Consider the following 72,089-nt stretch of genomic DNA (forward strand, 5'->3'; position numbering starts at 1 on the left):
GAGCAGTGTAAGAGTGCTGATAGTGATAGAGAGCAGTGTAAGAGTGCTGATAGTGATAGAGAGAGAGCAGTGTAAGAGTGCTGATAGTGATATATATAGAGAGAGCAGTGTAAGAGTGCTGATAGTGATATATATAGAGAGAGCAGTGTAAGAGTGCTGATAGTGATATATAGAGAGAGCAGTGTAAGAGTGCTGATATTGATATATATATAGAGAGCAGTGTAAGAGTGCTGATAGTGATAGAGAGCAGTGTAAGAGTGCTGATAGTGATAGAGAGAGAGCAGTGTAAGAGTGCTGATAGTGATATATATAGAGAGAGCAGTGTAAGAGTGCTGATAGTGATATATATAGAGAGAGCAGTGTAAGAGTGCTGATAGTGATATATATATATATATATATAGAGAGAGAGAGACAGAGAGACAGAGAGAACAGTGTAAGAGTGCTGATAGTGATAGAGAGCAGTGTAAGAGTGCTGATAGTGATATGGAGAGAGCAGTGTAAGAGTGCTGATAGTGATCGGGAGAGAGCAGTGTAAGAGTGCTGATAGTGATAGAGAGCAGTGTAAGAGTGTTGATAGTGATAGAGAGCAGTGTAAGAGTGCTGATAGTGATAGAGAGCAGTGTAAGAGTGCTAATAGTGATATAGAGAGCAGTGTAAGAGTGCTAATAGTGATCGGGAGAGAGCAGTGTAAGAGTGCTGATAGTGATATATAGAGAGAGCAGTGTAAGAGTGCTGATATTGATATATAGAGAGAGAGCAGTGTAAGAGTGCTGATAGTGATAGAGAGAGAGCAGTGTAAGAGTGCTGATAGTGATATATATAGAGAGAGCAGTGTAAGAGTGCTGATAGTGATATATATATATATAGAGAGAGAGAGAGAGACAGAGAGACAGAGAGAACAGTGTAAGAGTGCTGATAGTGATAGAGAGCAGTGTAAGAGTGCTGATAGTGATATGGAGAGAGCAGTGTAAGAGTGCTGATAGTGATCGGGAGAGAGCAGTGTAAGAGTGCTGATAGTGATAGAGAGCAGTGTAAGAGTGTTGATAGTGATAGAGAGCAGTGTAAGAGTGCTGATAGTGATAGAGAGCAGTGTAAGAGTGCTGATAGTGATATGGAGAGAGCAGTGTAAGAGTGCTAATAGTGATATAGAGAGCAGTGTAAGAGTGCTAATAGTGATCGGGAGAGAGCAGTGTAAGAGTGCTGATAGTGATATATAGAGAGAGCAGTGTAAGAGTGCTGATATTGATATATATAGAGAGAGCAGTGTAAGAGTGCTGATAGTGATAGAGAGCAGTGTAAGAGTGCTGATAGTGATAGAGAGAGAGCAGTGTAAGAGTGCTGATAGTGATATATATAGAGAGAGCAGTGTAAGAGTGCTGATAGTGATATATATAGAGAGAGCAGTGTAAGAGTGCTGATAGTGATATATATATATATAGAGAGAGAGAGAGAGAGACAGAGAGACAGAGAGAACAGTGTAAGAGTGCTGATAGTGATAGAGAGCAGTGTAAGAGTGCTGATAGTGATATGGAGAGAGCAGTGTAAGAGTGCTGATAGTGATCGGGAGAGAGCAGTGTAAGAGTGCTGATAGTGATAGAGAGCAGTGTAAGAGTGTTGATAGTGATAGAGAGCAGTGTAAGAGTGCTGATAGTGATAGAGAGCAGTGTAAAAGTGCTGATAGTGATATGGAGAGAGCAGTGTAAGAGTGCTAATAGTGATATAGAGAGCAGTGTAAGAGTGCTAATAGTGATCGGGAGAGAGCAGTGTAAGAGTGCTGATAGTGATATATAGAGAGAGCAGTGTAAGAGTGCTGATATTGATATATATAGAGAGAGCAGTGTAAGAGTGCTGATAGTGATAGAGAGAGAGCAGTGTAAGAGTGCTGATAGTGATATATATAGAGAGCAGTGTAAGAGTGCTGATAGTGATATACAGAGAGAGCAGTGTAAGAGTGCTAATAGTGATATAGAGAGCAGTGTAAGAGTGCTAATAGTGATCGGGAGAGAGCAGTGTAAGAGTGCTGATAGTGATATATAGAGAGAGCAGTGTAAGAGTGCTGATATTGATATATATAGAGAGAGCAGTGTAAGAGTGCTAATAGTGATATAGAGAGCAGTGTAAGAGTGCTAATAGTGATCGGGAGAGAGCAGTGTAAGAGTGCTGATAGTGATATATAGAGAGAGCAGTGTAAGAGTGCTGATATTGATATATATAGAGAGAGCAGTGTAAGAGTGCTGATAGTGATAGAGAGAGAGCAGTGTAAGAGTGGTGATAGTGATATATATAGAGAGCAGTGTAAGAGTGCTGATAGTGATAGAGAGAGCAGTGTAAGAGTGCTGATAGTGATAGAGAGAGCAGTGTAAGAGTGCTGATAGTGATAGAGAGCAGTGTAAGAGTGCTGATAGTGATAGAGATAGCAGTGTAAGAGTGCTGATAGTGATAGAGAGAGCAGTGTAAGAGTGCTGATAGTGATAGAGAGAGCAGTGTAAGAGTGCTGATAGTGATAGAGAGCAGTGTAAGAGTGCTGATAGTGATAGAGAGAGAGCAGTGTAAGAGTGCTGATAGTTATATGGAGAGAGCAGTGTAAGAGTGCTGATAGTGATCGGGAGACAGCAGTGTAAGAGTGCTGATAGTGATATACAGAGAGAGCAGTGTAGGAGTGCTAATAGTGATATAGAGAGCAGTGTTAGAGTGCTGATAGTGATCGGGAGAGAGCAGTGTAAGAGTGCTGATAGTGATAGAGAGAGAGCAGTGTAAGAGTGCTGATAGTGATATATAGAGAGAGCAGTGTAAGACTGTTGATAGTGATATACAGAGAGAACAGTGTAAGAGTGCTGATAGTGATATACAGAGAGAGCAGTGTAAGAGTGCTGATAGTGATATAGAGAGAGAGCAGTGTAAGAGTGCTGATAGTGATAGATGGAGAGCAGTGTAAGAGTGCTGATAGTGATATATAGAGAGAGCAGTGTAAGAGTGCTGATAGTGATAGAGAGAGAGCAGTGTAAGAGTGCTGATAGTGATATATATAGAGAGAGCAGTGTAAGAGTGTTGATATTAGTAATATATGTAGAGAGAGAGTAGTGTAAGAGTGCTGATAGTGATATAGAGAGAGAGCAGTGTAAGAGTGTTGATATTAGTAATATATGTAGAGAGAGACAGCAGTGTAAGAGTGCTGAGAGAGAAAGAGCAGTGCAGGACTAGAGTGCTTTTAGTGAAATAGAGAGAACAGTGTTGAGTGCTGACAGAGAGTAATGTTAGAGTGCCAAAGAGATAAAGTACCGAGATATGGTAGTGTTAGAGTGCTGACATATAGAGTGCTGAAAGAGAGCGCAGCGTTAGAGTGCTGACATTAAGAAAGTATGATGTGTGAGAGAGCAATGTTAAAGGGCCAATGGTGAGAGTGCTGGCAGAGAGAAATGGGAATAAGAGTGATGATAGAGAGAAAGCAGTGAAACTGATGTTGAGAGTGCTGCGTGAGACTGTTGACAGTGAGAGTACAGAGTGCTGAGAGAGAGAGAGAGTTGTGTAAGAGTGACAGTGAGAGTGCTTATGTCAGCTGGCACGTGGTTACATCTGCTCTGGTCTAGACACCGTCTAAAGAGACTTGCACTGCCCTCACGATCGGCACTCTAGACACTGTCTAAAGAGACTGTTTCCCTGACTGTCTATCTGTGACAGATCATTAACACCGGTCATGGGAGAGAGAGAGAGAGGAAGATAGGATGAGACGGAGGGAGGGGGGTAACAGAGGGTGAGTCTCAGTAACTAATCGACTGTCTGCTCTGTACATAAATATTTAGATACCAAGAGCGATTGGAGAGCGAGTTTCTGGAGCACAGAATGAGGGGGAGAGAGTGCATGAGAATGGAGAGTGCAAGATAGAGTGCAAACTGCGTAAATAGAGTGCAGAGTGGAATAATATAGTGGATGAGAGTGCAGAGAGAGAGAGAGAGTGCTGGGTTGTGGGAGCAGAGAGAGTGCTGGGTTGTGAGAGACGAGGGAATGCTTGGTTGTGGGAGCAGAGAGGAATGTGAGAGACAGACAGAGAGAGTGCTGGGTTGTGAGAAACAGAGAGAGTGCTGGGTTGTGGGACAATGTATTGTGGGGGGGGGGGGGGGGGGAGGGGGTCTCCACAATAGGGGGTATGTGGCTGGGTGACTTCATAGTATAACAGGTGCACACATCACAAAGTAATTATTATTCTCTGATTATTATCTGCATATCTTCTACCATTATTTATAAAACATGTCCTCTATTACTATTACAAGTCCGTAGCTGTCTGTCTACCTACAGGCAGGTTAACTAATGAGAGCACCTAATGTATCCTTTCTGATAAACGCACAGCTACAAAGTATAGATCTCTCACCTGGGGGACAATCCAGTGCAGAGCACTTTGTGTAGGTGCAGAGCGCTGTGTGTAGCAGTCTGAGCGCAGACTGGCAGCTTGCAGAGCACTTGTTGTAGTTTGCAGAGAATTCCCTGGAGGTTGCAGATCAATATCTCCAGTCTGTTCTTCCAAGATCAGTATCAGTAGTGCTGGTGTGAGCAGAGCCTGCGGTTGGAGGAGGGATGGATGGAGGTTTTTTTGGGTGGATTCCCTCCCTGTAAAGTGCTCAGTGTGCAATAAGGAGCCAGTGAATTGACTTGACTTGTGAGAAGGATGGAGATCTGAAAGGGGGACGGTCCATAACGTAACCCTGCCCAGTGCAGAGCCTTGGGCATGGCAGAGCTATGAAGTGTAATGATGGTGTGTAGAGCCAAGAAAGATTTGCATAGCAGAACACAATAAGAAAACACCACTATAAGCATATTCTGGAGCAGGAGTGTCCATTCTTGGCTCGAAGATGGTGCACATAATTTCCTTAATATTGTGCCTCCCAGTGTGGGAACTGGAGTTCAGTTTAGGTTGGAAGTCCAGGGTTGGGACCCCTGGTGTAAATGCCAATTCCAGGAGAACCCTGAGCCAAATAACCCTTTCCCCCCCCTTAGAGTGAATATAAATAGTAAATAGGCATTCAGAGGAGGGGAGAGGGAGACTACCCCACAGGGATTAGGTTTATATCTGTCCTTCCTGGGGGTATCTACTAACTAGTGAAATGTCAGGATTCAATCCGAGCTCAGGTTAATTTATTTCAGGGTTTACACCATGAAGATATCCACTGAAAAGATAGATCATTTGGGAGATTTTTTCCCCCCAATTTTGCCTAAAATTTGAAATTCACTTTGAAGTTCCTGTCAATTCACATCCTAGAGAATAACCACAAAAGAGTTATTTACTAAACTGTGAATTGTCAGGGAAGTTTGGATGTTCATACCAGAAATATCTGTGCTGTGCTAGAAACATAGCTTGTGTTCAGGAAAACTCCAGACCCCTAAAGCATTTAAGCTTGTTAAAAAGCTTTATGTAGGAAAAGTTTGTTCTCTTTCTTTTTTCATTTTCCAAAAAATTACAGATTTCAATAAATTAATATAATATAGCAGGAATGTGGAACTGCACTCCAACCCATTTGAAATGTATCCGGGTGCACCAGATCAGTCCCAGTACCAGGAACCAAGTATTTGATTAGGAAAAATAGAAGAGAAGTCCAGGCACTCTCAGGATACAAAAAGGCAAATTTATTGAACCCACTGCAACGTTTCGACCTACACGGTCTTTGTTCAATAAATTTGCCTTTTTGTATCCTGAGAGTGCCTGGACTTTTGTAAATTAAGCTGGTAACATTTCCTGGGCTTTTAAGCAGACAACAGTTCATTTTACGTCTTGGTTTGCTTAGCGCAATGCAGCTGACCTCAAGAGATAGCAATTGCCTACATCTCCTGCCTTACAGAGACTTCTCATTGAGCTGCATTGGGAAGTCTGTGATTGGACAGCCGCAGAAAGTCTGGGCGGGGTTAGGAGGGGAGGGCAGACAAGATAACTGCAGGTTTTGCAAGCTGTTTTTTTATTATATATATCCCCAATGAAAAAAATGTATAACTAAATGCATGCATGTTTCCATTTGGGGTATATCTGCTAAACAGTGATTTTTATATATTTGGTATTTTGATCGTGGAGTCTACCTTTTCCAAATTTGCAATTCCTGGTGTATTCCTAACAATTCAGTTTAGTCACTAAGATGAGACGTTTCGAGCTCTGACAATTGAAATGCAAAATTTTTTAGCGGATTTGGAAAACTAAGTGACTTGGAGAATTTTATGGAGAATAGATATTCAGCTATTTTGGACAAAAATGTGCAATTTCAACTTCAAATGACCTAGTTTAACCCCTTAAGGACACATGACATGTCATGATTCCCTTTTATTCCAGAAGTTTGGTCCTTAAGGGGTTAAAGAATAACACTCTCTGACAATATTGACCATAATCTGACAGATAACTTGGACCAGAAGGGATAAAAAAATAAAAGGGATAGGAACCTATTCAGCTACCAGTAGCATTCTTCTGTCCGATTTACCCAACAAATGGTACAAAGCAAACAGATGCAGACTCGGATTCTTTAGCTAAACCCATTCGATCACGGTATGGTTTGGAAAGATTGAAGTTATGATTCTACTGTTTATTAGCACTGTGCTCTTAACATACTTTTTAACTGGCCACCAATAGGTCAGGGTATTTTCCTTGTTTTGTACACATATCTTTAATCCTACTGTATAACCTATATTTTCACTCTATTACTTGTAAATCCTGTGCTAAAATCTTTCAATAATAACGAGATTGTAAAAAAAAAAAAAAACTATCAGATCCATTAGTTGCCAATCTTTTAAATTGTAAAAGACTATGTTTTAGCTTAATAAATATAAAAACAAAACCTACAACAGAGTATGAGGATAAACTGCTTAGGATTTTCAATACAAAAAAAAAATAATAGTTGTGAGATGTTCCCAAAGGGAGAACATTTTCCGGGGGCGTAGAGTCGGTTGGGGGGAGCTATAAATATTATGCCATCGCTATATATTGTGGAATGTGCGAGAAAGTGTACGAGCCAACAAGTCGTTGTGAATAAGAGCCGTTTGAAAATGTCGATGTGATTGAGGAGAAAGTTCTAAGTCTCTCACTTAGGACACATAATTCCCTGTGTCGTCTTATGATATCTTTTGATTGCATTCGAATTTCAGTGAGATTCTATCTGTGAAGGTTCTATTGCCTCTTTAAGCTTTCTCTACACTTTACATTAAGGTAATACACTCAGTTACACTTTTATCAATGTACTGATCTGTGGAAAATGGTGTTTTATAAATAACATTAATAATAAATAGAATCCTCATTGTATTATGATATAGACAGACCCGAGCAGTTCGATCACAAAAAATAGGAGAAATCACCCTAGCCAGCAGAGCTTACAGTCTAATAGACTGATGACCTATAGACTGAATTAGGTAGGGTGGATAAAGGTCTTTGTTTGGGACCAGATTGTCTTAAGTCAGGTAACTGTGCATAGTCCATATATTATAATGTAAAGTACTGTCTGTATTCTTATCTGCTACATACAATTCTCTCATTGACTTCTCATCTTCCTGTTTCCACTTTCCACCCTGGGACAGTCTCATCTGGTTCCCACTGACCACCTTATCTCTCTTATCATCCCAGATAGCCAGCCAGGAGATTACAACTCCCAGAACAAGGCAGAGACACAGTTACCAGGAGACAGAGTGAAATCAAACAGAACAGTGTGTCTGAACTGCAGCTATTTACATTGTACCTATCCAGGTCTGTATCTGTTTGTACTATATATGCTGCTTCTAAATTCACAAGTGAGTATTAGTGTATAAATGCTTTCCTGTATTATAATGGATAGATCACATTTTCAACTCCTATATAAACCACGAGAGAGGGGCTGCACTGGTGCGCTGTACGAAAATTATCGAGAAACAATTTCAGGTTTACATTCGCACAAACATTTAACATTTTGGATCAGGAAAAAAAGTTTGCTCAAGAGAAAATGACTGCGCACACCAACTAAGAAAAATTGGGGGGGGACATTGCCTAAACTCCCATTCCCATTTACAGAAGGATTGGTACCCTACTGGAACAGGAACATCATATTCTTCAGTGTCAAGGCAAGCGCCCACAATAAATTGGTTACTGTAGACCCATCTGGCACTGCAAAGAGTGCAATGAAGGTGTTTTGCAGAATTTATTTTTATATACATGATACTATGGTGAAGAACTGGGTCATCAAGCTAATTCCGTGGACCTAATTTAGGTCCCAGTCACGAATGATTAAGAGCCTGTGCCACTGAGGTAGGTGATATATGCTGCCCCCATTGCTGTGACACGTTCCTAACGGTTTATAGCAATGGGGATTTGAGTTACCGATGATTGTGGTGCAAGATGTATTATCCACAAACAAGTACAGGACTAAAACTATTAATTACAAACATATTTATTAGAGCACTGACAAGAATCTAAATATTTCTAGACTACATTTCCCATTACACTAAACCACACTTCATTATCAAAGATACACGACACTGAGGTGTGCCATGTTAGTATTATGGAGACTCGAACGTGGTGTTATATGTGTTTAGTATCTTCAGGGCCCCTCAATGGTTATATCTCCCCATAACACACTGGTCACTGTTATGTATTCTCTGCACGTATACAGAAAAGTAACAGGCACTCAGCCCCCACTCCCCTTATAAATGCTTGTATGCTATTCGGGGAGAGCTGTACCTAAAAATCTAGTTAAAAAATTCAACATTTCATTCCGCAAATAGATTATTTTGACAAAGGTCGATGTTGAAGATACAAACAATTAATTTTTTTGTCCTCCCATCTGATTCTTTTATAAATCACCTGTAGAATGACGTACGAGAAGGCGCATCATATGTGTGCAAGAAGGTTTATTCACTAAACAAAGAATTTTGGAGCATTAACAACAGAATTGTAAGTTTTGGGTGAAACTTGTTGAGTCAGAAAAAAAAGCTTTGGATACGTAAAATGAAATATATTAACACATATTGAAATAATGTAATTCCTCTCAGTGTGATATTTATCCAAAAACCCTGAAGAACTCATCATTAGGAGTGCCGGTAGTAACTCTAGCAGCGGTGTTTATAAACATCACTGTGATGATACTTTGCGCATATATGAATGCAGCTCCATTACAGTATTGCTTAAATCACATTTGACATTGTGATTTTTATCCTATCGTCGCTGTAGAATAGACAGATCCACAACATTTTTAGTTTTGTAGAAGGGTTGAGATGGGACAGACACCTCCATTCATGATGTTCTATGATGCATTGGTATGATACATTATTTGTCTAAATCATGACTTGCAATTGAATTAATGTGTTGAAGGTCAGCCTCAGCAATTTTCTCCAAAAACTGTTGCTTTAGCTATGAATAAAGTAGCCTGAGATTTAGAGGGTTACTCCAAGCACCATAAGCACTGCTGGAGGTGTAACTCCACTTCCGTCTGCGTCATTGGATATCATTATCCAGCACGTTTAGCTTAAGTGAAAATATATGGCCAGACAGCCAATGGTGGCATGCTCCATCCTCCAAACTGTCCCTTTACTCTTTTTAATTGTATTATTTATAAAGCGCCAACAAATTCCATAGCGCTGTACAATGGGTGGACTAACAGACACGTATCTGTAACCAGACAAATGGATGCACAGGAACAGAGGGATTGAAGGCCCTTCTCAATGAGCTTACATGCTAGAGGGAGTGGGGTATAGTGACAGTAACAGGGATTGGGGGCCTGATCAATGAGTTTACATGTTAGAGGGAGAGGGTATAGTGACATAATAACAGAGGGGGTGAGGGCCTTCTCAGTGAGCTTACATGCTAGAGGGAGTGGGGTATAGTGACACAGTAACAGAGGGATTGGGGGCCTGATCAATGAGTTTACATGTTAGAGGGAGGGGGTATAGTGACATAATAACAGAGGGGGTGAGGGCCTTCTCAATGAGCTTACATGCTAGAGGGAGTGGGTTATAGTGACAGTAACAGGGATTGGGGGCCTGATCAATGAGTTTACATGTTAGAGGGAGGGGGTATAGTGACATAATAACAGAGGGGGTGAGGGCCTTCTCAGTGAGCTTACATGCTAGAGGGAGTCAGGTATAGTGACACAGTAACAGAGGGATTGGGGGCCTGATCAATGAGTTTACATGTTAGAGGGAGGGAGTATAGTGACATAGTAACAGAGGGGGCGAGGGCCTTCTCAGTGAGCTTACATGCTAGAGGGAGTCAGGTATAGTGACACAGTAACAGAGGGATTGGGGGCCTGATCAATGAGTTTACATGTTAGAGGGAGGGAGTATAGTGACATAGTAACAGAGGGGGCGAGGGCCTTCTCAGTGAGCTTACATGCTAGAGGGATTGGGGTATAGTGACTCGAAAGGTAAGGGCAGGATAAAAAAATTGGGTAGCTAGAATAGGTTTTGCTGAGGGCTTAGTGTTATATTTTATTACAGTTGCAGGAGAGGAAGCAAAATGCTAAGAGGGAAAGCTATTAACAGTTTAATTGATACACTTTCCTGAAAAAGTGAGTTTTTAATGATTTTGAATAACTGGAGACTGGGTGAGAGTCTAATGGAGCAGGGTCGGGAATTCCATAGAGGCAGAGCCACCTTAGAGAAGTCTTGAAGGTCAGAGGTTTGAGTACGAAGAAAGGGTCTTCGGCAGAGCATAGAGGCCTAGACAGAATATGCTTGTTTATTAGGGAGGATAGGTATTTCAGCTTGTCCTCCCAGACATCCCTCCATGAGTGATGTCAAGCAAGGAGAATTTAGCCTCAGCCCAGGATTAGAGTAAGTTCTGCTATTTTTTCTATAACTTTGGGGGGAGAAGGACAGTAGGGGTTACTGACCAAAAACAGTGTTTTATTATAACACTAATTTACGATTAAAGTAACCCATTAAATTTAAAACAGAAGCTTACTAATACAGAAAAATGCAAAAATAAAGGAATTTTTTTTTTATTTAAAATGAAAGATTACATGTAATACAGCCTCTGAGTGATACCCGTTTACAGAGCGTCTTCTCATAAACCCTACGGTACGGGGGCAGCCATCTTTAAGAATGGTGTTGTCTGAAGTACTGCTTACCTGACCAAATACCGCACAGGTCATAAAGAGCTGTTTTGTGTTTACTAATCCTGACATCGTGTGCAGACACAGGGCATGGCTTGCTTTAGCAATTGTTGTATCTGACTGAAGAAAGCTAAAGATAGCTGCCCCCCCCCCCCCCCCCCCCCCCCTGTAGAATGGCTAGGTCAGGAAATGTGCGGAAAAATTATTACTAGATATTGCGCACAAAGTCTAGTAATAATTCATGTTTGACAAACTATTTTTTCAGGACACCTGGATTTTGGACAAATGTTAGTTTTGGCTCATCAGAATTTCAGAATCAAGAATCCAATTTGGGAACCGAATCAGAACAAAAAAATGTATAAACATTGTGCTGCAAGAATATATATGACATTATGTAAATATTTCAAGTATGAAATTCAGATAGGTATATGTCTTCAAAGAAATGGATAAATGGAATTTGTGCTTTATCTACTTCAATGTGGATGTGGTGCCCAATATGTGGGTCGCACCACCAGAAAACTCCACATAAGACTTTTAGAACATCTTAACAACATCAAAAGGGGTAAACTTGATCACAGTGTTCCAAAACATTGTAATGCATGTCCCCTTTTTTGCTGGGAAAATGTTCAAGCTTTTGGCATAGAACATATTATATTAGGCTGTAAAGGAGGAGATAAGCTCCAAGAATTAATCCGCCAAGAATCATTCTGGATCTACACTGTAAAAACATTACACCACGGCCTGAATGCTGAAATAGACCTCCAAGGTCTTATTTAACAATATTTTGAACACTGGATATGTTGTAAAAATTCTGTATGCATTGTTCTCTCATTCCTTATTATTCTTATTTTGAATGCATTGCTGTTTTATATATCCATAATAGGATGGCTTCATTATGGATGGTTGTCTTAGGTGACAATTGGATTTATGTATATGTCTGTTATTTATTGATTTATTTTTATTCATATATACATTCGGTATGTATTTATTTTCAGTATATCCATATATACATTTCAATGTGTTTATTATTCATCATTTTACTCATTTATTTTATGCTCCATTGGTATTCATTTACAGGTTATTGTATTATATATGTTTTTCATATTAGTTATCTTTTTTATATTTTATTTATGTGTTTATCTCTGCCATCTATTCTAATTTTTGCTCTTTTTTTACATCTATGGCAACATATTGCTATGTATGTATAACATCTTTAGTATTTAGACCTCTACACTTTGTGTCTACACACGCTCGAGTTTCGAGCGTTTGGAACTTGGATCTTCAGCGCGCATGCGCTCCAGGTTGAAACGCACGCCGCCGGTGATCGGCATTATGAAGAATTACGACGGGTATAAGAAGATTATCCTTCACAAGACCTCCTACATATGCCTGAAGAAGTCCCTTATACATTATTCCAGACGAAACGTGTTGGATATATGGACTCTGATTGTTCTTAATGTTTATTTTATTTTCCTTGTATTTTATTATCCTATTTGTTCTGCTACTTCAAATTTGGAATCGTGCTGCTCTTTCCACGCTACTTTGGAGTTCCACTGAGAGTGGAGACATGCTCAGAACATCTTTATGTTTGTAAGTGCAACCAATAAATCTCTTTTGTATTTTTTCTACATACTTCACCATGTATGGTTTTCTTTATCCATTTCTTTGAAGACATATACCTATCTGAATTTCATACTTGGAGCTACTATCAAGTTTCATACTCCACATACCCCAAGGGGGTGAGAGGCCTGATTTTCACCTTTGTTTGTGAGTTTAATACCAAAACCACCTATTCACTTATATCATATCACAGTGTTATGCTATGATCTGTATATTTTTATTTTTTAGATTCTACCATATTCTTATCTAGAATATTTCTACTCTGGTTATATTCCAAGGTTGTATACATATGTTGTATGCTTATTGAATGTGGTCTCCACTTTGTTGTTTCTTGTTTCACTATTTTGGGTGATTAGTGAGGTTTACCTGGGACCCTTTCAATCCAGCAGATTTATTATCTGTGATTAGTTTGTATACTACTCTGTTTTCATTATGTAAATATTTCCCCACTATTTGGATTACACAGATAAACTAAGAAAAAGTAACCAATAGCGTGAGAAATAGGAGCAGTAAAAATTAAAAATAATTTTTTTTTAAAAAAGCGTCCCTTAGCTGTGCCAGGACTGAAGTGGATTGTGGTATAATTTGCTAAATATTTAAAATATATGTAAAAGAAAATTTACAACACAAAGCAAAAAAAAACAAAACTTTTTATAGGTGATTTTTAACGTTTGATTAAACTGTGTAAATTTTGTATATTCCATAACTTGCATATTAGATTCATAAAAGTTAAACTGCGTAAGGTTGCATTGGGCTTTTTCCAAGATGGTCGCTGCAGTCATAGTGTTTGGCGAGATATCCCACGACTTTCAGTAAATGGCGATACCTGTGTGTGATTTACCAGCAAACTACATACTGATGCTCTGCACGTTGATGAGGCAGTAGAAATAAAGAGCACTCGTTTGGTAAAATTTCAGATCACACGTTACCTTACAAGGCATGAGGTAACGGGGAAACTATTAAACTCCGTGACCCCTTATCAATGCCAGATTCAGAGCAAAGTCCCAGCATAGATTATCCTGTGAGAGTAAAGGGAGACCATGGGATTTCTAAAACTGGCCCATAGACTTAACAGCTGGGCCCCAGATGCCCCAAGATGCCTAGCAAATGATTCCGTACAAGTCCCTACAACACGGAGAAGCTTGAGTAAAGTATTCAAGTGTTTAACCCCTTAAGGACCAAACTTCTGGAATAAAAGGGAATCATGACATGTCACACATGTCATGTGTCCTTAAGGGGTTAAACTTAATAATAAAAAAAAAAAAAAAGTAACAATTTTGTATAAACATTTAAAACAAACAATAAAAAATGTGAACTATGCCCTTATTCAATTATGGTCCAGGAAATGGGCCTCAAAATGAAGTTCATTCCTCGTAGAACTAAAAATAAATGAAACCTAACAAAACAAACACAAATATGATACCAGAGCAATAAACCCCAACAGTTTCATACAGAGCAATGACTTTGTCCCCCACACTGTTTAAAAAAAAAAAAAAAAAGTTATATTTGTTCTGTGTGGCTTTATATCAAAATTGGCGATGTGACCAGATGGATTTTCAAACTGGTCAATCAGTGTTGAAAAGATAGTGAAAAGGGCGCTAGTATTTTGAGATTGTCAAATTTTGTAGTTTAAAAAACTTTTTTTTTTTTAATTGTTGTGACATAGTTAAAGCAATGACAAGTGAGGTAAGTACAGACACATTAGTGAAAGGGAGATGTTCCAACTGGCATCAAAGTAGAGTTCAGTGTACACAACTATTTTCATAAGAAAGAAACAAAAATAAACCAAATTAAAAGAAAACCCCAAAATAACATGCTATGTATTGCAACATTAAAAGATATTTGAAAGTGGGGGGCGGGGCCTAACCGCCGAGCAGACTGGTCGCACCTAACCAGAGCTCCATGCAAGCACCGGTAAATAAGCGACTCACCCTTAACATATCACGCCTAAATTGCTGAACTAACGTGGCACAATAGCAGTGTGACCCCGGGGCTCTTTTAGCCGGTACAACGGACCCCGAGAAGCAATCTGAAGCGGAGATAGGGTTGCGGCCTACCAGCGAGTACAGGTGCGGGAGAGGCGGCCGACCTCCACGCCAGCGGCTCTGCAGGAAAACACTGCCACACCCAAGACCCCGTTTACCCCCCCTAGCCGGTGAAGGATATCCTGGCACAACCAAGCGACTAATACCAGCGAAACACACCTGATTCAAGCACAATACACCGCAACACAGTCATGGTCAAAATGGCGACCGCCACGCAGACAATGCAAGGCCTACTGGACAATTATGAACAGCGGCTGGACGCACTATTTGAAGAGCTCTGGCAGAAACTGTGGAGCAGAAGGCCACACGCTGAGGGGGTGACCGACAAGAAGCAGCACTCACCTCCCGACGGCGCGAAACGCAGAACGGGTAAACTACAGAAAACCCGACAAGCCCCTGCACCTCGGAAGCAGGAGAAGCAGAGAGACAGCCAGAAGGCTACAATCCACTCAGTGCCGTCCGCTGCTCACCTCGGCCCTCCAAGAACGAGACAACGTCCCACGGGAGGTTTGCGCTCCAAGAAACCGGCCAAAGCCGCCGAGCGACTACTGCCCCAAGGTCTCCTCGATACTCTCAACGGAGCCGAGGAGACCTTGGGGCACCTTACAGCTCGGAGAACCCAGCCAAGTCACCTTGAGGGCCTAAACGGATTGTTCAAGGGCCCCAGCCGTTTACAGACTGACCGACTCTCACCCCGGCAGGAAAATCGTGGACATTGCACACAAGGAAGGTGGAAGCCCAGCCGGGGAATCGGATGACTGCTTAAGCTGCGGGAGCTGGATGTCAGCCGTAATGTGTCTTTGGACAGGGACTCTAACAGAGGCTACAAACAACCCAGCGCACAAAAGCAAAAATGATAGCAAGTTAAAAAAGTTAAAACTGTTGTGTTATTAATCCCACTTAAGATTAGCTGAGTCTTCTCCACTCCACACGTAATGCATAATAGTTTAGTCTCAATTAATACTATGTCGGAGACATCCCAGTTGCATGCATGTTTTATGCTTACCCAACGTGGACTAAATATTGTAACTTAAATTACCATAAGCGATGACTTTGCTTCTTAGTTTAACAAGTTATATCTTGCTCCCTGGATTCTGTTGTTGCATAATACTTGACAGGCCCCATAGGAAGTCTAGCATATTACAACCTTCACTAATTGCTATACCAGATCCTGTGTGATTTTTCTATACGTAATTTAACCAGAGATCGCTTAAGTCACGCTAAATTACGCTTGCTTCATGCTAACATATGCCTGTTTTGACACGTGTTTTATCTGACCAACTCCTGATCTTATCATAGGGGAGACGGCAACTTAACGGCTTTGTCGGCGAAGCTTACGCCCTAAGTGCCCAACAGCAAACAAACCACAAATGCCGATGTACTCAGTGTTAAGCATCGATTATCTTGTTTTGTATTATCTTCTTTTAATAAATCATATTTTGACAACTTAACCATTTGGGCAAGCAAGAGATACGAAGTGAAAGCTGTCTTCCCTACTTACCATATTTCTTTTTTTTTTCCAATGTATTTTATTTTTGTTCACACAAAATGTGTCTAAAGGAATGGGATACAGAAAAGAAAAGGGGAACAGGGAATGGGGGATAATAGTACATAATACACCATGCATCACATATCACATAGGTCCCAACATCCGGTTGTACAATAATCAATCCATGGTACATTAATCAATCAGTAACATGTGCTTGTTGTCATCTGTCTGTCCGGGCACGAAACGTGAGACCCTCTGAGTTATGTACCTTATTACTAATTGTTTGCGGCATCTCTGTGACAGTGAGGCGTAGTTAAGTGTTGGGTAAATGGGGAGTATGGGGAAGGGGGGCAACAATTGGTATATCGTGGGCCAATAAGTGGAGGGCTTCTATAGTAACTTGGAAGAGTTAAGTTGAGGTCCCTTTTATATGATTTACATTTATAATTATTCTTTTCCCTCTCTTTTTTTTATTTTTGTCCTAGTCATTGTGGTATTAATCCTCCTTTTTATGTTTCACCCATCTGTGCCATCTTGTTTTGTGTTTATGTTGGTTGCCGTTTAGTCGGCCTGCCATAGTTTCGTAAGCGTGCGCCGAGTCTATTCTGTCTAGAATTTCAATCATTGTAGGCGCTAGCTTACTTACCATATTTCTAAGCCTAACCTCGTTTTATACAAGTTTGACCAAGCTTACTTAAAATGTATACACTAATGTTTATATTAGTCGGTAATCATATAGGCTTTTCGTGCAAAGCTGTTTTTTTTTCTTTTCTCTAGTAACGTAACCTGTGCACTGACTCTCATGTCACGCTCTTGTTACACAATTAGCATGTACTTAATTGAACAGCCTTGTTTATATTATGATTGTATAGCACAGGTTTTTCCTTCTTTGTCACTCCTCTGAAATCTCTTCCCTGACATGTGCATCTTACTAACTCACTAAACTAAACGAGAACATAAACTGTTAAAATATAGATCTCATTAACCTAAAAATTTGTGCTGTTTTACATATGCCATGATGATGTCTTTCTCTAATGTCATTATTGAACTTGCCCATGCTGTCGTGGCTGTGCAAGCTCTTCTGTTATAACATGCACAACAAAAATAAAGAATAAAAAATAAATAAATAAATAAATATTTGAACGTGTAGGTGGGTAAGTTGCTACATCAAGTGGCCAGAGGAATGCAAGGGTCAATAGAAGAAGTAGCTTAATTCAAGGGAGGTCTTCTCATTAGGGAATTGGAGGTTGGCCTCCAATTACTTTCGTGAGATACCAATTAGTAAATTTGAAAGCGAACTTGATTGGATGTATCTGTCGATAGAGTTTACAAAGTTACCAACTTACCAATAATTTTTGAGTTAGGTGTTTTTGTGCAAGGAGGTTCTAGTTCAGGGATAAGCAACCTTCGGCACTCCAGATGTGGACTACATCCCCCATAAAGCTCTTACACCTATAATGCTGGCAAAGCATCATGGGAGGTGTAGTCCAAAACATCTGGAGTGCTGAAGGTTGCCTATGCCTGATCTAGTTAATATTTATTATAATGCCCAATAATGGAGAGATAAAAACAATATTTTATTTCTATTGTCTTGTCCTAAATGCTGATGGCCTGAAGTGCAGGGATGACTCACATTATCGCAGCGCAGTCAGGGATATTCAGTGAACAGTCAGGAATTCAGATGAATTCAAATTGAGTTTCGCAACAGCCAAAAAAGCTAAATTTGAATAATTCTCCAAGTCAGCTGTGTTTTGCACCCTCATTCAGGTTTGATTGAACAATTCCATGCCGTTTTACATTTCTGTGAGTTCTCTGTTGCAAGCCAATGCATCAGTCAGGTTTGCAATAGGTATTTACACAAATTATCCGAGCTATTTCACACTCAATAACCGAGAGGCATCCACCCGTTTCTCGAGGAGTTTGCTATCCTTCTGGAATAATTGGGTGTCATGCTTCTCAAAAAACAGCACAAAGTATTTTCAGAGAAAGTCACACTTTAGACAAGTACAACTACACCTAAATTTCAAAGTTCACATACTCCAACAAAACATTTTACAGGGGGAAACAAAAAAAAAAAAAATCAAGTTTGGGATTATATCTAAAGGAGTGTGTCAGTTTGGACATTTTATCGAAATCTTTTGAATTTTAATTCCCTTTGAATTACGGACAATTCCCCCCTTTGTTGAATAACCCTGTAAACGGGTGTCGTATTTGTACATGAAAGTCCGAGGCAAACCACGTAGTGTTACACTAATTAATAGCTTTGTGTTTCTACATCCATGCGCTGCACGTCTGTCAATGGTTTCAGGATAAGTGTACAAAGCCTCTCTGTGTGTGTTTGTAATGAGAATCTCCAGACAAAATGATAAAATGGGACTGAGGCCAGACCATCAATAATGTATAATCTGAAACTTATTAAAAGTATGTACAGAGGGAGACAAAAGAAAAGATGTCAGTGGTATGTGAAGGGATATCGAAACCAATATCTGATTCATTTACATTAAAAAAAAAAAAAGAGGCAGTCAGGAGGGTAGACAGAGGGTCATAAAGGAACATGCAGTCATTATAACCAGGCTGGTTATCAATATACCCTATGGGGAAATAGATCCACATACTGGTCCTTTTTGCAATTTATGGTGAGGAGATATACAAACCGGTCCACAATATACTGTATAGTCAAAAGGGTAGACCGAGTGATCTGCAATACACTGTACAGTTAAAAGTGTAGACATATTATTCTGCATTATACTGTATGGGGAGAATGATGCAAAATAAAAAACATTCAATGGTGCAATCTTAATATATTTGATAACGTAGAGTATGATTCTATTTAGTTCCAAGTGGCAAAAAACATACCAAAAGTGAAAAAGACAAAAATATTTTTACCGGTATCTCAGAAAGTTTTGATTAAGCAGACAAAAATACTCAAAAAGAATAAATAATATATTGTAGTATGTTTATGCCACCACAGATCACCTAGGATCCTGTCCTCACATCCAGTTTCCATAGAGGTTGTGGTTGTAAGGGTAAGCTGTCCAGGAACGACTGGGTTCCAGCTTCTGATTGTCCAATAACAACATAGTAAACTCAACAAGTTATACCTGTGTGGCGCATACGATTATCTCACTGAATATATGATGGGGTGACCTGTGAAATGCTCCATCTTTTAGTACAGTGGAATGGAGGGGTGATATAGAATTGGGCACCTTTGGCTACGCATGACCTGTGACCCATATATTAACCAAACAACAGGTCTTTCCCCTCCCAAACAGCAAATATGAATAATCAAATAGAAAAATAGGTTAACACAGTAAAGGAGTTTAAGCATGCGTGGGATAGGCATAAGGCTATCCAAACTATAAGATAAGGCCAGGGACTAATGAAAGTATTTAGGAAATTGGGCAGACTAGATGGGCCGAATGGTTCTTATCTGCCGTCACATTCTATGTAAAATAAATTTGTCCAAAATCGAAGTGGTAACCGGATCTAACTTCCCCTTTGCCCTGGAAATTTAAATATTTATCAGTATAAATAATGTATATTTACAACACTTTTTTACCCACGCATTAATAGCAGCAAAGATTCCCATTGCTAGAAAGTGGAGAATTAAAAAATCTACCAAATTGGGACATAGTAAAAAAAAAAACCTACTAATTTCGCAATTTAGGATGGAGGGAGGTTTGAATAGAAACCTGAAGAAAAAAAAATGCATTTGATATAAATAAGTGGTTAAAAAAAAATTGTCGGCAGTAGATAAAAATGCATAGAAGCGGAAAGGAAGAGAAAAGGAAGAGGGAGAAAGGGAGGGAAAAAGGAAAGAGAAAGAAAAAAAAAATAAAAAAAGGGGAGTAAGGTGAGGAGAAAAGAAGGGGAAGGAGAAAAAAGAAAAAAGGAAAAAAAGAAAGAAAGAAAGTTATATCTCAGATCAATATTATGAATAGCAATGCAGAGAGACTGGCGAAGAGGGTTTCATCATTGTGTGTGAATGTTGTGTTTGTCTGCTTTATGTTATAGTAATTTGTTTTTCTTTTTTTTTCTTAAGGAGTAATATTTATGTTTTATATAAATTAAAGTCATATAAATAGGAAAAAGAGGGGAGAGAAAACATTGATGATGACTAATATACCAATGCCTGAGATGCAGAAAGCTTGAAAGAATATAAAAGGCTGGTAACGTCTGAAATAGAAGGAAAAAAAAATAATTCAAAAATAAAGAGGAAGATAATGAAAAGAAACATTTTTAAATACTTCTCTGGAACAAAGAGGAATCTGGGTGTCGCCTGTGAAGAAATGGTAATGCACCAGCAATCAAACTTCAATATGAATTATGTTTATATGTAAACACAGGGAAACTCAAAAAGAAAAGCTTTATTGAATGAGACACTCACTCGGTTAGACGTTTATTTTTATTTTTTTTATTGCTGTGATTTATCAATAGCAGCACCTTAAAAACATCCATGGAAAAACTAAACCGGCTGCAGGAATTACAGGGGTTGTTGAGGGTCTGGTCTACAGGTAGTAAGGTTTAGATGCAATTCAGAGTGAAACAGTTTACAGGCCTATGGGTCCCTGTACGAGACCACTTGCTGCAAATTGCTACAGCTGTACTGTCCGGCATTTCAACGAAAAGAGCTGTAGCAGAGACAAACCAAACTAAAACCATATCTAAGTAACAGAATAATGCCTACTGAGGTTTCAAGCAGACAAACTCATGAGAAGCCTCTGAGGGCCACATCCAGCCTTTAAAGCTTTAGCTAAAGAGCTCTGTTCAGCAGCAAAGAGTGAGAGAATCTGCAAGAGAATGAGATAGCGAGGTGTTGAAAAGACAAGGAGCCAGTTTACAGCGCTCTGTGGAAAGGTGGGAGACGGCATTCTGTGGACCCAGATAAGGCGCTGAGCAGGCTGAGGGGTGGGTGGGGGTGCAGGACAATGCTAAAGGGGTGCAATATTCTCTGCAGGCTGGGGTGAAACACACGAGAGGAAAACGAAACAAGTTTTTAGATGCTCTGCGTGACATTGTGTAAGACAGTCTGCGGGACATGGTCGAGGTTCTCTACCGTTGTGCAGGTCACAGAACTGTCCACTGAAGTATTGTACTGTCTTTCCCACCAGTGGAAAGCAAAGCACTGTCATCGTGCAGGAAGGAGACACGGGTCACGTGACTGCTGTGCCCATCGTATTTATAGCTGGGAGCCTGAAATAAGAGAGAAGGCAAGTCATGTTTCCAAAACCTGTGCAAAATCATTAGAAGCTGCGTGGGTGTATCCGAGATTTAAAACACGTGTTTCTGCTTTACACTAATTAATTTTGGGGGTATAAAAAGGTAACAAACCCTTACTACTTTAAATGCAGATTTTTTTTTAAAATCAAAGCATGGGCTGCAATTCATAAGAAGCCTTGACCAGAAACCAAGCATGGACTGGATGGTTTCTGGTCAAGGAGCCTTGATCAGAAACCAAGCATGGACTGGATAGTTTCATCCTTTTAGGTCTCGTCACAGCACTGGTTCTAGTCTACAAATTAAAGCCTTTCTTTCAGAATATAACTTAGGAGACATCTACCTTGTACCCAAGGTGAATGTTTACCAAGGTCCTGCTTGAGATATGTAAATTAAGGTTAAGAGTAAATTTACATTAGCCAGTGGAATTTTATCGCATTTTGTTCTCACTCCTGCTTATTTAACAGTGTTAGCTAGGTCTCAAAATGCATTCCAATGATCAACAAAAGAAAGTCATATTTTGTGAAGTATGGTGTCCAGAATAGGCTATGGCATAGGACATAGATTAAATAATCATGACATAGACTGAATCTTTAATATAGAGTACATCCAAGATTAGACGTGCTCAGAGGCTCCTGGACTGGGGGCAATATAAGTCAGAAAGTTAAATTTGAAGTTTTATAGTTCACAATCCAATGGTCGAACTAACCTAAAGTTATTTATGAAATATATTCTACGTTCTTTTCTACATGAAACGTATTTTGGCACAAGGCTCTCCGTGTCTTACCCGTGGCACCACGCAAGGGTAATTGAACAGACGGACTTTCCCAAAATCATCACCAGTGGCCAAAAGTTTCTTGTCATGCGAACGCGTCACAGAATTAAGGTCTGTGCCATCAGCTCCGTCAGGCCATATTCCTAGAAAGAACAGACCTTAGAGTTAAGGTAGAAAAATGGATGGAGTGTGCTAGGTGTAGATACCACAGACTGGATCCTTGAGGACACAAATCAGATTTGTAACCGTTTTCTAATATAGATATTAACATTGAAACAAATATTGGTATGAGGCTCTATTGCAGGGGTTCTCAACCCAGTCCTCAAGGAACCCCTACCAGCCCTGGATTTAGGGATTACCTCGGTGTCTCTCTAAGATGTTTTTTTCTTTTTCTAAACACCTTAGACACACCCGGGTAATCCCTAAATCCTGGACTGGTAGGGGGTCCTTGAGGACTGGGTTGAGAAACCCTGCTCTATGGTACTAAAAGGAGGCCAGTATGGACGTATTGTAAAGTATATCAAATATTAAAACCGTCTCACCGCATTAACGACTGTGTAATATCCAAGGAGGTTGTCTGTTTTACTAGGAAATCAGAATAAACTAAGTAATGTTACGCTGCTCTGTTTGTTTTCATACACAAAATCGTCACACCTATAGAATCTTACTTCCAATGATCCCAGCATGCCCGCTTTCACACTTGGAGAGAAATGTCTAGGTCCTAAAGGCAGGAAAGGTAACATTTGTAGATGTACTTTTACACCATCCCTCCTCTAGAAGTAAGAGACTCTGTAATCATCAGATAAGAGAACATAATAATGTGCCTTTGTGTCAAATGTTCATAACAAATGTACTCCAAGAGGTAGTGTCTGGTCACGTCACCAGTGATAATTTGTGCAATGAGTTTTGTGTTTAAAATTCCAGTTCAGTGCCTGTCCCTTTAAGTACTCACTGTGCCAGTCAGCTATTTTCCTTTATCCCCGGAGTACGGTGCTATTTTGTGTGAGTACAGTATTAATTATTTAGAATTCTGGAACTTTGCATTCCAAGGTTTTTTTGATCCATTTTTAATTTGTGTACTTATCAGTGTATTATTCTGTGTGATTTCCACTGAAAACTAGCCCTGCTCTTTTCATTCATGTTATATACAGTTAGATCAGTTACTGTGCTACAGTGTTATGTCTCTCGTGTAGAACTGACCCATAATTAAAGGCTTTAGAGGACGATAAGGACAGACCGATTCAGACTGTCTACCTGCCCGACCTTCAGATCTCCTTGAAATGTGCTTCAGCTTTATCAAATAAAGTAATTTTTCTTAAGTACTCTGTAGTTCAGGTTGTTATAACTATTAAGGAGAAAGAATCCGCTTTAATTTTTATTAATTTTCCTGCGTAGAAAGAGATCAGATTTTCCCCATAAAGTAAAGGGGCAGGTCTTACAAACCATAGCTTACAATAAGGTTAGACGATAACTCTCCTCCCACAGCGACTCTCGTTCTTGTGCTAATTTTTCTTTCCTTCTTTGTTAATCTTTACTCTCCTTATATTTTTAAATAAAGAAAAACAGACAGTGGGGAGGCATAAATTGTTTGATTTAGATGATAAACTACTGTATACTGTATTATGTCTTTTCTACAGACGGATCCTAAATAAAGAATAAAAAAAAATATATACAACTCTCCTGCTTTCGTGTAGCTAAATTAACAGCGATGCACTGACAGGTTAGCATACCATCACATGACGTTTAGTTCTGCAACAGATATTGCCTAGTCCTGCAGAACAGCACAGATATTAAACCCTCAAACACTTTCACAGAGATGCTCGATAAACAAATATACTACTGGATAGAATTTAGCCATGTCCAGACATACTGAGATTGGTTCCGGCGTACTGAACACATAAGTATTTGTCCATTATTTAATCTTTCCAAAGCTGAGATTCTCATCTCTCATATTCCACCTCCACGCATCTCCTGCACGTCAGTAAAAGACCCATTAGCCAGATCCCTCAAGCTTGCTGGATTAGTGCTGCTTTCAATCCCGGTCTCACATCAAGTCTGTCTCCCAATCATGTAATTATCACCTTAAAAACATTACACGTATTCTTCCTCCCCACTCCTTGCTATAGTTCTAGCAATCAACACACGTATGACAAACATATTGAGGAGGAAGTTGGGGAGTTGCAATTTCGTGGCATTTAAAAAAAAAAAAAAAAAAGTTTTTTTGCATAGTGGGGCATACGCAAGATAAACTACAACACCTTATAATTATAGGCTGCAGGGCACGCGGTGTGTAATACATTACTTATCCAGATCCAGAGTCTGTGAAAATCTATGCCCTCTATGTAGAGACCCAGTATTTATGCTATGTTATAAGTTACTGTGCAGTCAGTAAAGAGTTTCATGCTGTAGTGAGCCTGGGATGGTATAGTGGTGGGTGTGCACGGGGAACCCAGCAAAGACATACTGGTAGGTATACTGGGGGGCAGGGGAAATCCAAAGGTGGAACACTGATGGTACTCTAGTGGGAACGGGCAATGCCATGGCAGAATGCGCATCAGCATTGCCTGGACTACTGTACAGGATCCGTAATTAGAAACACTTATGCAAGATGCATTTTAAACTGATCCTGAAGTGGAAAGAGTTTAATCGGTCTCAGTTTACCTTCAGGATTCATTTCAACATCTTTAGAGGTAATTTAGAGCTCACGGTGGTGACAGAAAGTCTGTTACCTGGTTGTTGTGTTCTGCAATTTCATTCTACACTGGCAGCCCAAGAAAGATCGGAGGCCGTACAGTCTCCAGGAAGCCACTCGTGGTACTTACACACAGAATGACTAAATATACATTTATTATCCAACACTCAAGGATTTCCCTACGCTACAAATTTCCTTTAAACACTGGCTTATCCATCTTCTGCCTAGGTGTACACATGTGTCTTTGACTCACTGCCTCACCATGAAGGTATCGGATGTCATACTGTGCTTTACCAAAAGAAGAAAAGAAAAAAAAAAAAAGAAAAATACATAGTTGTGGCTGCATGTACGTACATTAATACAAAGGATGTGTAGAAAGGCAGCAGATCATTCCTATCAACAAATCAGGGTTATTAACCCTTTTATTTGTTTTTGTTTTATTTTTAATTAAGACCAGGGGTTAAGGAAATCTTTTTATATATTAACATTGCTAGCAAGCTATCAGTAGTGAATGGGTTTAAAACAGCATATTGCTTCGGCAAAAAATCCCCCCCCCCTCCAAAAAAACAAACAAACAAAAAAAAAAACGTCTCTTTTTAAATATCCCTTTTCAGCCAAAAGGCAACCCATTAATTTAATGTAATAAAGCTAATTTGAGTGTTTTAATTATTATTTACTAGCAAGTGAATGAACATATCAAATGATTTTTTTTTTTTGTGCAACACAACATTAGGAGATAGGAGCTCTTTAAATAGAGATCGCCTACTATAGGGATGTAGTTGTTTGATGGTTTGTTATTTTAGCATTGATAGTTTGTTTTCTAAACTCCGCCGCTCACAGTCTGACAAAACCACATGACATTTAGGAGTCAACTGGGATAAATATTCTATAAACGTTTAAACCATTAAAAATAGAAATGTGAACATGCCCTCGAACACCTCATTCTGAATACACACCCCTGACGAGGCGCTGTGTGATACGAAGATAGGGGCACTGACTGGACTTACCCAAAACATGGAAGTTCAGCGTACAGGAAGAATGCTCCCAGTCGGCATTGCGTACAATGTCGGCACTAACAATCTGCTTACAGGAATCAGGGTCCCCTGTGATTGAAAGACAGGGTGAACATTTATTTAGCATTTTTTCAATTCACGGATAGGACATATTAAAGAACAGGAAAGCCCCAATTTCTGTATTTAGTAATTAGTGCAAATAAAGTGGATATTTCATGTTATCTTACTGTCAAGACAATGTTATGAAAAACCATTTAAAATTCCATTTAAGATAAAAAAAAATTAGACTATATTTATACAACAACATAAACAATGAAATAGTGGAAAGAAAAAAAGGAAAACAAAGACAAACATTGGATGTTACTTTGCAAGCAACAAGCATTGCATGTCCACTTACCGTAAATATTCTGATAATAATTTGATAAACCAATATATTGAATAGGGATTGTTACTTCTGGAATATGCATTAATGTACCCGGCTGCACCTGATATATTAATTTGAACTCGCATACATAGACACACAACCACCCAGAGTCACATAAATCACACACACACACACACAGTCACAGTGACATACATACATAGATTAGTCACATACACACAATGAAGAAATTTCTTCCTGTTTACCTGTGCCGGCTGACTCAGAACGGGGGGTGAGGAGAGGAGGCTATAGTAACCCCGCAGTCCCTAGTCTCTTGCGGTGGGGAAATAGGGCATCTGTGAATCAGCTATCACGGTCTATCTTTATCCTGTCCCGCCTCCCCTCCCAATCACTCCCATCACTTGGCTGTACTGTAACACTCAGCAGGTGTCGCTACAGCACTCCATATACCATCACCCACTGTACCATCACTTAAATCCTGACACCTCTCCATCCTCTTAAGCCTAGTCAGATGTTACAGAATATGTCCCTGGCAATACGTATACGAATCATTTTATTTAGAACATATTTCACCAGGAAGGATGCAATGAGATTTCTCTTGTGTTCGTGTATGTCCTGCTGAGTACACAGCAATACAATGTTACACACCGGCTACACATTTACAGAACAATCTAGATTTACAAATGGAAATCTAGAGAAGGATGGATGTTCATTTTTTTTTTTACGGCCTCCTTTGTAAGATGTGACACCACATGCAGGTTACCCAGTACAATGGATTATAATTAATATGTATACAGAGAGCACGATGCATTTCCACATCATTTTTGTTCCTCAATCATTACATTTTCTTAAATTACTATGAAATAGGGGTGACAAGAATCCCGACTGCAGGTTGGATATGGCCCACCAGGCCCGCATGTCTGGTCCGTGGAGCGATAGTACAATGGGAATGTGTTTGGAATTAGCTGCACACTTCCAACTTCAGGGTCTGACTAGCGCGTTCACATTTGTAGCATGTGCTAGCAGCTGGCCAGTACTAACATCCCAGAGCTACAGAGGAGAATAAGAGAACTACGACTATAATGGGACTACAAGCTCAGAGCATTTCCCAACTCACTTTATCTCTATTTGCTTCCTTGTGTTCTGTGTGCTGGGATATAAGAGATATCAAAACCCAGCATCTCTTAAAGGCCTTGCACAATTCAACAGAAGTAGACAAACATTAAGGGGGAACAGAGAGATGGGGAGACAGACTTTCCTGAACATTTTTATTTGCAGGGTGCATTATCCTGCTGAAAGAGGCCCCTGCCATGAGGGAACACCATCAAGATGTATACGTGGTCTGCAACAATCTCCAGGTAGGTGGTACATTTCAAAGTAACATCCATATTAATGCCAGGGCTCAGGGTTTTACAGCATAACATTGCCCAGAGGATAACACTGCCTCTGCCAGCCTGCCTTCTTCCCTTAGTGTGTCCAGCTGCCATCTCTTAGACGGCAAGACGTTATTCATCAGACCAGGCTACCTTGTTCCATTGCTCCATGGTCTAGTACTGATGCTCACCATCCCCATTAAAGGTGTTTTCGGCGGTGGAAGGGGTCATCGTGTGCACTTTGACTAATCTGCGGTTCAGCACACATGCATCAATGAGCCCTGGGCGCCCATGACCCTGACACGTGTTCACCAGTTGTCCTTCCTTGCACCACTTGTGGTAGGTATAAACCACAACATACCGGGAACACCAAACAAGACCTGCTGTTTTGGAGATGCTCTGACCCAGTCGTTTAGCCATCACTATTTGGCCCTGGCCAAAGTAACGCAGGTCTTTTCGCGCTCCCATATTTCCTGCTTCCAACACATGAAATTGAAGAACTGACGGTTTACTTGCTGCCCAATATACCCCACCCCTTGACAGGTGCCATTGTAATGATGTAATCAATATTATTCACGTCACCGGCCAGTGGTTTTAATGAAGTGTCTGATCAGTGTAGGTGAAGAGATACACAGAAAAGGTGGGCTTTGAGACAGACAAAGTGGAAATGAAACAGAGGAGTATCATGGTGAGGCAGAGAGAGTAACATGAAACAGGGTGGTTAAAAAGGAGGTAAATGATATGAAAATGGCAGTGACTGAGAGACAGTCACCAAGATAATGGAGGAGTATTTTTCTAAACTGCTATATACTTATTAACTCTTAATACAGAACACATGGGGTGGGCGGTAGCATTGTAACATAGCTGTGTGATACAAATGTGAATACAAATATACAAAAAAAAGTCCTGCGCTCAAACTCCCACTACTCCTAGGCGGCAGCAACAACTGTAGTACACATCAGCCCCAATACATACAGTAAAAAAAACTAAGAAAAAAAAGTTACCTGCGCTCTTCCCAAATCCCAAAAAGAGCACAGGACTTGTTTTTGTAGATTTGTAATACTTAAAATGTTTTGAGTGCAATCCAGGCCCTTGAAACTGCCTCTAAACACTGTGCCTTTAAAAAAAAAAAAAGGTGAAGTTGCCATATTTGGAGTTATTTAGTAAGTGAGTGACTTCATTTTCACACTGTCTGGAAATTACAGATGCGGTGACTGCGGACATGCCTGAGTTAACCAAATTATCTCTTAATCTTTGGCACAAGTTATTTTTTTCTTTATTATTATGAAGGGGAAAGCTCGTCACGTGTTTGAGCAAGTTCTCCCAGCCTCAGACAATGACAGTGTGCACTGTGCTGCGGAGAGGTGGTGTATTTGTGAGGAGAGAGAGAGAGAGAGAGACAGAAGGTCAAGAACTGTTCTGTGCAGGAGCTAAATTATCTAATTTGTCACAGAGCCAGAGTACACACCTGTCTGCATCCCTGGAGGCGGGAATCAGTGTCAGGAATCTGCTCGATTTGGACATTGACCAGCAAGGTTGGTTGCAGTTTGGGGCCTGGTTCTTGACAATACACTGTAGCTGTGTACTGGTAATATTTACCTGCCTTATCACCTGCAGTGTTGCAACCTGGGAATTATTAGAACCAAGACATCTGTGCCATATCTGCAGTGCCACCTACACCAGCAGAGATCATTTACTAAAATGATTTCAAAGTGAATTTCACATTTAAGGCAAAAGTAGCTGAACTGGAATGTTAGCTGGCTTTGAAAGTTTCTCAAATTAGGCTATTGTGGCCTTAAACTTAAAGTAAATTTACTTCAAATCCCTGACAATTGTTACTTTGGTGAATAACACTGCGAGTTTACCTTAAATGGATATTGCAGTCACTTTAAAGGGACACTATAGTCACCTGAACAACTTCAGCTTAATGAGGTTGTTCAGGTGAGTGCTACAGCTACCCGGAGCCTTTTTCTTGTAAGCACTGTATTTTCTGAGAAAATGCAGTGTTTACATTGGAAGCTTGGAACACCTCTTGTTGCAGTCAATCAGACGGCCACCAGAGGGACTTCCGAGTTCAGAGGCCCTAAAAAGGCCTCTCGTCCGATGCATTCTGGGTGAATGCATCAGACGGGCTATCAGCACACAAAGCACTGTGAACGCGCTTTGTGTGCTGACAGCCTGTCAGCACTGCTGTGGGCGTGGCTTCAGCTGACAGCTTCAGCTTCAGCTGACAGCTGAAGCCCGAACCCACAGGGGCGCTTACGGTCCCCAATAGTGGTTGAAGGGGGGGGGAGACCTACTCTCCTCCCCCCCCCCCCCGGCCCCCACCGCTGTGCGGCGGGTGGGGGCCCTAAAATTATCAATAAGGGGGGGACCTACCTATTGTCCCCCCCGGCCCCCACCCCTGAGCGGTGGGTGGGGGCCCTAAAATTATCGATAAGGGGGGGGGGGGGACCTACTGTACCCCCCCCGGCCCCCACCCCTGTGCGGCGGGTGGGGGCCCTAAAATTATCAATAAGGGGGGGACCTATTGTCCCCCCGGCCCCCACCCCTGAGCGGTGGGTGGGGGCCCTAAAATTATCAATAAGGGGGGGACCTATTGTCCCCCCCGGCCCCCACCCCTGAGCGGTGGGTGGGGGCCCTAAAATGATCAATAAGGGGGGGGGGGACCTACTGTCCCCCCCGGCCCCCACCCCTGTGCGGCGGGTGGGGGCCCTAAAATTATCAATAAGGGGGGACCTACTGTCCCCCCCGGCCCCCACCCCTGAGCGGTGGGTGGGGGCCCTAAATACAAAGGGGGGGGGGGACCCTAGTTAACCCTCCCCCCCCCCCCCCAAAAAAAAATATCTCCCTACCTACCCCCCTCACCCTAAAAATAATGAGGGGGGGAACATTAACTAAAAACCTGTAAAAAAAAAAAATAATCCATCTTCACCCATGGAGGGCTCCGCGCAGACTGAGCTCCGCAGGGCGGGGGAAGGCTTATAAAGCCTTGCCCCGCCCTGCAATTATGCTAAGAACACTCTGATTGGTGGGTTTAAGCCAATCAGAGTGCTCTGTGTCATTTTACAAGCGTGGGAAAGTTCTTTGGAATTTTCCCACGCTTGTAAAATGACACAGAGCACTGTGATTGGATGGATTTCAAGCCATCCAATCACAGTGCTCTTTGTCATTTTACAAGCGTGGGAAAGTTCTTTGGAATTTTCCCACGCTTGTAAAATGACACAGAGCACTGTGATTGGATGGATTTCAAGCCATCCAATCACAGTGCTCTTTGTCATTTTACAAGCGTGGGAAAGTTCTTTGGAATTTTCCCACGCTTGTAAAATGACACAGAGCACTGTGATTGGATGGATTTCAAGCCATCCAATCACAGTGCTCTGTGTCATTTTACAAGCGTGGGAAAGTTCTTTGGAATTTTCCCACGCTTGTAAAATGACACAGAGCACTGTGATTGGATGGATTTCAAGCCATCCAATCACAGTGCTCTTTGTCATTTTACAAGCGTGGGAAAGTTCTTTGGAATTTTCCCACGCTTGTAAAATGACACAGAGCACTGTGATTGGATGGCTTGAAATCCATCCAATCACAGTGCTCTGTGTCATTTTACAAGCGTGGGAAAATTCCAAAGAACTTTCCCACGCTTGTAAAATGACACAGAGCACTCTGATTGGCTTAAACCCACCAATCAGAGTGTTCTTAGCATAATTGCAGGGCGGGGCAAGGCTTTATAAGCCTTCCCCCGCCCTGCGGAGCTCAGTCTGCGCGGAGCCCTCCATGGGTGAAGATGGATTATTTTTTTTTGCGCTCGGTTTTTTTTTTTTGTTTTTTTTTAATTGCGTCGGTTATTATGGATTTTTATTTGGCCTTTTTTGGGCTGAAGAAAGAAGATTTTAGAAGAAAGAAAACATCGAATGGTAAGTTTTTTTTTTTTATCTCTTTTTTTTTTTTTTTTTTTTACAGGTTTTTAGTTAATGTTCCCCCCCTCATTATTTTTAGGGTGAGGGGGGTAGGTAGGGAGATTTTTTTTTTGGGGGGGGGGGGGGGAGGGTTAACTAGGGTCCCCCCCCCCTTTGTATTTAGGGGTGGGGGCCGGGGGGGACAGTAGGTCCCCCCCTTATTGATAATTGTAGGGCCCCCACCCGCCGCTCAGGGGTGGGGGCCGGGGGGGGGCAGTAAGTCCCCCCCTCATTGATAATTTTAGGGCCCCCACCCGCCGCACAGGGGTGGGGGCCGGGGGGGACAGTAGGTCCCCCCCTTATTGATAATTGTAGGGCCCCCACCCGCCGCTCAGGGGTGGGGGCCGGGGGGGGGCAGTAAGTCCCCCCCCTCATTGATAATTTTAGGGCCCCCACCCGCCGCACAGGGGTGGGGGCCGGGGGGGACAGTAGGTCCCCCCCTTATTGATAATTGTAGGGCCCCCACCCGCCGCTCAGGGGTGGGGGCCGGGGGGGGGCAGTAAGTCCCCCCCCTCATTGATAATTTTAGGGCCCCCACCCGCCGCACAGGGGTGGGGGCCGGGGGGGACAGTAGGTCCCCCCCTTATTGATAATTGTAGGGCCCCCACCCGCCGCTCAGGGGTGGGGGCCGGGGGGGGGCAGTAAGTCCCCCCCCTCATTGATAATTTTAGGGCCCCCACCCGCCGCACAGGGGTGGGGGCCGGGGGGGACAGTAGGTCCCCCCCTTATTGATAATTGTAGGGCCCCCACCCGCCGCTCAGGGGTGGGGGCCGGGGGGGGGCAGTAAGTCCCCCCCCCTCATTGATAATTTTAGGGCCCCCACCCGCCGCACAGGGGTGGGGGCCGGGGGGGACAGTAGGTCCCCCCCCTTATTGATAATTGTAGGGCCCCCACCCGCCGCACAGGGGTGGGGGCCGGGGGGGACAGTAGGTCCCCCCCCTTATTGATAATTGTAGGGCCCCCACCCGCCGCACAGGGGTGGGGGCCGGGGGGGGACAGTAGGTCCCCCCCTCATTGATCATTTTAGGGCCCCCACCCGCCGCTCAGGGGTGGGGGCCGGGGGGGGCAGTAGGTCCCCCCCCTCATTGATAATTTTAGAAAGCGAGCTGAGCTGTCAGTCAGACAGCTCAGCTCGCGAACGCGCATTCCGCGCACATGCGCGGTAAAGCGCTCAGGTTCTTCATAGGGCGGCATTCAATGCCGCTCTATGAAGAACGCGATTGGTGCAGCGCGAAGCCGTCCCATTGGGCCCCGCGATTTCGTCATTTTGACGAAAAAGGGGGCGCGGCCGAGCGGGGAGCTCGGCGCTGGAACGGAGGTACGTTTTTAATATAAAAACACCGTTTTTTTTTTTTAATGAATGAAAGTTCATATAAAAGCAAGAAGGAAGGCTGGGGGACCTGTCTTTCTTGCTTTTATATGGTGACTATAGAGTCCCTTTAACCATTTTATCTAAAATTGGTTCTATTGCCTGGAGGACCCTGGCGCTGTCCCTCCATAGAAACATAGAATGTGACGGCAGATAAGAACCATTCGGCCCATCTAGTCTGGCCAATTTTCTAAATACTTTCATTAGTCCCTGGCCTTATCTTATAGTTAGGATAGCCTTATGCCTATCCCACTTATGCTTAAACTCCTTTACGGTGTTAACCTCTACCACTTCAGCTTAAAGGCTATTCCATGTATCCACTACCCTCTCAGTAAAGTAATACTTCCTGATATTTTTAAACCTTTGCCCCTCTAATTTAAGACTATGTCCTCTTGTTGTGGTAGTTTTTATTCTTTTAAATACAACCTCCTCCTTTACTGTGTTGATTCCCTTTATGTATTTAAAATGTTTCTATCATATCCCCCCCTGTCTCGTCTTTCCTCCAAGCTATACATGTTGAGATCCTTTAACCCCTTAAGGACCAAACTTCTGGAATAAAAAGGGAATCATGACATGTCACACATGTCATGTGTACTTAAGGGGTTAACCTTTCCTTGTAAGTTTTATCCTGCAATCCATGAACCAGTTTAGTAGCCCTTCTTTGAACTCTCTCTAAGGTATCAATATCCTTCTGGAGATACGGTCTCCAGTACTGCGTACAATACTCCAAGTGAGGTCTCACCAGTGTTCTGTACAATGGCATGAGCACCTCCCTCTTTCTACTACCAATACCGCTCCCTATACATTCTGCCAGCATTTCCTGCTGCTCTATTACATTGTCTTCCTACCTTTAGTCATCAGAAATAATCACCCCTAAATCCCTTTCCTCAGATGTTGAGGTTAGGACTATCAAATATTCTGTACTCTGCCCTTGGATTTTTACATCCATTCAGTATTAAACCATTTTTGAATAGTTTAACACTGAACTAGGGTCCCCGACCACCCACAGCCCAGCCCCCGCAGGAGATATGACTAAGATAGAGATTTTACACTTTCTTCTAGCCATACCGATTCATCCCAGCAATGGCCTATTGTGATAGGCTGACAGCGGTCAGATGACACTCCAAGCCAGTCAATACGGGCAATTGATGTTCGGGATAATGCTTCTTTATTACCCAGAGCAGCTTACATGGGACTGGTTTCTGGGGACTATCATTTCATATTAAACTACTTAAAAACTGAATACAAAGACGGCTCCAGGCACTATAACCACTTCACATGACAGGAATAAATAAATAAATTAGAGGGCAAGATTACAGTGCCCAGAGTGTCCCTTTAATTACTGTTCAAGAATTTTATAGTTACAGCCGTGGATCTGGCTCATATTTTATTGCCTCAAATCTGAGCAATTATTACCTGTTCTGTGCTACACTAGTAAATACTGTTTATGACCGGTTATATCTTGTGCTTGTTCTGCGACCAATGCTAAATTGTACACACACACGCTAGTTCTGGTTGGATGCAGTTAGCAACCATTTAAATCCAACAGCGGATAGATATTGAAAATTATTAACTTACACTGCAATTAATTTCATTTTAGGTACAGACAGAGGGGGTTAATTAGCCTGTAGTCCAAATAGCATACAATAGAAATATAGTAATATTTATGTGAAAATACTTTACTATTAAACATTATGATGGTAGATTGTGGGGTTTTGTCAACACGTAACATGTAATATATAAATAGATTATATTTGGTCTCCAATTAAATGCATTTCAATAGAAATCTTCTTTATTTTGTACAACAGCTCAAAAAACATTGCCAAACCTGATTTTAAAATAGACCTTTACCATAGTCTACATGCTGGTACTTCACAAAATTAAAGTGAGTTTCATATTCAGTCCAAGCAGGATGTGATAGGATTATTATTATTTTATTTATATAGCGCCATCAGATTCCGTAGCGCTGTACAATGGGTGGACTAACAGACATGTAATTGTAACCAGACAACTGGACGTACAGGAACAGAGGGGTGGAGGGCTCTGCTCAATGAGCTTACATGCTACAGGGAGTGGGGTATAGTGACACAAAGGGTAAAAGTAGGGGTACGAAATAGGTTGCTAGAAAAGTATTCACCGAGGGCTTCGTAGAAAATTTTGGCAGTTGCAGGAGAGGAGTCATGGGGGTGGGGTATAAAAACCTGCTAACCGTTTAATTGACATGCTTTCTTGAAGAAGAGAGTTTTCAATGATTTTTTGAATGAATGGAGACTGGGTGAAAGTCTTACGGAGAAGGGAAGGGAGTTCCACAGAAGAGGTGCAGCCCTGGAGAAATCTTGGAGGCGAGCATTAGAGGTGGGTGTACAGACAGAGGATACACGTAGGTCTTGGGCTGAGCGCCGGGGCCTCGACGGGACATACATGTGTATTAGGGAGGATAAGTTGGTTGGAGCAACATTATGTAGGGACTTGTAACCAAGCACCAGAATTTTAAATTGAGCCCTATATCTAACTGGAAGCCAATGCAGGGACTGACAGAGCGTGGAGGCATGGGAGGTGCGAGCAGACAGGAAAATTATGCAATTACTAGTAATCTGGCAGATTTGGTCATTGGAAACACAGATTGTAGCATCACACAGCAGATGTATGGCCACTGCACATTGGTCATTATATAAAAAAAATTTAAAAAAATAAAAAATTTAAATAAGAAAACAAAAGACAATTAAGAATTAAATTATTTGTTAAACATGTGGCTAGCTTGACATACAAATAAAATATTGAGGGTTTCAGATGTATGAAATATTAACAATGTTGCTTTGATGTACACCAATCAAGTTGTATTAAAGGACCACTATAGGCACCCAGACCACTTCAGCTCAATGAAGTGGTCTGTGTGCCAGGTCCATCTAGGATCCTCCCCGGACCTCTCCCCTGCCGTCCTGCAACGTGTCACTGCTTGCCTTTCTTCAATCTCTCAAAAACTGAGCTCCTTGTCTTTCCTCCTCCTAATACTGATCCTCCTCTTTCGCTCTCCCTTCAAGTTTGTGCTACCCACATCAGTCCATCCTTGCAAGCGCGCTGTCTTGGCGTCATACTTGACTCTGGTCTCACCTTTGAGCCTCACATGCAGCATGTTGCCACATTCTGTAGATTCCATCTTAAAAACATAGCCTGCATCCGCCCCTTTCTTGCAACAGATACTACCGAGGAGCTTGTCCATGCTCTAGTAATTTCCCGCATGGATTATTGTAACCCTCTCCTGATTGGTCTTCCCAAAAGCCGTACTGCACCCCTACAGTCCGTAATGAACGCTGCTGCTAGACTGATTTTCCTCTCTAGTCGGTTCTCTCACACCTCACCCCTCTGCCAGTCCTTACATTGGCTTCCTGTATGCTATAGGAGTCAATTCAAGGTACTAACTCACACCTATAAAGCACTGAACAACTCTAGCCCCTCTTATATCTCCTCACAGATCCATAGGTATGTCCCTTCTCGGTCTCTCCGCTCTGCCCGTGACCACCTCCTGTCCGTTGTCCGCACCCGTATGGCCAACTCGCGCTTGCAGGACTTCTCACGGACGGCTCCCTTCCTATGGAATAGCCTGCCTACCGCCATCAGACTCTCCCCTAGTCTTGCATCTTTTAAGAAGTGCCTTAAAACCTCTCTCTTTAGAAAAGCTTATGGCCTCCAAGACTAACCCCTACTTCACATACCTGTCTCTTGCCCTCTCCTAAAGGGCAGCCCACCTTATTTGATTGCAAATTCCTGTCCTAATGTGTTTTACACCCCAGAGAAACGGTTATGTTTATTTTAGGGTTAATCCAGCTTCTAGTGGCTGTCTCATAGACAGCCGCTAGAGGCGCTTCCACGCTTGTCACTGTGATTTTCACAGGGCGAAGACGCCAGCGTCCATAGGAAAGCATTGAGAATGCCTTCCTAGGGACTGGCTGAATGCGCGCGTGGCTCTTGCCACGCACGCACATTCAGCCAATGACGACCGAAGGAGGAGGAGAGTCCCCAGCGCCGAGGGAGCCTGGCGCTGGAGAAAGGTAAGTGTTTAACCCCCTTCCTCCCCCTTCAGCCCGGCGGGAGTGGGACCCTGAGGGTGGGGGCGAGTTTGTTTTCCTGGCACTATAGTGGTCCTTTAAACATTGTAATTTTCAGTATTTCTTTAGTAGCCGTATTTGAAAACGAGAGAAATCTCAATGTTTCCTTCCTGGTAAACTATTTTATAATTAAATACATTTTAACACTAAATTTAATTCAAATAAAGTTTTCCATCAACAAGCACTCCTAAACAAAAATCTAATATTCTTGGCAAATTCCAAAATTGACTTTCAAATAAATATATCCACAATAAATACCCATTGCAACTTTAGAATTACTCCGAGGGAGCACGTGTCCCATAATTTGAGATTCTCTTGGGGAAATCTGATTAATGCATGGGACGGGTTTAGTGCCATCTTCTGGTTAAAGGCAGTACTGCAATGACTTGCTAATCAGGATGTTCCGAAACAGAGGTCATCAATGTGATATCATAAGAGAAGTCTGAGGTCACCTTAAATGAGCTCACAGGATGCATTTGACGGACAGAGGGAAATAGTTTATGCAGGATGTTTATATTGGCTCTGGAGCATTTACTACCATTGTTTGTGTAATGCGTGAAGGACCTAGAAAGCACAACAGACGTCCACCACTTCAAACATATCTAAAGGGTGACTGTCAATATTTCGTAACTGTCCTTTTCCCAACACCGGATGGGCTGCGGCAAGACTGGAGGGAACGGCTTGCCGTTTAAACTTTATAAAATAACGTGAGCTGGTAAAGGCTGTGCAGGACATACAGGGGACTGCTTACCCAATTCCACGTAACAAAGTATAGAATGTAGATAGACATTTATATACTCACAGTAGAGGATTTCATAGTCTCCACTGTTGGTCATAAAGCAGGAACTGTCTGAGGACCAATCCAAGTGGGTGACATAACTAGAGTGACCCTGTAGGAACATGGAACATTGTGTAAACAGATCTAATGGAGTCTTTCAATGTGTCGTTCACGTTGCAAATAGTTAGAGTTCATCTGTCTTCCAGTAAGTAAAACACTTCCACATTATACATGGTGACAGAGGTGGGGAATGTCTAGGATGCTCTACATGACACTTCCACCATGACGGTGGCACTTCAGAAACCACCTCAAGGTCTCCGAATGGTCACAGTTATTCCTCCTCCAAGTTATATGCCAGAGAAAGAGTATCTATCATCACTTTTTCAAAGATCTCTGGAATGCACCACCATCTCACCATTGTTAAAACCTGTCTCTAAACTCATTTAAAGAGGCTTGTAAAAGATTCTGCAATCCCCAGCTCTCAAAGCCCCAGGATATACCCTGCCCAACTAAACCCATTTCTCTTGCCTCTACCCAAGGTACGATGTTTCTACATGCCATCATCTGTACTTTGTGTCTCAGCTTGACCATTCCCGATAGATCGTTAGCCTGTAGCAAGGATTTAAAAACATAGTGCATCCGTGTCTGTCTCTCTGCAACACAAGGTTATTCAATAGTTTTAACTCGCTCTACAAGTCACTGCAGATTATTTTTTTTTTAGCCGGAGGATGATGCTTTATAACTAAAAGACAGCTAAATGTTCTTACCGTGCATTTGCCCACACATCTGTACTCTCGACCTTCCTCTGCCACCTCGTAGACATAGATAAAGTTGTCATGAGATCCAACTGCTAAATATTGACCATCTGTGTGGCAAACAGACATTGTGATTGTGAAAAATAGGAAATCAAGTGCTTAAAAACAAAACAAACTACAAAAACACACAGTAAACACTACATATTAACAGAATAAATATACATCTATCACAATACCGGGGCTGTAGCGGATTACACTGATCTGCTCGCTGGCTTGTGAAATACTCGTTACAATAACGTGGGTTTGAGTGTCCAGCACAAGGAACCTGAAAGAAAGAGGTGGTGGGTGGGGAGTAAATACTAGAGGGGGAACTTTATAACCAAGAACAAATATATTAAAGAAGGTTGAATTTCTTAAAAGGCATGAGACAATATTACTCTGCATGAGGAATTATTTAATACAGTGGGTGATACTTTATATTCAGCTAAAAATAAAAACACAGATTTTCTATAGTTGCATACAGAAATGCCATATTTTCCACTTAAAGGAAGCCTATAGTCCTGAAAATAATCACTTTATTTTAGATTCCATTACATCACTGTCAGCAGTCTACCACCACCCTTGCATTGTAGAATTGATGTAAAATGAAAGTAAAATAAAGATTACGCATCCAGGGTTGGAATGTTTCAGTCAAATGACCTGGACATATTAAGAAAAGTTTGGTAATGGGACTGAAATGCACAGCTGTAAACAAGGACATTATCTTATTTATTCTGAAGTCCTAGGAGGGTGCTCATCACTTTGGCTGAGATCAAATTTTATGATCTCAGTCAATTCAATGCTTTCCCATAGAAAAGCATTGGGAGGCTATTGCACATGCATGGCACAACTCTGCCCTGGCCAATCAGCATCTCCTCATAGGGAGGCATTGAATCAATGCATTTCTATGAGGAGCAGTCAGCACCTCCAGCCTCTCTTCTTCCCCCCTCAAGCCCCTTTGTGTGACTCCCCCCCTCAAGCCCCTTTGTGTGACTCCCCCCATCCTTCTGTGCATTTTTTCTTCCCCCAGCCCATCCAATCGCAGGGTGACCGGCTGGAGGGGAAGCACCCCCCTCCGGCCGGTCACTTCGTGTAGTGTGGCCATGGGTAGAGGAGCCTCTGTTCCTCTATCCAATCTGACAGGAAGTAGTTTAGTGCTCATTGAGAGCTCTTCCTGTCAGATCAGGTCGGGAAATAAAAGCTCCTTTACCCACAGTCCTATTGACCACACTACATGGAGTGACCGGCAGGAGTAGAAGCACTCCTGTGATTGGGCCATTGGCAGGCAGCCTGCGACTGGGCTGTGACCCCCGTGGTCCGGTGATAGCTCAGCCTCTGTTGATGTTAGAAACCAAGCGGACGTCATCCACCGTCTCATCCAATCTCTTGCTTCTCACAGAGAAGTAATGGATTTGAGATTGCACGTGCAGCAAAACACAGTGCTCCACCAGTCAATTTCTGCTATCAGTAGAATTTGATTGAATAACAGAGTTTTATTCCATTATGGAGATGGAAGCACCTCAGGAAGACAGCCACTAAGAGGTGTATTCAATTCCTGTTTTTAGGTTTTACAGTGAAGGATTAAACCTACTGGACATTAAGATGAAGTGGTCTTGGCAACTTGAGAGGTTTTTTTAATAAAAATAACTGAACAGTTTATTGATGAATTTCTTGTGGATGTAATGGTAAAATGACCTTGTATAATATTTTCTGTAGTACCTATTGCCATCTAGCCAGGCACATACTGCATTCTGAATGTTAACAGTGAATACATGTATACTAGAGGTAGAAAAGTGATTTTATCAATAAAACTTGCTTGCACAATGCACCACTCTTTAATTAACCCTCATTTTATACGATGTGCCTACTTCCACTTACCTTCCAGTAGAGGTCCCCACAGCTACTACACCACCAGATGGGTGAAACCCAGCAGCCCGAGCAGGATCCTGCAGGGATAGGAATAGATTAGTAAACACAATGTGTTCTCGCACTGCAGGAAGACATCTTTGCACAATCCAACACAGACCACCATTCCGATTCTTCTAAAAACCAACAATCAGTATCGTTACTCCTTAGATATTGTGTCGATTGGTCTTGGACACACCCACCAATAAGGCATTTACTCTCACCCTGGTATATCTGTATTAATCTAGATTGGGGACAGGGCAAATCCTGGGCTAAAACAAGCAATCTAATAAAGCTACCATTAGTAGCAATTAGTAAGCAATTTACTGGATGACCCTACGCTCCCATGATTAGTTAGTGGAGAAGCTTTATAAGGCATTTTCTTACTTTGTTTCTAGTTGTGAGACGTGTGTGTGTGTATATATATATATATATATATATATATATATATATATATATATATATGTACATTTAGTGCTGGTCCAGCTAAACGTAACAGTTATTTAAACAACATACTTACCTGCTATCCAGCTTTCACTCACCAACTTTGTTGTGGTTTGAGTGACTAAAAATAGGTGTAGGTGCTTTGGGATGCCTTCTGGCACAGCACTGCCGGAGTGAGAACGCAGTCAGAACGTGAAGTGCTTTTATTAGCTCAGCACTGTGTAAGCGTGTGCTTGGCCTGGTTGTCTGCAATCTCTAGGCCTGGACTGGCCCTCTGGGACAGAGAGCTAGAAATAGCTCCCCCTCCTGGTCTAGTGAGAAACATCAATGTACCTACAACTGTTATTCTAAGAAATTGTCCCTTTGGACATTATTGGGCACATAAAAATATACCAAAACTCTTAGCTTCTCTTAGCCCCTATAGCAGCATTATAAACTGCGTTAGGCTCCCTCTCTGCTTCCCCTTCACGGAAATTCTCTTGGTTTTTACCCAGGTAGCCAAAACGTGGAAACATACTGGGGCCTTAGTGTCATATTGCAGTCAATGCATCAATGACATGCACGCACACATTATAAACACCACACACATTTTTAATCAACACCGGATAATACGACCCCCACCCCCACCCCCTCCCAAAAAATCTCAAACTGCTGTCTGAGACAAAACGTTTAGTTCCTCTAAGTATTATTCTTGTTTAACACTTTCAGACATTAGTGTGGTTATAAGTGTGGTTAATAAATTACGCCATTTCATCCAGTTTTAAAGTATTCTTCTCCTGTGCAGGCCCGATTTACATCATCACTTTCTGGAGCTCAGCCACCAGATAGATAGTCTCGCTTGGCACCAATGATGCCTTTAAATACCACGATCGATCATCACAGGAAGCCACGCAATATTTAATCTTTAAACATGGGTTGTGCACTAATAAATCTCAATTCTAAGGGATCAAAATATTGCATTGTAGCACCACAAAATAATACACTGACCACACTACTCTCTCCGCAAGGTGTTCAATAGGGTTATTTCACAGACTGGAAAATGTGAAGGAAAAACTAAGCAAAAAAATAAAAAAAGCCAGGTAGAATAAATATATATTAGCATTCAATATTTCAATGCATGAAATCATTTATTTTTTTTTAAATCAGCCCAAACTCTGCAATGAAGTTTTTGATTCGCTGTTGATTACATTATCTGATTATCTTAACCGCTGTTGATTACATTATCTGATTATCTTAACCGCTGTAAAATACTCCAGTATATATCCCATAATTCCCTGCCGGAGGTCACCTGGACAGAGCTTACTGCAGACCCAGGAGAATTAGCAGGAACACAAGAAGAGTGAAATTTTTTTATTGTTATACTGTATATAAATGCATAATCTATGGAAAACCTTAAATATTGATGAATGAATCCGGATAAAAACAGATTTCATTTTTACTTGACTGGAAAAATATAAAAATGAAGCCAGAGTTTGTCGAGTCTTATTTAATGAATTATTCAACAACAAAGTGAGTATATTTGTTTAGGCGTAAACTAAAAAGGAATTTGAGGTGGGCGGGGCCTGACAGCCAAGATGGCCAGCCGCATGTCCTAGGAGCTCCTGCAACAATTGGCAAACGTGAGCTAAAACCGAGCAACATTATTACGCTGGAGGCACAAAGTGACCGGGAACAGACACAGAGCAACATGACAAACTAAACGATACCAGTCCGGTACCGGTGCGCCACGGAAAAACCTCAGTCGGCCACGCGATGAGAGAAGTAAAGGCGTGGATACACCCTGCTACCCGGCGCCATCTGCAGGGGAACCCACCTTGTAACTCACGAGCAGCCTCCAGACGGAAGCAACACCGAAGCTTGGCCCGACGGGAAACAGCACAGGGGCCCTCGGACAGCAGCGCTCACGACCCCAAGTCTCAGAGTAGTACCCGTCTACGCACCCGTCACCCTTCCACCCAGCGGCACAAACAACTCTAAACCAGCACAGAGGAAACCCTCACGACACTCACAAAGCTTGCCATGACACTGACCAGTCTCACGGACTACACTCCTGGGACGCACGGGATCAGCACCCAGCGGCAACACCGGCGGACCCGATGGCACTGGCCTCACGCAGGGGCATCAGCTGAATAAGCTTAGTTGGACTATCCAAACAGCCCCAAGCATAGCATACAAGGACACCATGCCCATACCTAATCCATACTGAACTGTAAAGCTGCCGTAATATGCTGAGACTTGGGTGAATGGTAGCTGACGTTATACCATCAGACCCAGTGGTTTCAGTATACCTTGCAATCTTACAGCCAGTTCCAAGTTCCTGCGGACTCCCTCTTTCTTACCTACAGAGAACTGAGTACCTGAGGTGTGTCCTACTACTAAACAGTATATATCCTATAAGCAGGGATTATACCGCTGTACGCTATCCACACCAGAGCTGGTCATAGCTCCCTCAAATGTGAGTTCTTTACCTTTCTCTTCTGATCTGCACATTGAACCACATCAAAATTGAGAGCACTATTGTTGCTTTCTATCTTTCTCTTCCGAGTTCTGGATTACCAGACGGTGTTGACGGAGACCCCCTCCCTTCATATCCCATAAGCGGGGATTATACCGCTGTACGCAATCCACACCAGAGCTGACCATAGCTCTCTTGAATGTGAGTTCTCTACTTTTTGTTACCTATCACACCCTGAACTTTACATACTATACCATTAGTCGCCTCTACCTCTCTTGTATTTGCATATACGGAACGGTCAACACTAGACGCATCCACCTCCACAGAGGAACTCTATCAAGTATCCCAGACCATCTACTGGCACCCTTGCAATATTTTACTGGACTATCTACCCTCGTTTGGCGCAGCCCTTTCATATTTTTTTCCCCATCTGTATTTATCCACTGAAGGACTTGAGGGGTTTTCCTTCATTTGGGTTGCTGCCTACCTTGACTAATTTTGTGATTACTAGCGCTGAATTATTTTTGTGTTTATCTATATATAGAGCGCATTTAAACTATGTTTATATCTTGTTTGTATTTACTTTTGCTCATCACTCCCACCAATAACAAGACTGGAGGTAACCCTTTGACAAGCGACATTAACCCATAATCCGTGTGCCCGTTTGTCCCCTATCGCAAAATCCAGCCTATAACCTATGGCGCACACGAATACTGTATACCCCTGAATGGTACTTACTGTCAGTTCAAAGCAATGATTTTATTTGTCTTGCGTCCAGTTGTTCTAACATACTAACAAAAAATGTGCAGATCCCACGTGCCAAATTGAATGTGTACTGTTTAATCTATGCGTGCTGTTGTGGCACTTCACATAAGCCTGTACATTTCTTGCACAGAAAAAAAATAAAGAATTAAAAAAAAACTACAAAAAAACAAACAAGGAATTTGAATCAGACAAACTGGCGAAACACATTTTTGTACAAGTTTAAGAATTATTGGGTTCATATACACACACACATACCTCCCTCCCTTCCTATGGAATAGCCTGCCTACCACCATCAGACTCTCCCCATGTCTCCAATCTTTTAAGAAGTGCCTTAAAATCCATCTCTTCAGGAAAACTTATGGCCTCCCAGAGTAACCTCACATACCTGTCTCTTGCTCTCTCCTAAAGGGCAGCACTCTACTCTCTCCTCCAGCTCTGCTTCACTCCCACCCTATTTGATTGCCATTTCCTGTCCTATTGTGTTTTACACCCCACCTCTTATAGACTGTAAGCTCGTTTGAGCTGGGTCCTCTTGAACCTATTGTTCCTGTAAATTTTCTTGTAATTGTCCTATTTATAGTTAAATCCCACCTCTCATAATATTGTAAAGCGCTACGGAATCTGTTGGCGAAAACAACAACAACAACAACAACATACTCAGTGTGTTGCACTCTTACCTCCAGGGTGGTGGTCCAGACTGGACGATGGTCTTTACTATTCCAGAGATGAACTAGTTTGTCATGTCCACAGGTCAGGAATAGATCCTGGGAGGGGTGAGACCCGAGACCCCATAGCTCATCTGTGTGACCCTAAGCAAGAGAAAAATAAGTATCTGCTTAATGAACAGCGTCACTATCAGAATCGAGTCGCGTATTCAAAGAGAACCAATAAACGCCCTTATACAAAGAATTACATTTGTTCAAACCATTTTGTTTCCAAAAGGATGATCACTCATAAGGTTATTCACCAAAGTATCTAAAGACATTTTCAAATTTTGTGCCAAAGTAGCTGAACTTGAGGCATACCGGACGGAATTTATTTTCCAGTTTGGTGATTTTGACCTTAAATGAGAAATTCACTTTGCATTTTAACTTGAAGTGAATAACCCTATCAATGCCTTGCAATACTTGTATTCATATAAGACAAATATGTTTTATATTTCTGGTATGCAAATATAAGTGGCAAGGTTTATTTATTATTTTTTTTTTTTTATCATTTATTGATCACCATGGCAACCGTATTTTCCTAACCACATAGAAAAGTCAATTTATGTGCCTGGCAATGATTGATTTGAGAATACCAAGACACTAAGGGATGTTAACATTCTGAAATGTATCAGACAATTAATGGACATTAGTGCCTACTACTGGCTTACACCAAGGAGCTAGGGAGAATAAACCTCAGCTCTGGTACCTGGACCAATTTCTTCAAAGCAAATGAGTTCCTCAGGCAGTCAGACAGTTTGTGTTTTTTTTTGTTTTTGTTTAAAAGGTAGAGTCTATGAATTTACCACCAGTATTTCTGCTTGATTTTCACACTCAGACTCCAGATCTCACACGGTACCTGTATTAAGCAAGTTAGTCCACTTTCCAAGTTGCCGCTCATCACACAGTTCTTGGTGGTTCCAACATAAAGCGTCTCTCCTCCTCGACTCTCGGCGATGGTCCGGACTGGCCCAAAACACTCTGGGATCTAGAAAGGATTTTATCAGTGATACATTCTCCTGCTCCCAAAAAACACCTTTTCGTTATTTCCAGTTAGATTTCACCTCTTAAACCTCCCTGCCCCTCTCTTTTTCATACCCGTGTTTCCTGCACTCGCTTGTAATCTCTGTCCCATAGAATAACTCGTCCATCTTTCCCTCCTCCGGATAAGAGCGTCCCATCGCGGCACACACACAGAGCAAACACCCCTCCATCGTGGGCTCCGGTGATTGCCTGGGAGATCCTGTGAGTGCCTGAATGATAGAAAGGAGGGGGATATAGAGGATCAAACTGTATGTGAATATGGTGTCTTAAATTGCAAGACTGGAGACAGACGAAACATTTAAATAATATCAGCTCTATCCCATCTTCTACTCACCTTTACCCCAAACAAAAAGGTTCCCGTTGGAATCTCCTGTAACGACATCTCCATTCTCAGCAAATGCCACGCAGAGAACAAACCGTGGCTTTTCGTGTTTCTGTGGAAATAGAGTGTAAATGGTCAAATCACATAATTCATCTAGTGTGAACCTCAGCAAGCCAAGCTTCTCCTGCAGGTCGCACCACCTCCCGACGATCCCATTTTAGGTTTTGCTCAATCACCAGCTTCCTGAAGTCCATCTCATCCAGTAGTTACAGCCCATGCTGTTAGGGCCACCCAGTGGAGATGGATTTTCAGGTGGCCCGGTCAGCGCTTCGACACTTTAACAGCGCGACCGGGCCCCTTGGGATGACATCACACGCTGGGAGGAAGTGACTGCCCCGGTCACCCCTCCTTGCAATCACACAGAGCCCGCGTGGGAGGAAGCAGAGGGAGTCAGAGTGGGAACTCTGACTTCCATCAACCTGAAACACCACTGGACCCCAGGGAAAGTCACCCTCCTGCACCTAAAAGGGAGGAAACAGGAGAGCGACTTAAGCATTGTGTGTGCGTGTATCTGTCTGTCTGTATGCCTATCTCTATGCATGTATGTATGTATGTATGTATGTGTGCCTGTCTATTTGTATGTATGTATGCCTGTCTATTTGTATGTATGTATGTATGTGTGCCTGTCTATTTGTATGTATGTATGTATGTATGTGTGCCTGTCTATTTGTATGTATGTATGTATGTATGTATGTGTGCCTGTCTATTTGTATGTATGTATGTATGTATGTGTGCCTGTCTATTTGTATGTATGTATGTATGTGTGCCTGTCTATTTGTATGTATGTATGTATGTATGTGTGCCTGTCTATTTGTATGTATGTATGTATGTATGTGTGCCTGTCTATTTGTATGTATGTATGTATGTGTGCCTGTCTATTTGTATGTATGTATGTATGTATGTGTGCATGTATGTGTGCCTGTCTATTTGTATGTATGTATGTGTGCCTGTCTATTTGTATGTATGTATGTGTGCCTGTCTATTTGTATGTATGTATGTGTGCCTGTCTATTTGTATGTATGTATGTGTGCCTGTCTATTTGTATGTATGTATGTGTGCCTGTCTATTTGTATGTATGTATGTGTGCCTGTCTATTTGTATGTATGTATGTGTGCCTGTCTATTTGTATGTATGTATGTGTGCCTGTCTATTTGTATGTATGTATGTGTGCCTGTCTATTTGTATGTATGTATGTGTGCCTGTCTATTTGTATGTATGTATGTGTGCCTGTCTATTTGTATGTATGTATGTGTGCCTGTCTATTTGTATGTATGTATGTGTGCCTGTCTATTTGTATGTATTTGTGTCTTGGTGTGTGTCTCTATGTATGTATGTCTGTTTGTCGGGGGGAGGGAGTGGGGGGAAGAGGAGGTGGGGGCACAGATCAGTTTTGCACTGGGGCCCCATGGATTGTGTGTACGCCATTGATTGGGCTCACTCTACTATGCCCTCACTGTAATCCCAGAACCTACTCCTTAAAACCTCGAATGATAAGAATTCTTGGATTTCTCTCTCAAAGTTGTTCAGTATGTATCCTGCCCCTTCACTTCATTTTTCTACAACTTCCTGGTCCTTTTGTAGACCGTCTCTTTCATTTTACATATAGTTCTCAATTTGACAATTTAAATTTTGTCATATTTCAAGAAAAGAAAAGGGAGGGGGGGCGGGGAGTTCAAATGTAACAGTACGTCCATTCTACATTGACATATGTGCGATTGGTACAGTAAAAGCAGCATGTACAATGTATGCAATAAACCTTTCAAGGTCATGGTCCACGATTTGCAACATGGTACCCGCCTGACGGAAGGGCCTTATCAACATATTGGTTGCCTTTGCATAATCACATTTCGCTGCTAGTGAATGCTTGATTTTGGCCAACGTTACACTCATTCGCTATAGCTTTTAATCACTTTTCTAGCCCAGTTCTCACTCCCTTACCTCAAATACCCCCTGCCTCTTGCTCAGAGTAGCATTTCCACTTCCAACTCCTTCCAGACTCCAGTAATACAGCTGGGACTTCCCGCAGGTGATTATCAGATTAGGATCTGTCGGATGAAAGATGGCAGTGAGCACTGGCTCCGTGGAACACTGAGGACAGAAAGAAGAGGAACGTCAATGATCTATGACTGAAGGCAGGATTAGAATTTATTTTTTTAACTTCATAGCTTAATTTTGCAGGTTTTTCGTGGAGATTCTTTTGCCTCTTGAGCCTTAACCATCATAGAGAAACTGAACATGTCCGTGAATGTATCATTTTACAAGGTTTATTTACAGAACAGCAAACTGCAGTACAATGAAAAATCTAGCTGTAACTATGGTAGAGTTGGATAATTTTTCCTAAATCGCCACAATCTTAGCTAAATTTTGCGATTTGATTTTCAATCCAACACATGCACGGTTTAGTAAATAAACCTCAAGAAAAGAGAGAGCGAGGGAGAGAATTAATGAATCATGAAGTTGTACAACGAGAAGACGAAGAAAGGTTGTGAGAACAAATGGCAGGACTGTAGCTGGAGGCGAGGAAGCAGGGCTACATAGGACTGAGAAGAAAATCTGAAACAGGGAGTTGATAGCCTGAGAACCCCCGGTGATGTGAACAGAATGGAGCATTTTATATTTAAATATCTAGTCCTTGGAATGAAGGTGTTCGGAAGATAAATTAAGAAATTTAAGCTTAAATAAGTTTCACTGGCATAAGCTCGAATATAGAACATTTTGACATACTTTGAGAACTTACCTTCACCTCTGTCACTTTGACCTCGCGTTGCCACTGCCACACAGAAAGAACGTGGTCCCCAGACTCATCACATGCACATAGATGGCTTCCACCATCCTACACCAGAAAAGGAAACGACAGAGAGATTACACAAAGTATCACACTCTCCGGCACGGTGTAACTCCACACCTGACGGTAGCACTTACAGCCTTGGAGAAGCTTAAGCAGGTAACCGCTCTCTCAAAACTCCCGACTCCAATCACATGAAGAGTACACAGGCTGACCGAGTGCCATATCCGGACATGAGGAGCAAGAGCCTAAGGAGACAGTCAAACTAAATGCTGGGAGCAGACACAACATGATACATACTGAACGAGTGCAGGATCTGGGAATTAGGAAACAGACAAGGGACAGATTTACAACCATTCACATAGAACTGCAAGGTTTGGGCTTCAGGGTGCCCGAATAATTAAAGCAGAAAATTTAAAGAACTGTAGGTAAGTGGACCAAGAGAAAAAGTTGTTACAAGACAAAGACTAAGTCATATTTGGGTTTCCAAGGCAGCAATAATGGGGTATCATAACGTGATTTGGGAGAGATAAATAGGTAAGTGGTTTAGTACAGACATAGAGAGATTGTTACGACGGGACAAGAGGGGGCAAAACCTCAAGAGAGGGAGGGGGGTGAGGGGAAAGAATAAACAAAATACCAACGGGGCACATACATTGCTAATACCCCTTGGGAGTATTAGCTCACCTTCCCATCCTGTGAGTTTCCGGCCACTTGCCCACTGGCGATGGTCACTGAGTCGGGGTGGACAGCCAGACTGTGGAAGGTGGGGGAAACGTCAGACCCCGCCCATGCACAGTGTGTATCCCTTGATATATTTTACCCCTCCTACTATTATTTAATCCCAACCCCAAATCATCTCCCAAAATTAATCCCCTCCCCTTCTGACAAACTAATAAAACCTGCAAGAATTGGGGGGTGGGTGGTGATGGGACCCCTGCCCTCCACTTTTTTTAGTTTAAGATGCCCTCTGATCTGAAGACTACCACTTTCTGACCTCTTGATGTCATCAGTATGTCCACGATAGTGTCGCTGAGTGCCAGCAGCAGGGTCGTACAGGACACAGACGGCTGCTGTGAAATACAGCAACTCCCCTGATGGCAGAAGAAAGAGGTTACTCCGGCAATCTCGCCCCCGATACCCGTATCTGTAGATCAGATGTCAAGGATAATAGGTAAACCTGTTGATTAATTATTTTTGATAACTGAAAAAAAGCGCTCCTTCGAAAATCAACAGTCATTATTGCACTGCTTGTTAGATTTGTATTTATTTTTCAAGGTTTGTCTGTTTCTCATATCTGAGTTTACAGTTTGATTTGCGAAGGTTCTATAGTTGGTAAACTAACCAAGTGAGACCTCTCATTGGTGGTGATGCCATAACAGGTGTACATATACAAAGCTGTAGTGATAAACTGTTGACTTAGTAAGATGTATCACAAAGTGAACAAATGTCATCCAACATGTACGTGAGCCTTGGCTATACATTGAATAATAAAGATTCCCCCAGTATAACTAACAGCAATCTAACATGTACAGGAGCCTGGACGGTCCATTTAATAATATAAACCCACCCAGTATAACTAACTGTGATCTAACATGTACGGGAGCCTGGATTGTCCATTTAATAATATAAACCCACCCAGTATAACTGTGATCTAACATGTACAGGAGCCTGGACGGTCCATTTAATAATATAAACCCACCCAGTATAACTAACTGTGATCTAACATGTACGGGAGCCTGGATTGTCCATTTAATAATATAAACCCACCCAGTATAACTGTGATCTAACATGTACAGGAGCCTGGACGGTCCATTTAATAATATAAACCCACCCAGTATAACTAACTGTGATCTAACATGTACGGGAGCCTGGATTGTCCATTTAATAATATAAACCCACCCAGTGTAACTAACTGTGATCCAACATGTGTGTAAGCCTGCAGTGTCCCTTTAATACATATCAGCCACAGTTAGAATGCCAGAGTCACTGTCAAGATGACAGAATGATAACACAGAGGCAGGATACACCCATTCAAGCTGTAGTTCTTTGGGGGGAAGTTCTCCCTTGGTTTCAAGACTGTACGAGGCAACCAGTGAGTCAGGAACAAAGAGTGGGACTGAACGTCCTCGCAGGTACAGCTTCACCACGCCCTCCTCTGTGGAAAAAAAAACAAAAAAACAAATAAACCACGTGTGTTCATTTTCCTAACTCTACACAACACTATGTGTAAGATACAACGTATTCACACAGCTCTGAGACGGCCACTAATAATGCAAACTAAAGGTTTATTTACTAAAATGCTAACCGTGGAGAACGGACCACGGATTTGCACATTTTTGCCCAACGCAAACAAGCTTGAAATAAATCCCAACTCAGCTCATTTTCACAGTTTGTGACTTCGATTCCCTGAACAAAGGCTTTGCAGTTGGCGTGCCCTGACACATCGACCAATGGGAACAGACCATCAGCTTGGCATCTGAACGTGTGAGAATTCCCAGCATTTTATCTGGCATTCTAGCCAAATAAAATGGATATTGTATTCATTTGGACTGCATCACTGGTGTAACATTTCTTAAAGGCACATTCTACCGTCCAAATACAGAAAAATATCAAAATCACGATTTAGCAGATGTACCCACAATGAAAACATGCGTGCATTTAATAAGGAATTTTTCCCTTGGGGTACATCTAAAAACAGCTTTCAAAAGCTGCTGAGGACTGTTTTTTTGATTGACAGCTAGGGTGATGTAACATGGTTAATTTATTAAAGTGATCATTTCTATTGTTATCTGCACACAAAAACCCACTCAGCAAGTGCTTTAGGGGTCTCTAGAAAGACCCAGAGGAAGCAGGCAAGGCCTATTCAGAACAGGGACATGTGAGAGTGAGGGGAGTGTAGATAGGGTAATAGTAGGGACGTTCAGGAAAGGGGTGAGGAATGAAGAAGGGGTGGTGGCAATATAAATATGAAGGCATTTTAGTAGGCAGCAGCCATCTTAAATGGACTGGCTTGGTAACAGCTTCACGCCCTCCGTTCCCTGTGGATGTTGTTCATTTATTTTATGTACCAATTCTTGTCACAGCGGGCAGATAAAAGTCCTTGCCAACCAGTCTATGGGAAGATGGATAGTTGGGGTTGATCCCTCCCCTAACCTCGGCTACATGTATGGGTTAACGGATGTGCCCACTGAGCTAATGGCCGGCTAGTGGTTAGCATTACGTTAACGTAAGGCCATGTTAGAGGCCATTTGGTGGTTAGGACGAAGGGGGGAGGTCACGCACCCAGGTTTTAGGATTAGGTTGCCACGGTTGTACTCTGTTAGAAGTGGTTTATATAAATTTATATTACATTAATATGTTTTAGGTTGACGTTAATGACATCTGTTATTTAATAAAGCTGTGGCCTGTTTTTGTCACCAAGTATATTTGTAGTCTCGTTATTTAGGACGGGTAAATGGCAGGGGGGAATTAATGAGTTCCTAACTACACGGGGTCCCATCTACCTACGCACATGTCCCTTTAGAGGACAACTGTCATTTCACAACTAATTTATTAAAAGGGGCGCTATAGGCACCTCATCTCGTTGAAGTGGTCTGGGTGCAGTGTCCCTGTGCTCTTAACCATGCAATGTAAATCACTGCAGTTTCAGAGAAGCTGCAATACTTACATTGTAAGGTTAAGGCTGCCCCTTGTGGCAGTCTCCCATTTGCATGAGGAAGTCCAGCATCTGAAAAGTCCCGATAGGGAAGCATTAATTTAATGTTTTCCTTTGGGGAAGGCTAATGATCCCTGTGATCTCGGCACATGCAGATTAGGTTCCCCCATCGCTCACATAGGAGGAGGCAGAGAATGATCCAGTGCCGAGGGACTTCAGCATTGGAATCAGGGACGTGAAAAAAAAAGTGTTTAACCCTTTGTTCGCCGGGGGTGGGAGGAGGCACAGTGGCAGAGGGACACTATAGTGTTAGAAATACAGCTTTGTATTCTAAAACTATGGTGTTCCTTTAAACATTTAATGAAACTTAATGATTTTTTTTTTACTTTCTGTTTGGTTGAGCAGACAGACATGTTGGGTCAGATTCTACTGCAATTTCACCAACTCATGCTAACTTGACGGTTACTCTGTGTTGAGTGTGAATGATTGAATGACGGGATAAAAAGCATTACTGTATTTAAGAAAAAAGAAAAGAAAAAAAAAAAAAAGAAAAAGAAAAAAAAAATCATCTCGAACCAAAATTAGGATTCAAAAAAATAATAAAAATAAATAATAGTTATTGAAAAGACCAGCTGATGAACAGTTTAGTGAGGCTGTCTGCAGCTACGGACCAACCTCATACCAGGGAAATAAGCTACCATTGTCTTAAAACAATACAGAGGATTTAATATACCAATAAACAGCGCTGAACTCTTCTTTTTAGCTCTGTAGGACCGGCTTAGAGCTGCAGGGGATTTTTTACAGAGCTGGTAGTGGGTGCGTGGTACTCTATGCAGTCATACAATGTTGTGATGGTGCTTAGAAACACGATATGGCAGCCTGGTAGAGTACAGCAGCAAATTATACATTGCACAAGTTTATTTGGATAAATCCTACCTGTCCAAAGGATCATTACACAAAGAGCAGCCAGTGCAACTAGCACAACTGTCGGTGTTAAATAATGAATGTAACAAGGGACTTTTTTCACTGAACTGAGAGTTGTGGGGAAGCGTGAAGTGATTTGAAATGTCAGATCAAAACAGTCGAAACAGAAAAGAATCCCCCCCCCCCAGATTTAGATCTGATGGTTTGCCCGTCCCTGGAAGGAATTATAACAAACTAATCTGATCAAATGATGCATAAACAAAGAGGGGGAAAAAAAATACAGAACAAATCTGCGGTAATCTTGTGATTTATATAAAATGATAGTAAAAGCGTGTGATGCTGTGTAAGTGGGAGGGAAGGTTTTGGAATAAGACCAGTCAGTCCGAACTGCAGTATAGATCAGGGTGGGGTAAGGAGATAAGACTTGGAGGGACACGCCAATCATCCTAACCACAGATACATTGCAATACAAAACGTACTCCATATTATAGACATTAACTGCGTTATTCAATAAAGTATGAAATGAAGTGTCAGGACTTCAAAGTGAATTTACAGCCAAAGTCCTAAAAACCCAAATAAAAACAACTTCAATCCAACTATTTGGGCCGTAAATGTGACAGTGTATCAACGAATAAAATGTACACACACACACACACACACATTATACATACAGTCTGGGGACTCACCTGGATAGAATACCACCTGTTTGCTTTTACTGCAAAAAAACAAGAACAGAAACAATATTACTGACAATCACATTACATAAATAAACAAACAAGTATCTACACAGTTTACTACAGCAGTACAGACACCAATCATTCAGCTGACTGCTGTAACTTAACAGCCTGAGGGTGATGGGGGTAGTGAGGTCCCTGGGCTCTTAGTAAACACTCAGTAATAATTACCTGGCTGCCTTCTTCATCCTGCCTGGTTCTGTGTGTCTCTGTTTCAGCAAGCAGACATCACTTCCTAGTGCAAACAGACACTCCCCCCCCCCTCCATCAGAAATGTTCAAAAGAGTTACACCCATCCCATCTGTGACAGGGAGGGGAGATTACAGGAGCTCGCTCAGAATTATAACTGTATACTGCTGGTATCAGGCAGGGATGAGTGGTCCCTGTGACCCTTATAATAGCTGGGGGTTGCTCCTGCACCTACCAATATATACTAGGCCCAGGGGATTATTGAGTGGTTTATATGGCAGGTCTGTGGGGAAAAGTTAATACTCAAACTGAGATCTCTGCCCTAGTTTATATTAGGATTTTGTTTGTTGGTTTGTTTTGGTTTAAATGCAAAAAAGTAAATTCTTGTTCAAATAATACATTTTTGCTGAACACGTATAACTTATACATGTTGACGGGTAGCATGTAATAACGTGTTATCCTGTAGTATGTAGAAATCAAATGCTGCAAGAGGGAAAATAAGCCATTAATTATGGAGGAACCTTGCAGCATATGAATGCCTCACACAGCCAGTCAGAGAAGAGACAACAGCAGACATCATGGACAGAGGAGAACAAAATGGCTGGTCCAGGGATTTAATGATAATAAATATTAATGAAGGCAGGGGGGTATAATCATTAGAGTACAAGGGGCGTAAGGAAAGGAAAACGAGAAAAGGGAACAGCGTGACAGGGCTGCTTTAGAACAGGAAGTCTTATTTTCCAATACTGTCCCTTTAATTAAATCACCTGCGGTAGAGGGTGTGTGTGTTCATGTATGTTCTAGATTGTTTGTTTGTAATAGGAGATGTGACCACTGTGTATAGAGCTCCCTCCTTCTCACAGCCAAACCCAGGTCTGTGTATTCAGCTGTCCCTCCATGTATATCGCTCTGTCTCTATATCATACCATTTCCATCACAGTAAGGGCTCAATCTGCCCTTTGTCTGTGCATTACATTGGGGTCCCATCCTCTGCTGACACGCACTAATTTCACAATATCAGGAATTGGTCACCATTTTGCTTGTTTGAGCAGTGTCCTCATCAACCTATTGTTCCTGTAACATTTTGTAATTGTCTCATTTATTGTTAAATGTCCCCCTTTATAATATTGTAAAGCGCTGCGGAATAAGTTGGCGCTATATAATTGCCAATAATAATAAGAATTTGGGGCATTTCAGTGTCTGTGATATTATTACAGGTTTCAGATGATCGCACACACAAAAAATATATAGCAAATGTAGTGTCGGATGATCAAGGCTTTATAGGGAGAATGAACAATCTAGTATTACGTTATCGTCGTGTTCCATAAAGTACACACACACACACAGGGAATTTACACCAGTGAGGATTGAATTTCACATTTTAAGGCCAAAGTAGCTGAATTGGAAACATAACTCACTTGGGGTAATTTTTCCAGTTTGGCTATTTCGGCCTTAAATTTTAAACTCACTGTGAATTCCAGACAATTCTTATTTTAGTAAAAACCCTGATAATCTAGCAGCGTATAATCTCACGGTTCCAGATCACACACTCTGGTAGCACATTATGGCAGGTGTTGCTAAGTACACAAAAATTGGCACAAAGTGGCACATGAGCACAGGTTTCCAAAGGGTAAACACAAACAAGTGGCACATAATCACAGGTTTCCAATAAGTGCTGATATTTTATAAGTGCTGATATTTTATATGGTTATGTATCAATCAGGGTATAATTATCTGTCTCAGACTTACCCGTCTCTTCTTATACCACTAGATGCCAGCAATCGGTTCCTGGCATCTGATCCATCTCGCTTCAGGAAGGACAGTCTCTCTGGTGAGAGGGCGCGTCTGAGACTATAAAGAAACAAAGGGGGAGATTTATCATAGAGTCCTGTTTCAAAAAGTGGTGTAAAAAAAATTAAAAAGGAGAGGTGTCACCAAAGTTATATGCCCAATATTTTCACTGGTTTCCACGATGATTGCTATACTTTTAGTAGCCGGACTACTTTTAGAACAGACTATTTCGGGAAATCTCCCCCAATGTGTGAGTGAGAGAGAAAGGGTTAAATGGAGAGAGAGAAAGGCAGAATACCTCTTTGTGAAGATTGGGGCACCCCCCTTTTTGGGGGATGATGGGGAGGTAGAAAGACCACTTCTTCGGCGTGGGGCTACACCATTCTGTGCAGAGCGAGGAGGGGGCTTCACCACATGGGGGCCTGGAATATACACACACGAAAATACATTGAAAAACTGTATGGTTTAGTCAAAAAACACTGAATAGTAGTTCATTAGAAACGTAATTGCAAAACGTTAGCCAAAACACCTGATTTAGAACAATTCTGCAACTCTTCTGTAGTCAGAGTGTGGCTATTTTTGCCTGAATTTTGCAATTTTGTGTTCAGTTAACTGTCATATGCTTTTTATAAACCCAGCTTATTTACTGATAATTGCCTTTCTTAAATTAGGCCACAATAGCCTAGAAATAGCCTAGAACTTAGCCACATTGAATTATTTTTACAATTTACAGGGTTGCTCACCAAAATGGACATTCTGAAAAATTGCAAATATTAGAGCAGAGTAATACTTGTCTTAATTTAATTTTAACGAAATGCATGGAAGGAGGTACTGATACTTCTAAAGTGTCCCTATTTAGGAGGGACAGTCCCTTTTATGAGTCCAAATCCCTCTGTCCTGCTTTTCTATCCTAATGTCATTCTTTCGAGGAACTTCATATTGTTGGTGTGGCTGAGTGTATAACAGAGCTCCAATGGAATAATTAAAGGGATCCTATAGTGCCAGGAAAACAAAGCCGGTTTCCTGGCACTATAGGTTTCTAAGGAGTCCCCCTCCCTCGGCGCTGAAGGGGTTAAAACCCCTTTAGCCACTTACCTGAATCCAGCGCCGATGTCCCTCGGCGCTGAGTCAGGTTCCGCCCACGCTCCTCTGACGTTGCCGGGGGAGACCTAATTGTCATGCGCGTCAATGCTCACGCTCGAAATTAGGATTATTCAATGCTTTCCTATGAGGAAAGTCTGACGCTGGAGGTCCTCATGCAGAGCGTGAGGATGTCCAGCGTCAGATAACGGACCAAAGGTCCGTTTGGATTCCGGAAGCCCTCTAGTGGCTATCTGATAGACAGCCACAGAGGGCAGACTTAGTGCTGCAATGTAAACATTAGAGTTTCTCTGGAACTGCAATGTTTTACGTTGCAGCACTTAGTGCAATAGGGACACTGCACCCAGACCACTTTAATTAGCTGAAGCGGTCTGGGTGCCTACAGTGTCCCTTTAAATACAATACAATAGATATGTAACCTTGTTTGAGCATGGTCCTCATTAACCTATTGTTTATGTCCAAATTTGTAATAGTTTATCTCATTTGTTATTAAATTCCCATTAATAATAATATAAAGAGCTATGGAATCGGTTGGCACTAATGCCAATAATAATAATAATAACGATTCCTAAAATAGTTATGTTTAGAAACCAGTCCGTGTGAATACGATTGATTGTTCTCGTTCTAAAATACACTTTAATTGTATAATTTGCCATCAACAAGTCACCTCAAATGTTTCAGAACAGCCCCTCCCTTGGCCACACCCACAGTCACATTGCTATAAAAGTGTCCCTATTTGCCCATTTGAAATGTTGGGTGGTGTGAATAAAGCCAGCAACATCTGTAAATCTGGGGCATGTAACATCTATCTGCTGTGTACTACATCTCCCATGATGCAAAGCCTGTCTCCTGGCTTAGAGAGACTGTAATGCCAGTTAATCTATTGTTATTATTACTACTATTGGCATTTATATAGCGCCAACTTATTCTGCAGCGCTTTACAATGTTATCAAGGGGGGAATTTAACAACACAAAACTATTGCACATTTCGGCAGGTTGGTGGTTGGTTATTCACCCCCAGTCAACTTGCGTGTGTAAATCATGTTTATCACGCTATATGTTATCTGTGTTTTGCCACTCAGCTCCCTGTCACTGCTTCCCCTGTTTGGCAATTAACCCTCTGCTCTCAGTGTGGCATCTCATTGACTTCCCACACTCGTCTTTTATACCTCATACCCCACGCTCAGGGAGCATTCATTTCTAAACCACCTCCCTACTCCCCCCAGAAATCCCAACACAACACAGCAATTTACAGGATTTTAATTGAACATAGGGGTAACAAATTTGTTATTTTTTATTTTGTGTGCCCTCACCACTTCTTCTATTTTATTCACTTATTTATGTTTGGTGGAGTGACCCACGTAGGTGATTGTAGCATTCTACTGTTTATTGCGTTTTAACCCAATATACACACTATTTTTACTGTTACAACACAGCAACTCCCCAGAAATACCCCTTATCCCATCATTGCACAATGACAAAGGAATACCTTTCCTCCCTTATTCACAAACCACTAACCCTATTTGCCCCACTTAGTGTCTCCCAGCACATCGCAATCACATAGACATACCCCTTCCTCTTCCTGTACCAGGCACCCCCTCACCTTATTTGCCCTACATAGTGTCCACACAGTGACAAATCATACAGCATCCTGTGCCAGACCTTCCTAACTTGTTTTACCCCTGCAGAGCACAGCCGCACAAAATGACCGTTTTCTGCTCTGGCACCCAGCAGTGCCTCACCCTGTCTCCCCCGTAGGGGATCTCCTCTCTCCTCGCAAACCTTCAGTCGTCTCAGGGCATCGCTGAGCGCCGCTCGCAGAACCTGCATTTCGTCCTCTTGGAGCTGGAGACGTTGTTCCAGGTTAGAGATTCGATCGTCTGTGTCCATCGCACTGGGACCCGAGAGGCCATCATCTGCGAAGAGAGTAACCCAGCGGTTAGAGGTGCCCCTAGGCTATCTTCGGTGATTGCCAAGCATGAACAGACAATGTGCTATTTCCTAATTAATAGATGAATGTGTTTTCATTGAGTTAATTACTAATTAGTGTTTGAGAGTTGTGTAGATCAGTACCAGGCTCAATTCTCTCCACTATCCTAGAGGTGTCATGTTGTGCCCCCCCCCCCCCACCATAGAATGCTATCACCCCTCCCCCTTTACCCGAGACCTGTACCATGCTCTCTTCGTTCACCGTACAGTCCCAGAGGTTTTAGACTCTATACTACAGGGCGCCTTTTTGATCCCACCCTCCACCTTTAACACTAGGAGTTGTAATCCAGCATTCAATCCAATAAGATATTACAGATGTCAAAATCACTTGTTCTGCAGGCTTAGAGGCCCATTACTGTGTGCTGGGCTTGGCGTCCCTTACAATCAGATAGTCTAGGTACCAGGCTCTGCTGTCCCCTAACAGTCAGCCAGGCTGTTTCTCATTTTCCTCCTCCCCAACAAACCCTAGAGAATTCACATATGCCCTTTGGAAAGAATAAAATGTATAGAGACCCAGAATGGATAGATACGGAGCACTCACCATTACAATACTGCAGCAGCGAGCTGGTATCGTACACAGAGCTGCCCCCCGCACCGGATTCGGACATTCCTCTTCGTTCTCTTCCTTTATTGTTATTCAGTGTCCTTATTTTTCCTTCTGCTTTTTCGGTCTTTATTTTTTTCTCCCTTTCTCTTCCTTTCTCACATCCTTTCTCTATCTGGTCGCCATGGTAACTGCTTCCAGCTGCATCTTCGGCTATGGTCCCCCCTCCAATTCCATCACAGTAAAACCACTCCCCTTTCTATGTATATGCATATGTCTCACACACTTACACTGGAACAGACAATGCCTGTCACTCCAGCAGCTGTGCATTTCAGCCCTCATCATACTCCTTCAGCCAAAAGTCACCGATTCTGCTAGCCTGAATCTGCTAGTCTATTGCATTGATGACTGTGCGTTGGCTTCAAATTTCTGTGACCTACATTACCCATTAGCCTCAGCCAGCCAAATGGCTCCCTGGGGCTCATGGGAAATGTAGTGCACAATACATGGAGTGCCACAGGTTAGCCATTACTGGACAATACAGAGCTAAATGGTTCATTTAATTTACATTTTGGACAAAAAGGCAGACAAAGGCCGCACCTAAAATATGTAGGCAAGACGGGGCTCTACAGGATAGCAGGAGGCCATATAGGTAGGGAATACATACCTCCCAACATTTCAAATGGATAAAGAGGGACAGTTTAATTTCTAGGGGTGTGAGTGTAGGTGTGGCTAGGGGCGGAGCTGTTCTCAGAAATATTAGGGGATTCATGGTTTATGGGACCAAAATGTGATTTAAAATAAGAACAATGAATCTTACTTACACAGACTGGTTTCTAAACACATTTATTGTAGTTTAAATACACATTACTGGGAGTATTAGTGCCGTGGAGCTTTGTTATACACGCAAACACACCAACAACATGGAGCTCCTAGAAAAGAGGAACATTAGTATATATAAAAAAGAGGACATTAATATAGAAAATAGAGACAGATGGATTTGGGTACAATATAGGGACTGTCCTTCCTAAATAGGGACACTTGGGAGGTATGGGATAAAGAATCAGCAGATAGAAAAACAGTCCAGTAACGTTTAAGGCAGGGGTCTTCAAACTCCGGCCCCCCAGATGTTGCTAAACTACATCTCCCATGATTCTTTGAATTACACAGATAGCCAGAGAATCATGGGAGTTGTAGTTCAGCAACATCTGGGGGGCCGGAGTTTGACCCCTGCTCTAAGGTGAAAGTAATGAAGGCACGGATGTTTGAGGGAGAAATCGGCAAAATAAGTGTTTGGGAATAGCAAGACATTTAGTTTAGTGCACAGTTGCATTCACTAATGGTGAATTATGAAGGGCCCCGTGCATTGTGTTAGGTCGTGTTGATGGCTGTAGAGCTGCTTCTGTTTGGTTTCCTTTAAGAAGATAAGTGTTTCTAGAAGCTGTCAGACAATGTATTCCAGAGGGAGCCCCTACTTAGAGAGACTCCCTCTGCCGGGAGTCTGGGAGAGGGGGGTGTTATACCAGGTGCCTTGGTCTGACAAGGCCAGGGTTCAGGATGCAGCGAGGTCACGGAGGACAAGACAGGCAGTAGGGCTATCCTCTGGCGTGGATTTTCTCCGCTGACCTGGAAACAGTCTGAAAGCTGGGCTGCTGGTAGCAAAAAATGCACTCTAGAAAAGGTTCCTAATGTTAGCTAAAATCATACGTATGATAATATGATAGGGTTTAACCAGAAAAGGGTACATTTAGATTTTCACTAGAATAAAAGTGTGTCCTGGGTTCTAGGTTTTATTTCCCAACTTAGCTGAGCTTGTTTTATTGAACATGGAATGATGAACCTTTAGATTGTAAGCTAACGGGTAGGGCCTTCTTCTATTTGTATTTGTCTGTGTATACTGTATTGTTTTTTTTCACAATTGTTCAGCGCTGTGGACTATGTTGGAGCTTTATAAATGGTAGTCATAAATAAAATGAAGGGCTGAGTTGACTGTGAACATCAAACTCGTCACATGGTTCCATGTATTATAATAATAATAATATTAAAAACTCTAATCAGCATCATATTCCAAATGACAACGGATTCTATGTGTGATTGCATTGCATTACATATCCTTCCAGCATGCTGGGGGTTAACATCACTATAATTAACTAATTAATATCAATTAGCGTGTAAGAAAAAACACGATTATTAAATTATCTGGAATGTATGTTGGAGACTTAAATAGATAAATAATGCTGGATCAGGGATCTCTAGAATTTCTAGAAGACTAAGTAAATTCTTTCTTTGTGTTTCAGGCATTCAAGGGGTTAAATGAGCTAGAATAGGGACAATTTGTTTAAGAATTAGCTGGGCAGGAAATGTGTTTGAGGAAGAAGAGGACACATGAATGGGTAAATACTGTACATCACATGTTTATTACATAAAGGGGTAAGACCATGGCATCTTTCCTTATGTAAGGGTTAAATTAAATTGCCCTTAGACTATAGTTAAGGAAGCTCAGAATATGTAAGAGCAACAGCGCCTGGCATCTGTCTAAAACATAACTAATTTTTTTATTTAATACAATAGCTGTATAATTGTATAATTGTATAATTTGCATTTATGTATTAATCTGATTGGCTTTTGTTCAAAGAATAGCGTAAGCAGGATAATGAATTAGTAGCAGGCTTGATTAACTGCACTGAGAACCGTTAAGGGTTAACATGCAGTCTGGGACAAGTCTGTCACTGGCTGGGTGGAGCATGAGGACTTGGCCATAAGCCATGTGCTATTGTTAGGGCCTTGTAGGATTCAAACCCAGGACCTGCTGTTTTTACTGCTCGCTGGCATCTTGCCCCCTTCCTCCTCCAGAGACGTTTGTCCCTAACTTGGCTTTTTATGATCACTTGGCCCTTGGCAATCTACTAGCAGGATGGCCTATGTAATGCCAACAGCATGCCAAGACGCTGAACATAAGTCTTTTTGTGCCTGCTGCTTACTGATGGCCCCCGAGGGCATTGTAACGCTCTGGGTTTTGAAAAATGGAAGATTTCGGGTGGCGTTTTAGGGACATCAGTGCAGCAGGGACTCAAAGTCACACATATTTAGTGTGAATGGCAAAACAGAGGCTAAAATAATTCATGTGTGACTATGGCTCATGTAGGCTATTTTAGCCTCACCATTACCATTTGGATTTAATTTGCTAATATTTTAAGAGTTTAGCGAATAACCCCGACTGCATCACTGCAGGGACTGCGACTTCTACATACAGCGTGACAGAGATGTTCCATTTCCCGTAAGATCAGTAAAGATTTAGAGAAGTGGCTCATAGACAGTGCGCCAGTGGTATATTTCACAAACAACGCTCTGCATTTAAAGGAAAAACAGCCACTTCCCAGGATTATTGGGTTTTTTTCTTCTACCTTTTGTTTAACAAATATGTGTTTGTGAGATATGAAAAATTAAATTAAATCTAGCAGCGGGGTGCCTCCATCTTGGCTCCCTGTATTATTGCTTTAAGCTGTGTCCCTTGCACCTGGCAGGCTGCATAGAGAAACAAGACAGAGAAATAAAACAATGGGGGATATTTATCAAACTGTTCTGGTCTAAGAAGTTGGTCAATTACCGTGGAAACCACTGGAAACAAACAAAGAAACACATCAATCTATCTCTCTGATCATCTGTTGCTCCATCGCTTGTCTGTCTGTCTGTCTATCTATCTATCCCTTCGTCTGCCTATCTATCCATATCCCCCTATGATGGAAATATCCATAGCTTCAATTATTTGCAGATCAAAATAAGATTCCATCATGATACGTATTTAAAATTACTCTTTATAATGAAACCTGCAATGTATCTAGGGAGCCAGCTTGCGCCATTGCCCTGGGGTCCATTTGGCATCATTGTTCTGTGTGTATTTCTATTATTAAATACGATAATGTTTAAAGTGTGTGTTTATTCAGTGTTTAGTCTCTTTATCCATTAGTGTTTGTCACTCGGGTGGAATTTGATCTGAAGCCCAAGTCATTGATTCTCCATTCGCCCGAGCTTTGGTTGAGAAGTTTCAGAAGTTGTTAGTGTTGCTTTGAGATCCAGCGGTTACAGGCTCAGAACATCTATCACCGCAGGTTAACGAAAACCGAACGAAAACTCTCCTCTGGGAACAAGTTGGAAGATCCCGCAGCCTTCTTCAAGAACATTAATAACACAAACAAACTGCATCATATCGCTACTTCTGTTTCAGGATCCCTTGACACATGGCCAGCTTGTCATCTCCGTGCCAGGGACTATTAAAGGAGCAGTAACGCCTCAATTTAACAGCATTCTCATTCTATCAATGAGAAACATTCTTCCAGTCAATACTGTTTGCAATTTGGCAATTTGGCAATTTGGCCTTAAAGGAGCACTATAGGGCCAGGAACACAAACATATATTTCTGACCCTATAGTGTTAAAACCACCATCTAGCCACCCTGGCCCTCTCTTGCCTCCCTAAATATAGTAAAATCGTACTTGTATTCAAGCCTGAAGCTGCTGGCTCTGCCCCTGTCTACCTCAGACCTGCAAGCTGTCTGCTGACATCATCAGAAGTGTTGTTCTGAGCCAATCACAATGCATCCCCATAGGATTGGCTGAGACTGTCAAGGAGGCAAATCAGGGGCAGAGTCAACACAAGTCAAACACAGCCCTGGCCAATCAGCATCTTCACATAGATATACATTGAATTAATGAATCTCTATGAGGAACATTCAGTGTCTGCATGCAGAGGGTGGATACACTGATATGTTGTGATGCACACTAGGCAAGACTGAGACAGGAAGGATCTCTAACAGCCATCTGAGGAGTGGCCGGTGGAGTTATTACTAGGCTGTAATGTAAACACTGCATTTTCTCTGAAAAGACAGTGTTTACAGCAAAAAGCCTGAAGGTAATGATTCTACTCACCAGAACAAATACAATAAGCTGTAGATGTTCTGGTGACTATCGTGTCCCTTTAAATATAAAATCCACTTTAAAATCTGCAGCAATTCTCACTTTAGTGAAAAACCCTGTTTATCTATTCTTACAGAAAAAAAACATTCATAAATGAATAATGTCATACGATATAATATGATGGTAACTGCAGATTCTGTATGTGAAGTCTAACAATTCCTTACAAACCTCGTTTAAAAACCAGGTATCAAATCAAGTGTAGCGGAGCTGCAATATTAAATCCCAAGATCTCCGCTGGTATAGAAGGTAATCCAAAGTAAAGCGCTGGAAAAGAAGGCAATATCCCAAATCCCCCAGTAACCGGACGAAACACAGTTCAGGGAGTCAACTTTATTCACAGCTCCAGGAGTTAATTGACAATTTTATTCACGGCTGTTAGCCTATGCATGCTCGCTATTCTAAAACCCATGAATACATTTTTACACCAGGTTAACACAGCTATTTTTCAGACAACCTTTAAATGTTCTGCAATATGACCTAAAGTGGCTAGGTTTGCCACAATGCTCCCCCAGAACCAAGCCAGCATACACAGTATGATCCCAACGGATCGGCTTGGGGATGTCCGGAGTACTACCCATACAGGGCCGGCGCGTCCATAAGGCGGCACAGGCGGCCGCCTTAGGGCGCACCGGCTCTGGGGGCGTCAGATTTCAGTGACCGGCAGGAGGGAAGCGCTCCCTCCTGCCAGGTCACCTTCTGGACCCCCGGCTGGCGGCAGCGTTCTAATGAGAGGCGGCGAGGGAGCTCTAACCTGTCTGCTCTGCTCCCTCGCGCGCCGTGTGCTAATGCTGCGGGAGCCGGAATATGACGTCATATTCCGGCTCCCGGCATCAGTAGACAGCCCGCGAGGCAGCAGAGCAGACAGGTTAGAGCTCCCTCGCCGCCTCTCATTAGAACTGCTGCCGCCCGCCGCACTGAAGCCCCACTGGACCCCAGGGACACATCCACACCAGCTCTCCAGGTAGAGAGGCTGGGTGGATATTAATATTTAATTGTGTGTGTCTGAAAGTGTATGTGTGAGTGTGTGTGTCTGTGAGTGTATGTGTGAGTGTGTGTGTGTGTCTGTGAGTGTGTGTGTCTGAAAGTGTCTGTGTCTGAAAGTGTATGTGTGAGTGTGTGTTTGTCTAAATGTGTGTGTGTATGTGTATGTGTTTGTGAGTGTGTGTCTGAAAGTGTGTGTGTCTGTGATTGTGTGTGTCTGTGTCTGAAAGTGTGTGTGTGAGTTTGTCTAAATGTGTGAGTGTGTGTATGTGTCTGTCTGTGTGTGTGTGTGTGTATGTGTCTGTCAGTGTGTGTGTGTGTATGTATGTGTCTGTCAGTGTGTGTGTATGTGTTTGTCTTTGTGTGTGTATGTGTTTTCTGTGAGTGTGTGTCTGTATGTGTTTGTCTGTGAGTGTGTGTCTGTGTATGTGTGAGTGTGTGTATGTGTTTGTGAGTGTGAGTGTGTGTATGTGTTTGTGAGTGTGTGTATGTGTTTGTGAGTGTGTGTATGTGTTTGTGAGTGTGTGTATGTGTATGTGTTTGTCTGTGAGTGTGTGTGTCTGTGTATGTGAGTGTGTGTATGTGTCTGTGTGTGTCTGTGAATGATTGTATGAATGTGTGTGTCTGTGTGTGTGTGTTTGTGAGTGTCTGTCAAATCAGTGAGAGTATGTTTGTGATTGAGTGTGTGTCTGTCAATGAATGAATGAGTGTGTGTCAGATCAGTGAGTCTGTGTCTGTCAGTGACGTCTGTGTGTTTGTCATTGAGTGTGTGTGGCTGTTAGTGTGTATACACCACTGAGTGTAGCGTGGCGGAGCGCAGTACAGGAGTTTCTGTTTCCTGTATCCGGCCAGACTGAGAGGAGGTGCTCACTGAGAGAGCACTTCCTGTCAGTCCAGCCAGGTACAGAAAACTGAAGCTCCTGTAGAGGGTCTGCTCCGCAACGCTACAAGACAGGTAGGAGGCACACCAGGGAGTGGGGGGTGCACCAAGGGACAGAGAGGGGAGGGGAGAGAAAAAACAAGGGACAGGGGAAAAGAGGGGGGAGGGGAGAGGAACACTAAGGGACGGGGAAGAGGGAGGGCCTGGTTAGGAGGCACACAGGTGAAGATGTTAATTTTAGGGGGGGGGGGGCGGAAAAATTCATCTTCGCCTATGTACCCAAAAATCCTTGCACCGGCCCTGTACCCATACAAATAGGGTTGCAGCTTTTTAAGGGCCCACCCCACGCTGATCTCTAGGACACGGCTGAAGGTCCAGGTGAACAAAACCTGGAAGTAGATATGCTAATGTTTTCCCTGTGCCCGTCTGGGCGATACCAATAAGGTCTGTTCCCTGCAGTATAACTGGCCACGCTACCTGAGCCTCAGAGTGATCGGATGGAGCCGTGGTGTGGGCCTGCTGTCGAGTAACAAAAGGTTATGCTTCTTGGACGGTGGGTTGGGGAACAAAGGCGGATGTGAGCTCCCCCAAGTCGTTGCCCAAGATCACATCAGCTGGCAAATCCTGCATAATCCCCACCTCCACATTCCCATGCCCCACTCCCCAATCCAAATGTACCTTGGCAGTGGGAACTTTGTAAATTGCTCCCCCTGCCACTCGTACGGCCACACAGTCCCCAGTGAGATTGTTCTTTGGAACCAGATGATTCCGGACCAGAGTCAAGGTGGAACCAGAGTCACGTAATCCTTGTATACTCTTTCCCTCCATGTGTACAACCTGGCGGTGCCCCTGTCGGTTGTCTGACGGGGCTTGTATGGGGTTCATTTCGTGCAGGGTTCCCAGGAGTTCTTCTACGGATATGGCTGTCGTGTGTGGGACAAAGGGTTCTTTTTGGTAATAGTGTACCGCAGCTCGGTTATGGGGTGGTGGCCCCTGGTTATGCCAGGTTGGTCGGTTCCTGTTCCGTCGGCAATCTCTTTTAATATGTCCTTGCTGGTTGCAGGTATAGCAGGGGGCTGGCGGTCGTGTATTGTACCTGGGAGGGTACGAGTTGTTGCTAACCCCTGGTCGTGGATGGGCCGAAGTGGTGACTGCTGGAAGAGGGGCGGTAGATCCATAAGCGAACCGGTGTTGCCTGTTGTCTGTGGCTTGTACCGACATCACATCGTGTAGTATCCCCAGGGGCTCTTCGGTCTGATTAAACAGTATCTCCTGGGTTGCTGGCTCTGCTTGGTAGTGGTGGGCGGCTGCTCTTGGTGCTTGATTCTGCTGTACCTGGCTCCATGCTTGGCGGCTCCGGTTCTGGGTACACTCTCTCGCCATGTGGCCCCATTGTTTGCACGTATGGCACTCTATATTCGCTCTGCCATTATACCTGGAGGGTGGAGTGTGCCCCCCCGGGGTTGGCCGGAATGGGTTTGCTGTAGGTGCAGTAGGGGTAGCTGTATGAGGTTGAGCGGTGGGTTGAGGGTACCCTCGGTTGAGGTTACCGTGATGACTCTTGGCGTCATAGTGCTGGTCTGCTAGTCTTGCAGCTTCTGTTAGGGTGAGGGGTTTTCTATCTCTCACCCATTCCTGTGCCTCTGGGGACAGACCATTGAAAAACTGTTCTAACAGCAGCAATTGCCGTAACTCCTCCATGGTGGTTGCTTGACTGGCTTGTATCCACCCCTGGGAGGCTTGGTCCAGTTTGTGGGCCCACTCTGAGTGGGAATCTTTCTTTGGTTTGCGCAACCCTCGAAACTTGCGCCGGTATGCCTCTGGGGTAATGGCGTATCTTTCCAGTATAGCCTGTTTTACCCGGGCATAATCTTTACTGTCCTCCCTGGGTACAGCCCGATAGGCTTCGGCTGCCCGACCTGACAGTTTGCCTGCCAGTAAAGGTACCCACACTGCCTGCTCCAAATGATGCAAGTCACATAGCCTCTCAAAGTCTTGTAGATACCCATCAATCTCGTCTTTCTCTTCACAGAACATTTTAAACGCATGGTATGGAATCTTTGGCTTTACCTGGCTGACGACTGAAGCAGTAATAGACTCTGCTCTGGGAGCAGCATCCTGCGGTCTGTGTGCCATCACATACTCCTGCACATCCGCCATCTGTACTGTCAGTATTTCCAGGGGTACTGGCTGGGGTAAAAATTCCATCCTGGTCCTCATTTCCTTTTGGAAGGGGGTCTCTTCCATGGCTGGTGGGGGTGTAACACTGCGAGCTCTGTCTCCCTCCATCAATTCAGCAATCAGCACAGCTTTTGGCTTATTGCTGGCTATCTTACCCCTGGCTTCCAATAGTTCCTTTAACGTCTGCCGTTTTAATGCAGTGTAGTCTGTCTCCATTCACCTCTGTGTTTGGTTCTTTGTTGTATCCGAATTGCCATACACTTTCCTGTTCGGTAGTTTCAATTACCCGAACACCGCTTTTAGGCTGTAAAGTTGGATCCCGTCGCTTGCCACCAATTGTAGCGGAGCTGCAATATTAAATCCCAAGATCTCCGCTGGTATAGAAGGTAATCCAAAGTAAAACGCTGGAAAAGAAGGCAATATCACAAATCCCCCAGTAACCGGACGAAACACAGTTCAGGGAGTCAACTTTATTCACGGCTGTTAGCCTATGCATGCTCTCTATTCTAAAACCCACGAATACATTTTTACACCAGGTTAACACAGCTATTTCAGACAACCTTTAAATGTTCTGCAATATGACCTAAAGTGGCTAGGTTTGCCACATCAAGTATTTGCATTTTGTTTTTCAAATACAGAAACAATTAGTGTTTCTGCATTGACCTACTGTGAACGGGTAAAATACGAGATTTGGAACAAGTCAGTAACTCCGTTTTCTTGGCTTCAATTAAAATCAATCACCAAAGTGTCAAAACTCACCGTTTAGTAAATATATTCCCCTAAATTCTCTTAAAGAATATCATTCTGTTCTCTCAGTGCCAGACTGTGAGCAGTGTAGATTTTGGTTGGAACCTGAAAATGATCATAAAATTGCTCTTTGCTGATCTCTATAGAGAAGCACAGAGCCAGTGCCCTGATGTGAGCTTATTATAAATATTTTAAAAAGTGCTAAATTATTAAAACTCACTCGCTCTAACATCAAAACACTGAATTCTTCTTACTTTTAATTAATGATCTTTTATCAGCTAGTTTATTCCATATGTATAAATTGTGGTACATGTGTAACATTCTCAGTTATTTGGTCTGTTTTCTGCACCTGCCTTTAGAAACCTCTGACAATAAAGGGGTATTTCATTAGCTCAGTCTGCAGCCTAGCAGTCTACTCAGTCTCGGCAAATGGTTTAGCAAATTGTGTTATGCGAGGCAATCATAGCGAGATTTAACAAGTGAGCAGGGCACTATGCTTGTACAGAAACATTCTGTTTACATGTTATATTATTCTGTCTACATATTATAAATGTATGTAGTTAGATAGATAGATAGATAGACAGACAGACAGATAGATAGATAGATAGACAAACAGATAGATAGATAGATAGATAGATAGATAGATAGATAGATAGATGATGGATAGATAGATAGATAGATAGATAGATAGACTGTGTTTGCAGATAATTTTTTCAGCTGTTCCTGAGATTTTCAGTGTTCATTGTTGATGTGAATTCTACTCAATTCTGCCCCTGTTGGTGCTCTGCACTGTGCCCACTGCCCCCTGGCAGCTATAAATGGTAGTTTTAATCATTAAGTTTTATGAAAAGTCTAAAATAATTGGCTAATGATGCAAACGTTTCACTTTGGGGTGTATTCAATAAACAGTGAATTGTAGTGAAATGAAAAAGAACAATGGGCTAAAACAACTCATTTGGATAAATTCTCCAACACAATTTTACCCACAGATTTGGTATATTAGTCTGTATTTTGAAATTCATTTTTATGATCGCCACAATTCACCATTCAGTCAATAAACCATTTTATCTCGCTTTACGGGTGTCTAACAAAGCAAAGCAGCTAAATCAACTTCACTGTATTCACTATCAACGTCATTGCAGCAATGAGATTTGTTTGAAAATAGCTCAACCAAAGCTGCTAAGTTTGTTGAGAATCGAATGACGTTTGCTGTCATTGAGCCGCCATTCGTGATAAGTGAACAGACCCCAGTGTCAACATCTAGATATATATATATATATGATATAATTGGATTTAACTAACCTCTTGTCATGAATGAGTTGTAACAAATTGAATTCAGTAGAACCCACCATTGTTTATACCACTCGCCATTCATTTGTGGCCTACATTGATCCTCTGTGGAATACATTTCCCAGAATCCTCTGCCAGCCATTGGGTCGACATGTAAGAGTCTGTCAATCAGGTTGGGAAAAATATTTAGCCCGGGCATTTTTGAATCACAGTGGCCCAGACAGAGGGGGCAGTGCCAGAGAGGTCACGTTTTGTCATAACCAATGATAAACACACACCCTCTCAAAGTGAGCATGTTGGTCCAATGCTCTTCCAGGGAAGCCCATGCGCAGAGCTCTGCTGAAGAGCACTAGCATGAGAAAAAGGCCCTGTATTTGTTCTGTCTCGGGTGTCTCCATAAGTGGGATACCAGAGGACAAAATGGCAAGGAAAGTGAATTGTGCATGTGTTTGGAGGCTGCTCGTGGGATTGCATGTTTGTAGAGTGAGCTGATTGTGGTGGGGTGTTTTGTGTGAATTGGTCGGTTTCAGTTGTGATGTGTTTGTGGTGTAATATGGGTGTGAGAGAGTGTGTGTGTATAGAGGGTGTAACGAGTGTGTGCAAAGGGACTGTAGTATATGTGATGAAGTGTGTGTTTGAATTGTAGACCGTGTGTGTTTAGGGAATGTAATGTGCGTGTTTGAGTGTAGAGCATCTAGTCTGTGCATAGGGGATCCAGAGTGTGTATGCCAGAAATGTAGTGTGTGTAGGTGGTGCCAGTGGCGTACACATGACCCATGGGGCCCCGGTGCGAAAATTGATCCGTGGGCCCCCCCCCCCCTCGCGCTTACTCTGCGCGGGCCGGGGCAGCAACACATGGCGGCGGGCACCTGGTCGCAGGGGTTGCGACCGCGGTATGTACGCCACTGCATGCAGATGCACACACACTTAAAGGACCACTACAGACACCCAGATCACATCAGCTCAATG

General features: G+C 42.4%; 2 protein-coding genes across 3 annotated transcripts in view; both read right to left on the reverse strand.

Moving 5' to 3' along the window:
• Window positions 1–4,653, reverse strand: part of GPR4 (G protein-coupled receptor 4) — a 10,325-nt gene extending 5,672 nt beyond the window's left edge. Inside the window, exon 1 of the mRNA XM_063433416.1 lies at window positions 4,367–4,653. The gene's annotated coding sequence lies outside the window, so the exon portion shown is untranslated. The remainder of the gene's footprint in view (window positions 1–4,366) is intronic.
• Window positions 4,654–20,594: 15,941 nt separating this feature from the next.
• EML2 (EMAP like 2) lies at window positions 20,595–60,241 on the reverse strand. 2 transcript variants are annotated; one of them, XM_063431782.1, is made up of 22 exons: window positions 60,066–60,241; window positions 59,278–59,451; window positions 56,733–56,856; window positions 56,393–56,494; window positions 54,407–54,435; window positions 51,167–51,296; window positions 50,136–50,285; window positions 49,826–49,895; window positions 49,276–49,386; window positions 49,091–49,186; window positions 48,292–48,441; window positions 46,306–46,405; window positions 46,026–46,180; window positions 45,787–45,915; window positions 44,901–45,032; window positions 40,533–40,600; window positions 38,852–38,940; window positions 38,628–38,725; window positions 37,885–37,972; window positions 25,888–25,983; window positions 22,201–22,331; window positions 20,595–21,389 (listed from the first exon to the last, which is right to left on the reverse strand). In XM_063431782.1, exons 1-22 carry the CDS (start codon window positions 60,130–60,132, stop codon window positions 21,264–21,266), a joined length of 2,415 nt encoding a protein of 804 aa, XP_063287852.1. In that variant the 5' UTR covers window positions 60,133–60,241; the 3' UTR covers window positions 20,595–21,263. The 2 variants fall into 2 exon arrangements, with proteins under 2 accessions (XP_063287852.1, XP_063287853.1); XM_063431783.1 differs by lacking the exons at window positions 56,393–56,494; window positions 56,733–56,856; window positions 59,278–59,451; window positions 60,066–60,241 and adding an exon at window positions 54,626–54,711.
• Window positions 60,242–72,089: the final 11,848 nt, after the last annotated feature.

The sequence above is a fragment of the Pelobates fuscus genome, chromosome 9 (genome assembly GCF_036172605.1).
Source record: "Pelobates fuscus isolate aPelFus1 chromosome 9, aPelFus1.pri, whole genome shotgun sequence".
NCBI classification, from domain to species: Eukaryota; Metazoa; Chordata; class Amphibia; order Anura; family Pelobatidae; genus Pelobates; species Pelobates fuscus.

Coding starts and splice junctions, on each gene's coding strand:
- EML2 (XM_063431782.1), bottom strand. CDS start 60,132: ATGTCCGAATCCGGTGCGGGGGGCAGCTCTGTGTACGATACCAGCTCG. Junction 51,297..54,406: donor ACAGGTGGTATTCTATCCAG/GTGAGTCCCCAG, acceptor TTTTTTCCACAG/AGGAGGGCGTGGTGAAGCTG. Junction 49,896..50,135: donor CATACTGATGACATCAAGAG/GTCAGAAAGTGG, acceptor CACCTTCCACAG/TCTGGCTGTCCACCCCGACT.